Genomic DNA, 71,589 nt, shown 5'->3' with positions numbered 1-71,589 from the left:
TGCTCCAAATGCGGGAAGACTGGTCACTATGCCCACAAATTCTCAACCAAGGAGGTAGTTTGCCTTAAGTGTAGTGGATATGGACACTTCAAGCAAGATTGGCCAATGAGAGCTACAACGCCAAATGTACCGTTGAAGCACTATGAAAGATGCCACGAAGAGGTCACTTGCTACAAATGTGGAAAGACAGGGCATTATGCCGGCAAGTGCACATCCAACAAGAGGGTGTGCTAAGGATGTAACAAAGAAGGGAATTTACTTAGGGACTGTCCGAAGAAAAATGAAGCAGCAAGAGCGAATGCACATCCATGACCAAAAAAATCATCCTTGACGAAGTAGCTAACAATGTAATGAATCAAAAGTAAGAATTGATATCTGAAGAATGAGTCATGAAGTATCCATAGTATCGTAGGGGTAGCCTATTAGAGGCATAGTCTAAGGTGAACTAGAACACCTATGTAATCGTTTCAAGAAAATAATATAAAACCTTATTTTTGTAATCTGATGTGTTGAATGATTGTGTGATTTTCTTGCACGGTGACTTGGATAAACTGCGAGACAATACTTGGGACGAGTATGAGTATGTGTGAAAGGTAGTAGAGGCCTATACTACCAGAAGCACAGGACTCACGCTTGGATCAGGGAAAGTCACAAGGTTACCAAGAAGCTAGTAATTGATACCATTTTACTCAAATATGTCGTTACCATCGTTTCTTTAATGACTAAGAGGATGATTGTTATCCCGACCCTCGTGGTTATATCGAATTGAGTCCGACTATGATAAGTATGTTACGTGGATCAGAGAATCAAGTTTGATGTAGCATCTGACTTAAGCCGGAAGATTGAAATAAAAGATAATCGAAGTGATCGATAGAGGTATCGCGATAGTTGCTTGTAGCTAGAAATGCTACCTTTTAAGATGTGATTAGAACATGAAGAAATGTATAGTCTGTTCTGGAAGACTCTAAGAGACCTGAGTCTAGGCGTGGGAACATACGAGGATAAGTCATTAGAATATGACACATCAGTCCATTGTAGTAATAAAATAACTTATCTTAAATTTGTTAAGAAGAAGAAGAAGAAGTCTCCAGTAAGGACCGAGTTTGTGACTTGAAGGTCATAATTTGGAGTCTAACATGAGATAGGGAGCAAGTGCAAGATCGAGCACCGCCTACAATCAGGAAGTCTTAGAGTTAGATACTCATTCGAAGAAACATCAAAGTTATGGTTATTACTTAGTTTGAAGAGATAACATATGGAGTCATCATGTGAGCCCTGTTTCGTTGATGATTCCGGTACATAATCATCCTAAGGGGGAGATAATTGTAACGCCCGTAAATCCGGGCTAATCAATTTAGAGATAATAGGGTTCGAAAATGACTTGTCGACAAAATATTATTTAGAATAATTAATCTTAACCAAGTTGTAGAATACATCTCAAGGGTTCCGTACATATAAAGAACGCCAAAATCCGAGTTATAACGAAGAAGTTATGGTCCGTCGAAGTTTTACGGCGAAACCAGCACGACACCGGGAGACATAAATAGTGAATTTAAGATGGAGTACTTTTTAGCCATAGAAATATAGAAAAAAGTTTTAGTATACGTTAAACCAAGAACATACAAAAAAACAACGCCCAAATCTGACTTCGTATGAGGAAGTTATGAATTTTCTAAGATTTGGCTTAGCAGTGCACAGTCCGAAACTACAATTTTAGATCGAGCGGTTTTTGGCCTACGTGACCTAAATGAGAATTGAAGATCTCATTAATAGGGAATCAACGGTAAAAAGACAGACGAAAACAGAGTCCGTATGTAGAAGTTATGAATTTTACGCGGACATTTAACAGTATAATTTTCTCGTACTGTTAAATTTAAGATCGGTCTAGAATTAGCCGACGGAGTCAAAATGAAAGTTGTAGATCTTATTTTTACCTAAGCGTGGATATAAAGAACGTCAAAAACGGAGCTCGTATGGGTGACGTGGCACAATCTTGGCCATTTCTTTCTCCCCAAGTCTTGCCACCAGATGGTGACATGTGGCACCAAGTTCAGCCCTATTTCAACCTTTAAATAGAACCTCTCCCACCCTCATTTTTTCACACATTTCCCATTCTTTCTTCTCTTTACTCTCTCTCTCTCTCTAGAACCTCTCTCTAGCCCTGAAACCCACCGAAAAGCCTAAGGAACCTCCCTAGCACGAGGCGGAAGCCCCGGAGTGCTCGACGGCTTCGAGAAGAAGAGTTTCTCGGCTCAGGAATGATGCTCCAAGCAAAGCCTAGTTTTCTATAAAACTCATTGTAAGTGAATTACGCCTACGCTATTTTTAATATAGCTTTTATTTAATTATAGTAACGTTATTAGGAACTTATAATAAGTACTTGGGCTATTATTATGGGTTATATAAGTATTGTTTAACGCTTATTTACTAGTAATAATAGCTAGACTATTAATAGTCCTGGCGAATAATAGACTAAACTCTAGTGGTAATAATACTAGGTTTCGTCAAAAGAAATTATTTTTAAGAAGCGAAGCGCTATCTGAGTTCGGAATCACCACCTTTTCAAGTGAGTGCATGGTCCCTTTCATCTTACACATAGATATGAATTATTTTATATAAACTACGTGTTATGTGTGCATATTATATGTATACTTCCTATCTATGCTGAATGAACGATTTTATACAAGTTTTATATGATTTAAACTGTATATGTATTTATATCTACGTAATATGTTAGGTAAAACATGGGTAGATGAAATATGAGTTGGATGATGAGTTGAGAGGTGATATAGACCATGAAGTAAGGGTGAGAGGTGGACGATGTAACATCCCGAAATGCAGGTAACAGCTATTTAGCCCTTCTCCTTTGTCAAAGTTGTCAAGTTTGGCCCTTGAGTGAATTTTGTGGCAAATGAGTACGCAGGGCGTACTGGGGAGTACGTTGCACGTACTCATGCGTGTAATTTGGACGCGGAATCGCCTGGGTATGCTGGGCGTGGAGGGTCCAGATGCAAACCCTAATATTTGGCTTGTACACTATATAAGGGATACTAAGGCTCATTTCTCAGCCACCATATGAGAGAGTGAAACCCCCGGTGGAAAGGGAACGTTTGGCCCAGGAGTTCCTAACCCTGAAGCAGGGTACTGAGTCTGTTACAGTGATCACCAGGATGTTTCATGAGAGGGCGATGTTCTGCCCTAAGCACGTGTCTTCCAAGCAAGCATGCATGAGCAGATATTTGAGCATTTTGAGGAGAGACATCTGCGCGTTCATGGAAAACTCGACATACCAGACATTTTTCGAGCTCCAGGAAAATGCCCGGAAGAGGGAGATTGAGCTAGAGACTCAGGCCAGGGAGGAGGCGGAGTCTCAAGGAAGGGATCGGCGACCGGCACAGTCCCAACCGGCTGCCAAGCATGCTAAGCCCGCCGATTCGAGACCAGGGAACCAGAAGGGCCGCACTTGTAACAAGTGCGGCAAGAGTCATGAGGGGGTGTGTAGGGCAGGGTCTTGCTACAAGTGTGGCAAGGAGGGGCACATGTCCAAGGATTGCCCCAAGGGGTTTGCATTCTGTTTTCACTGCAACCAGACCGGACACCGGAAGGTCGAGTGTCCGCAGTTACGAGGGTCGGCTTAGGGAGCATCACAGGGATCTACCCCTAATGTTGTATGAGCTACGGAGAGTCGGCCGGTGAAGGCCGAGGCGCTGAAAGCTCACGGGAGAGCCTTCCAGTTGACAGCGGAGGAGGTCCGCACAGTGCCCGATGTTGTGGCTGGTATGTATTCTTTCATCTATTTATTTTGAGTTATGGTGTTATGCTTATATTATGATATGCGTAAGTACATTTCTTGTGAATTATGTACCTGCTTTGGTGTTATTTGACTTGGGTGCGAGTCTGTCTTTTGTGTCATTGGCCTTTAGTCAGCACATCAGTATCTATCAGGAGGCGTTGAGTCGACCTTTGCAAGTTTCCATAGCTGACAAGAAAGCGGTGTATGCCACTGATGTGATTCGAGGATGTGTACTCAAGATCTTCGGCGTTGAGTTTCCGATTGATTTGGTCCCGATTGCTATGGGAGATGTCTGTATCATCGTGGGCATGGATTGGTTGAGTAGATTTGGATCGGTTATCGACTGCGAGTGACAGCTGGTGACCATACGAGACCCTAGTGGGGGAGTTCTTATGGTTTATGGCGAGGGTACCAATTCAGGGTCAACATTTTGTTCAGCTGCTAGAGCGAGGCAGAATCTACAGCAGGGTTGTAGTGGGTTAGTGGCTTATGTGGTGGATACGAGAGTAGGTGGAGTGAGACCGAGGTCGGTCGATGAGGTCCCGATAGTGCGTGAGTTCCCAGATGTTTTCTCCAAGGAGTTTCCAGGTGTGCCTCCTGAGAAGCAGGTGTAGTTCCGTATCGATTTGGTTCCGGGGGCAGCGCCTATCTCCAAGGTGCCCTATCGCCTTGCACCTCCAGAGATGCAGGAGTTATCCTCGCAGCTTCAGGAGCTGCTGGGAAAGCGGTTTATACGGCCGAGTAGTTCGCCGTGGGGAACGCCGATCCTTTTTGTCAAGAAAAAGGATGGTTCACACCGGATGTGCATTGATTATCAGGAGTTGAACAAGCTGACGGTCAAGAACCATTACCCTATACCGAGGATTGACGATTTGTTCGATCAGTTACAGGGAGCGTCTTGGTTCTTCAAGATTGATTTGAGGTTTGGATATCATCAGATGAGGGTGCGTGATGAAGATATTCAGAAGACAGCGTTCAGGGCTCGTTACGGGCATTACAAGTTCATGGTGATGCCTTTCGGGCTCACGAATGCACCGGCGGCGTTCATGGATCTCATGAACAAGGTGTGCATGCCGATGTTGGATCGTTCGGTGATCATGTTTATTGGTGATATATTGGTGTATTCGAGATATAGAGAGCAGCATGTGGAGCATTTGAGAGAGATCCTCGGAGTTTTGAGATCGGAGAGGCTATACGCCAAATTCTCCAAGTGCGATTTCTGGTTATGAGAGATCCAGTTTCTAGGACACCTCGTCAACCAGAATGGGATATTGGTCGATCCGGCCAAGATTGAGGCGGTGATGAGTTGGGAGGTACCGAGATCCCCTTCAGAGATCAGGAGCTTCTTGGGGTTGGCAGGTTATTATCGGAGATTCATCCAGGATTTCTCCAGGATTGTTGTTCCTCTCACCAGACTAACCCGGAAGGGTGTGGCTTTTAGTTGGGGCCCAGAGCAGCAGGCCTCATTCGAGACACTTCGCCAGAGATTGTGCGAAGCCCCAGTGTTGGCCCTTCCGGAGGGAATGGAGGACTTTATGGTATATTGTGACGCGTCGATATCGGGACTGGGTACGGTGCTGATGCAGAGAGGGCATGTGATAGCATACGCATCAAGGCAGCTGAAGCCTCATGAGACGAGGTATCCTACTCACGATCTAGAGTTCGGGGCTATGGTGTTCGCCTTCAAGATCTGGAGTCACTATTTGTATGGGGTTCGGTGTACCATATATACGGATCACAAGAGCTTGAAGTATCTAATGGATCAGCCCAACTTGAACATGCGCCAGAGGAGATGGTTAGATGTGGTAAAGGATTATGAATGTGAGATCCTGTACCACCCGGACAAGGCTAACGTGGTAGCCGATGCCTTGAGTCGTAGGGCAGAGAGTGCCCCATTGTGAGATGTTTGTTTGAGGTTGACAGTGATGACTCCGGTGTTGGACACCATCCGGGAGGCCCAGGTAGAGGCCATGAGACTGGAGAACCGCAAGCGAGAGTGGGTGATCGGGCAGATTTCTGAGTTCATTGCCGATAGTCGGGGCCTTATGACCTTCCAGGGCCGGATTTGGGTGCCATTTGAGGGCGGGGCACGTGCTGTTTTGATGGAGGAAGTGCACAGGTCGAGGTTTTCAATCCATCCCCAGGCCACTAAGATGTATTTGGACCTGAAAAGAGACTATTGGTGGCCCTGTATGAAGAGGGATGTGGCGTGGTTTGTAGAGAGGTGCTTGACTTGTCGCAGGGTTAAGGCCGAGTGCCAGTGTCCACATGGCAAGTTAAAACCAGTTGAGGTTCCCCAATGGAAGTGCGAATAGATTTCCATGGATTTTATCACCAAATTGTCGAGGACTGTGAGAGGTCTCGATGCAATTTGGGTCATCGTTGACCGGCTGACAAAGAGCGCTCATTTCCTTGCTATCAGTGAGAGCTCTTCCGCAGAGAGGCTGGCAGAGGTGTATGTGAGGGAGGTGGTATCGCGGCATGGTGTACCGATCTCGATTGTTTCAGATCGAGATGTGCACTTCACTTCAAGGTTCTGGAAGAAGTTCCATGAGGAGTTGGGTACTAGGCTGCATTTCAGTACCGCTTACCACCCACAGACGGACGAACAGAGTGAGCGGACGATTTAGACGCTCAAGGACATGCTTCGGGCATGTGTATTGGATTTTGGAGGGAGTTGGGACACGTATTTGCCTTTGGCTGTGTTTTCCTATAACAACAGCCACCATTCGAGCATTGGTATGCCTCCCTTTGAGTTGTTGTATGGGAGGAGGTGTCGGACTCCCATCTGTTGGGGAGAGGTAGGGCAGCGGATGATGGGCAGCACTGAGATAGTGCTTCAGATGACAGAGCAGATACAGCAGGTTAGACAGAGGTTAATGACAGCCTAGAGTCGCTAGAAGAGTTACGCTAATAGGCGTCAATCCGAGCTCGAGTTTCAGGTTAGAGATTTTGTACTCCTGAAGGTGTCTCCTTGGAAAGGAGTGATCTGATTCAGGAAAAGGGTCAAGTTGAGGCCCCGGTACATTGGACCATTTAGGGTGATCGTGAGGGTGGGCAGGGTAGCATATCGATTGGAGCTACCTGCGGAGTTCAGCCAGATTCATGATACCTTCCACGTGTCTCAACTGAGGAAGTGTATAGCCGACGAGTCGGCAGTGGTTCCATTGGAGGATATCCAGGTGTACGCGGGGCTGAATTATGTTGAGAGGCCGATCACGATCTTGGACCGGAAGGTCAAGGTTCTGAGAAACAAGGAGGTGCCTCTGGTTCAGGTCCAGTGGCAGCATCGGAGGGAGTCCGAGCCGACTTGGGAGACAGAGTCAAAGATGCGGGAGCAGCATCCGGAGTTGTTTTCGGCATGAGACTTCGAGGGAGAAGTCTGATTCTAGTCGGGGAGAATTGTAACATCCCGAAATGTAGGTAAGGCTATTTAGCCCTTCTCCTTTGTCAAAGTTGTCAATTTTGGCCCTTGAGTGAATTTTGTGGCAAATGAGTATGCAGGGCGTACTGGGGAGTACGATGCACGTATTCTAATGGGTTTTGTGGTGGACCTTTAGTCCTTCGCTTGACTCACATGCGAATGTGAACAAGGAATTAGTCTTAATTTACCAAAGATGAAAATTCTCATTCATCACACAATACAACTTCCATGATTCCAAGTTTCTATCCAACTGAAACTTGGATGATGAGAATCTTTCCTTATTTGGTAAATTATGACATTACCACTAATGAAAGAATCAAATCCATTTACCCATATTGCTTATCAATAGAAACATATAAGCAACAACCTTTTTCACAAATGCCATTGTAAGGATACTTAAAATAAATAAAATCAAAACCATTTTCTTTTATTTTAAAACTTTGCGGAAAACTTATCCTTACAATCCATATGGAAAACTTGTTGTTATCTATTCCTAAGAAATATATCATAACTCTTAAGTAACAACTCAAAATTCTGATCACCGAACCATGCGATCGAAATCCATCTTCACGATCAGAATCAGCATATACTTCCTTTAAGTTTCTTCACTCTTCTTTGATTCTTAAAACATCAATATGTGACCCAGTCACATCATGCAATAAGAATCTCAGAATAGAAACTTAATAAAGTTAGATAATGGACTTTACCTAAAGCAGAGTCAAACATTTGACTTTACTATCCTTATGGACTTTTAGGTAAATTTGGCAGCTTCGCAACCAATGCCCTTCCTTTGGCAACAGAAACATATGGACTCTTTGGAAACGGTACACAGACTTAGCCTTTCTCTTTACCATTTGGTCAACCGAGTTGACTATGGCAAATCCCTTTCAATTGGGAAGAGAAAGTTTTTCTGGACTTCCAATGTTACCATTGTGAATGTCCATGGAAGTTTGGGAAGTTGATCTTCCAATTAAATTTTGCTTTACCAATGCTCCAAATCATTGCTGATTCAACATCATCAAGCAAATAGGTAAGATCATTAAAGGTCATGTCGTGATCTGTCATCAGGGAGTGACTGAAGAACCAAATCAACAGCCAGCTACCTCGAGACTTCGACACCCGACTCTCCCGGCTTGTCAATATGGGACTTAATCTCCAAGACCTAAGCACATATAGACTTTGTTTTCCAATAGGGATTGAGTGACTTAGAACTTATCAGGTCTTGAAACTTGTGGGATAGGGAGATTTATTGGAGGAGGTGGAGGAAGTGAAGTATGATTTCCAGTCCCACTAATGCACAACAAAGGGATTGATCTTTCACCTTGGTTTGCCATTTGGGATATCATCTTCATTAGGAAGCTTGCTCCTAAAGATTTGGAAAGACCATAACTGTCTAAACTAGACATCTATAATGGGAGAAATTCAAGTTAGTTGATTTAAAGTCCTTAATATAACACCCAATATGAAATATTAAGGCTAGGATCCAACAACCTATTTATAACTGGAAGAGGGATGCCGTAATCCAAGTTATAAAATAGTTGAAGGTAGGTAAATGACGATTTACCAATTTCCACCATGAAAAAGAAATATAATTAAGTTTTAATTGGATTTGAAACTCCTAGATCTTTTGAGATACATTGAACTTTCAATGGCATGTTTGAATCTCGATTGTGCCCTCTCAAGTTTGTGACTGGGATGCCGAGGATCACAAACAAGGTGTGAATAACCATACAAATTGACTTGGTACCCTCAACAATATTACCTAATCGATATGCTGGTTAACCACACACGCTCCACCGATCTATAATAAATTTAAGTTACACTTTGCCACTCTTACTAGTCCATGTTAGTGTGCCAGTTAACCACACACGCTCCACTAACGACTTGGTAAGGTACAAAGTGTAATTTTATGGGCTAGCACCAATTTTACATTTTCCTAAAGTAACTAAGATTGAGAATTTATAATGTATAGTTACTTTATAATTCATTATACTTTTAATGAGTATTTAAAGTCGTATCCTACCCGTTCAGCTAACGACCCTCCACCGATCAAGGAAGCGGTGGGTGAGAGTGGACACTCATTAAGTCACCGTTTTATAGGCAACAACCTTATACCCCCCTTATAGACCGGCTTCGTGAATGAGGCCTACTAACGGTAAGAATGACATATTCTTATACATATATATATAATTAAAATTATAATAATAGTATAAGGGTGTATTTTAAACATTTAAAATACTTGGTGGTTTAATCTATTAATTAAACTATACTCTTAATTTAATTAAACTTAAACCATGTCTTTATGGAATTATTAACTCTTTTAATTAAACACTTTAATTAATTTAATGAAGTCCATAAAGTTTGAATTTTTTTTAACTTTTTAAAAAAAAAGATTTAATTTGGAATTAAAGTGTAAGACTCTACAAATTTCAAAACTTGAGGGCAAGATTTGAAACTGTTCCAAGTCTCTTCAATTTGTAACTTATGAGTTTTAATGGTTCATAAAAATGAAGACTCTTCATTTTATGAAACCTCTTTAGTTCTTTAATCACAATTTAAAGAAGTTACTTTTGTTTATCCATAACTTGAGGACAAGTTATGGACACCATCATTGCCATTAAGATCATGAATTAATCAACGATGCAAGTTACAAACAATTCCTATGATCTTCTAAAACTCATAAGAACAAATATTCATATCAACAATTTCAAGAATCATAAATAAACCATATAAAACTTGAATTTTGATAATAACCATTTATTTGGATGAGAATAAACATTACCATAACATCAAAATCAAGTTTTAAGAACAAAAACACTTTGTGGTAATGATTCTAATCCAAAATAGGCCAAAAACAAATTTTTTTTTCACTGAACAGTCACCACCTCGTGGTAAACTGGCATATTCCAAAAAAATGATTTTTCTTGCAAATTTCATCAAGTATACAAAAAACAATCCTAGGCTCTGATACCACTGATGGGTTTTGAGCATTCTAACACTTCCTAAGTGTACATGCAACCCTAATAACCTTGAATCTATGTTTTCTCTATATGCATGCAAATTTCTTTTCAAGGTTATTTACTAACTAGCATGGCATGGAGAATATATAAAACATAACTAGTAGAAATACATACCTTGTTGTTGCTTGGATTCCTTCAAGACTTTGTGAGCCGAGCACCCCAAATGTTGTGCCTCAAATGCTTCACACAACACCACAAAATTTGGAATAACTTGAGAGAATACTTCTTACACTTGAAAATCGGTTATGCCCTCTCTAGAAACACTCTAGTGCCGATTTTGCATGCTATAGGGTTTCTTTTATAGTGTGTCATAATTAGGAGTTACAAATGTAAACCCTAATTGTCATGACTCTTCATTTCTCATGACCCATGGGTTTGTAACTCCCATGGACTATCCATGGAACTCTATATGGTTATAACCAAACCCATAAACCATGGATCATTAATCCACCATAAAAGAATTGATGATTGTCATAATCAACCCTATATATTTAATTAGTCTCACTTTCATCACCAAATTAATACTAGATTAATACTTGATCAATACTAATTAAAAAATACTATTATTAATATATTAGAACTTATAATATATTAATAATCACAAGTGTACTTTCTCTCATTTTGTCTATCCAAGTATTGCAATGCCATGCAACCCAAATGGAGCATGTCGGGTCGGGTCAAGTACATACCAAATAAAGTTATGGAATTAGACAATATATCCAACATACTCATGCGCTTAATTTGGATGCGGACTCGCCTGGGTATGCTAGGCATACCCAGGGTTACGCTAGGCATAGAGGATCCAGATGCAAACCCTAATATTTGGCTTGTGCACTATATAAGGGATGCTAAGGCTCATTTCTCAGCCACCATATGAGAGAGTGAAACCCTAGGAGAGCCTTCCTTCATCCCAAAGTGTGTGTGTGAGTGTTTTGAGCTAACAGTGCCTTGGTGTGTTAGTGAAGAAGAATGAGAGAAGCTTGTGGAGGTTAGAGCTTGAAGTGCAAGTTTGGATCTGAGATCCTCAGAGGAAGGAGCTTCATCTAGTGGTATAAAGTTCAAAACTTTCCTCTTTATTTTGGTATGATGTTTCATGGACCATTTCTAGGGTTAAAAGTCCCAAAGGTGGAGACTTTATGAGTGTAATGGACTCCATGGACCTAGATCTGTCCCATTTTAGTGATATTTGTGTTATAGATCCATAAAAATCCCAACTTGGTCGTTATTATGAGGGCATGCTTGAGTTAAGAGCTTTCTAAGGTTAAAAATGGAATGTTATGGGTGTTAGTGACTTGTCCAACCATGAAAAGGCTTAAAGTCACCAACTTTATGGATTAAGAGGCTTGGAAATGGTCAGATCTAGAAGTTGGACATGTGTCTTAACTGTTTAAGACGCCAAGAGCAAAGGAGTCTGAAACTGGGAGTTACGCGGGGAGTAATCACAGTACGCACAGCGTAAAGGGTCGTGTTCCCCGTTTCTATGAGGTCTCTGGGTACGCCTAGCGTACATGCTTGGTACGCGCAGCGTAACCCGGAGAGTTGACTTTTGTTGACTTTTAGGGTTTGGTCAACTTTAGGGTCTTAGAGCCACGAGAGGTGTAAGATGGTCTTTTACGCTTCTGAGAGTACTAAGAGAGGGAATAGTCTAGCCTTGAGAGATGTATTGATTTATAGTGTTTATTTCATATGATTAGGCGGAGGCTAGACCAAATTTTTACCGAGTTCGAGATTACCGAGTTACTCGACGTGAGTCTTCTCACTATACTTTACCTAGAGTGGTAATTAGAGTTATGTGACAGAGTATTTGTATGCTTTTGCATGATGTGATTTTTATGTGATTTATGCTATGTATGTTATAGAGTTTACAGAGTTAGGACTGGAAGGTCCACAGAGTTAGGGCCAGAGGGCCCACAGAGTTATGGGACTGGAGGGTCCAACTGAGACACATTGACCAGAGGGTCAAGCAGATTTATAGCCTCGAGTGGCTAATATGTGTTGTGTGTGGTATTTTGGGGAACTTACTAAGAATTTATGCTTACAATGTTGTGTTATGTGTTTCAGGTACCAGTGAGGATCGTCGGAAGGCGCCGGCATGATCAGTACACACATGAGGAGCTTTTATATATTATGATCTTGGGATGTGTTATTTTGGATTGTTATGTGATACAATGACATTTTTATAACAATTATGAATGAAAGTGTGTTTTTAAAATGTGAGAAATTATTTGAAAATTTGGGTGTTACAGACGATGTGAGAAGCCTTGTTCCCAAATGATGGCCCCGTCATCTAGCAGAGTATGGATGACAACCACGGACTATTCTAGACAGTCCAGTGGAATACTAGCAGCCTCGCAACCTGTAGGACCCATTGACATGTATTGCGAGTGGACTCTCGAAAACAATACTATCAATAAACGAGATAACCCTACCAGCTGTGCTCGAAGGACAACACTGGCAGTTGTGCCTCACACAAAATGTCACAATTCTGGTAGTTGCGCCTAAGTGATAGAACTAGTAGCTGTGCTTGACATTTGTGTCATTGACAATGATGGACTTCGTACCTATTCCTTAGGATAATCCTTAAGAATGACTGAATGCGAAATAGTTGATTCTTAGGGTAGATCCTTAAGAGTAAAGAAGATAATGGGGATGGGTAATTGGGTTAACTGTTTGATGATCAAACATAATTATTATATTATTGTGGGTTAAAAACCCAAATTACTCACCAGGTTTCTCAACCTAACCCACTCAGTTTATTTATATCACAGGTGTTGATATGAAGTCACATTACATTGAGAGATTAAGGAGATATAAATCAATAGTGATAATGAATGTAAGTTCTGTTTATGTTTATGTTTTTGTATTGACGATGACATCCCAAATGTTATAAAATGAATAAAAATATTTTTCTTCGGAAATGCCTTGATAACGTACTTATCATGTTTCACTGGGAACAAATTCCGCACATTTTTATTAAAAAGAGGTACTTTGATTTTTATAAAGCATAAACAAAATCGGTCTTTTCTAGCCGTGAAAATGGGGAAGTCACAGTAGGTATGCTATACTCGTACCGATGGCTGAACATTGGTATTCCAGTCTAATGACTAATTGGGTCAGGGAGCAAGCCAGACATAAGTTGTGGGCCCCGAGAGCAAGCCAGACTTATGATGTGGGCTCCGGAGCGAGCCAGATATGAGTTGTGAGCCCAATAGGCAAGCCAGACTCATACTTTGGGCTCAGGGGTAATCCAGTCTTTAGATGTGGACTCGGTACATGCTGTTATTTGAATATGTTATCTGTTGTGTGTTGGTACTTTGGGGGAACTCACTAAGCTTCACACTTACAATTTTGTTTATGGTTTCAGGTTCTTCAAAGGACCATGGGAAGGCGAAGGCGTGATCGTACACATCTTTGGTTTTACAATTGATTGGATCTTGGGAGACTCTGGTTTTAAATCATGTTTTGAAAACAATGGTTTTGTAAACGCTTTTATTAGTAAATAGGTTGTTTTGAAAAGTTTAAATTTGTTGAAATTTTTGGGATGTTACAAGTTTGTATCATAGCCTTGGTTTGATTGAATTGAAGGAACACTCATGTGAATCCAGTCTCAAAGTAAGGATATACAAAGGTTTTATAAATGATTTTCAAAATTGTTTTCAAAATAATCAAGAAATGATGTGATGTGTACGATCAGTCGGAGCCAGTAAGTAGACCCCAAATTACCAGACTATTATTTGATAAAGTGATATGTTAGAACAACATGCTAGTGATAGACTAAGGATCTTTAAGAATTGCATGATAGAATTGTCTGATTATATGATGCCTGATAGCCTAGGTTTCTTTCTTATATGAATTTGACATCATTACTATAGTTGCTTAGTGTATACAGCATAGTTGTACATAACTAAGATTTTATATGTTTGATTAACGGCTTAGGGTAGAATCAAGTATTTGACCGCCTATTGGATCCAGTGTTTTGTATGATTAGCATACACGAGTGCTGCAGGGTTGGTGGAAGTTTCGTGAGTGGATGTTGTATATGGCGGGTCAACATGCGGATTATTAGCCACTCTTGAGAGAGTAAGGGCATGAAGAAGTTGCATCCGAGATGTTGGGAGATAGAGATCAAGGATTTCATATGTGGATCTATCTGATTTTATTGTGTTTAGTGCCAATAAACTCCACTGCTCGAATGTTGCTTGCCTTGTTCTTTGTGGGACTCACATTGATGGGAGCTAACTATCAAATGAATAAATTATGTTACATGCTATGGAGGTTAAATAATCCTAGATTGAAGGATTTGGCCCTATTGTGCAGCTCTCATTTGAGTCTAACCATTGTAGGGTTGGGTCCTTTTGTCGAAAGATTATTTAAGTTTTTTCATGTGTAATTGTATTCATGAAGTGGTTGGTCGGCATTGATCGGAGCCCCTCAGCAGCTGATGGCAGGGGAGGTGGGGAATCCTAGGAAAGCCAAGGGAGTATTTTAGTGCGGCTGTTTTGCTATTGAGCAGGTTTTAGGAGTATTTTATGAATAGGTCTTAGAGGACCCGAGATGATTCTTGAGGAAGTATGGGTAGGTGTAGAAGGTAGTATTGGGCCCGTACTACTGGAAGTATAGGATCCATACTCGAATTGAGGAAAATTTCGGGGGTTCTAAAGGCTCGTTGGGATATATAACATGGTTTGATACCATTATTCATGGCAGTGGTCCAATATCAGTCAACCTTTTGGTAATGGATGCTCAGGCATAAGGATAGGTCTGGTAATTGTTTTGAGCCCCAGTGGTGATAGCGGTTTGGGTTGATTGGTTCAAACCTTGATGAGTTTTTGTTTTTGAGGTCTTGAGGGTTTTGCTCGAGGTCGTGCATTGAGTTGCAGGACTCAAGAAGGAAACGATTGTTATGATAGGCTTGGGAATTGCAGCTGTAAATTGAGTGGTGGATTGATGGATTGGATTGTCACTATATGCAGCAAGGATAATGCCCTTTCAGTTTTCCGAGTTCAGAGAAGAAGTGAGCAGGCTTGTGACTGTCAGAGTTGGGATGTAAACCCAACATGGGCTCTGTTGGTCGCGATGTTTTGCAACAATATGTCAGCATGAAAGTACGCAGTTGGATGGATGTGGTGTGGATGCTTTGTGATGCAATCAAGGTTTCGTGCTCTTAGGTTATAGGCAGGTTAGGTACCAGAGTGACGGTTGGGATTGTAGGCAAGGAGGGTATGTTTTGGATCGTAAGTCAGTATTTTCTTAGGCATTTACATGATTGGAAAATTTCGGAGGTCATCAGCTGAAATTCAGGATTCTCTTAGGATTTGTTTGATCCTTATCTGGAAGATCATCTTGCGCATGTTTTACACTCCATGAGTCAGGGGTGGTTGTACCTGGTTAAGCCGGTTTAAGATATGGTTTGTTCACAGCACCAGTGCGTGGTAGTTAGTGGCGGAGCTACTGGGGCGTTGGGGGTACAACAGCATCCCCAAAAAAATTATTTTAGATATAAAAATAAATTATTTGTAAACAGGTTCTATGTTATTGTACCCCCTGCTAAAGGCATTGTACCATGTCTTTAATGCATGAGATTGAATAACTACATAAAATATATATTTTATGATTGCTATAACAAGTGTAGATAGAATAAATCGAGGAATAGCATGAATGATCAATTTTTAAATGATTTTTAGTCACTTTTACTTGCAAGGATGTGTTTTTACAAGTTCGTGGTGACGATATCATTAATCGATTTCAAGACATGAAGTGTTGGCGGATTCAATTGTAATTTTTGCTTAAATTAATTTTTTTCTCATTTATGAATTTAAATACTAAAAAACTATTTGCATTACTATTTTGAATCTTAATCATGTTTGTACACCCGTATCAAAATTTCTGACTCCGCCACTGGTGGTAGTTCGAAGCCTAAGTGGGGGAGAACTAGGTATTCTGTCTGGAGGATCATTGATCTGTTTGAGTTTGTGATGTTGGAAGAATGGTTCATAGGGGTTTGCGATGTGGGTATGCGAGATTTCGGTTTAATACTTGGTCAAGTCAGGGGTATTATAGAAGCGGTGTATTGGGTTAGTTTTCAATGCAGTCTCGATCATTGGTCTTTTCGTTCATCATTCAATAGAGGTTCTCTGAAAGTTCAAGTTGTGACAGTTGGAGTTCAATGGACATGTCAACCTATCATCAAGTTCACTATGTTTTATGTCCCTTTGGTCTCTGGGCATGTTTACCCTCAATGGTGGTGTGGAATTTTAGTTCATATCAGTCTCAGGTTTATGGTAGCATTCAGGATCACCTTGGCAGTCTTCTCGAGCTAGTTACATATTGGTGGAATTTGTTCAGTCTCAATCAAGTATGGGATCTTGTTTCGAACGATCATGAGGATGTCTTCTGTTATTGATTAAGGTGTCGTTTCAATAGAACTCTGGTATTTCTTTCCTTTTGGATGAGGTTATGGGTTCCTTAAGGATGTGCATTGTGGTAAATTCATTATATATTGTCGAGAGGGATATATGTGAGCTGGACAAGATAGCATTGGAGCACTTGGTTCGAATTACATACATGGTTCTTTTTGGGTTATATCCTATGAATTGGATCAAGAGTACGACCGTTTATCCTATTCTTGGGTCGTGTGTGGCCATGTTTTCGTAGGGTTTTGCATTGTTAGCAGCTTGTTTTGTGAAAGGAATTGTGCGTGGTAAGATTTTAGCATTTTTGTGCTTGGTTGGAGTTGAGAGGGATGTTGTTTAGGTCCCTGCAAGGCGATGTAATAATGTGAGTATCTTTAGGCCTAGGGTGTTGGGTGAATGATGTAATGTCAACAAGATCGGTGTAATATCGGGAGCAATCTAGACATGGGTTGAGGGTTGAGTAGGGCATTCCAAACTCATGTTGTATGCTTAGAGGAAATCTAGACCTATACTGAGGACCTTATAGGGGTATTCCAGACATAGGTTGTGGGCCTAGTGATCATGATTGTTCATTTCTTCTTCTTGTGGTATTTTCGGCGTTGGAGCGTTGATGGAAGTCGGGAGACTCACGAATCAGTTGGTTTGGATAGATTAAGGAGTTAAAGGTTATTGGTAGTATCATTCGTGCATCTGAAAGTCTCATGCAGAGTGTTTGCATTATAAATCATGTTGGTTCGTGAGCTATTATAAGGGTTTGGGTACCAAGGTTGGGTATCGTTTATGGATTCCAGAATCATGAAGTTCATTGTGAATATCTCAAGTAATTTGTTAGGTGGGGGTATACCTGATTTGATAAGGATTGGAGGAAAATGTGAAAATTCCTAGATTTCTCATCTTTACTCGTAGGATTAGTGGTTGCGAATGGCGTGCTAAGTAGTGAAGGGTTCGTTCAAGGTTTTAAGTACAACTTATGGATTTGGAAGTGGTTGAAATTCGCGATCGATGTGTTTTGAGTGCTTTATTCCGTGTGTTTGGTAGTGTTCTTAGTCAAAGCCAAAGGGTGGGTTCAATGAAAGGATGAATATCGATTATGGAATATGCATTCCGAAGTTTAGATCTGATGGGTTCTTGGTCTAAGGAAGCATATTGATTGAGCTGATTCAGTCTTATAGTTAGGAAGTTATAGAATATGTTGGCATTGCTCGTGCTTCTCTGTAGCGGTTATATAGATGAGAATCGCATTGGAATTCGTCATGATATTTTTGTATCAGATGTTTTCATCAGGCAAGTTATGGGGCTTCAGAAATATAGAAGTAGCGCTTTGGATCGACAATTATGGGTTCAGTGACTTGTTCAGCACTAGAAGGGTTTTTTCGGAATGTTGGTTCTCAAGAGGGTGGTAAGGAATGATTTCGAGGACGAAATCTAATTTAAGTGGGGGAGAGTTGTAATGCCCTATTCCAAATCATTTCCTATGTGGGGGTGGTGACTCGAAGGCATAGTATCATCAGGCTTAGGGCCTTTGAGGAAAAGAGATTTAGACCCATTTGGGTGTGGTTAATGTAATTTGGATTATCCGGGAGTTCGGTCTGTGTTTTGGCGCCAATGGGTATTTTGGTAAAGTGTCAATTCATGCTTTTATGAATTTTGGTTTTTTTGTTCGGAAAGTTTTAATGCAAGGATAATTTGATAAATGTGTAGAGCTTCTCGTTACCTCTCTGTGGATATAAAGAACGTCAAAATCGGAGTTAGAACGAAGAAGTTATGGCCGTTTGAAGTTTGGTCGGTTGTGGGCTATGTTGAGTATGCTAGTCGTACAAAGGGGAGTACGCTAGGCATACTGAGGCACCCTGAGTACGTTGGGCGTACACAATCAAAGCCCAAACCCTATTTTCATGTTTTGAGACCTATTTAAGCTCCTGAACTCCCCCAAACCCACTCCATTCTCAACCTCCACCCCTCCAACACCCCTTCCATGATACCCTAACCCTAGTTAAGCATTGTGTGATAAAAGAAGGTATTTTTGAGTGCTTTGGAGTATTCCTGGTGCACTTTGGAGAAGTGCTGGTTGCATTGGAACTTGTAGATCTGGAATTTGTTCACCTTGATCTATCTTCTAGAGGTATAAAGTTTGAATTTTGATGATGCATTTGTTAGATCTAACTAGTTTTGGATGACATGAGCTTTTGGTCATTTTAGTGAATAAAGTTTAGATCTTGAAAGTTTGTGACCTTGTTATGGATAAAGTTTGAAACTTTATCCATCTAATCATCGTTTTGATTCAGATCTAAAAGTTAGAGACTTATACTTAATGTATTAGGTTGAAAAAGATGAATTTTTGGGTCTCTTTGAGACTTAAAGGCTAGATCTTGTTTGTTGGGACCATTCTAATGGATAAAGTTGGAAATTTTATCCATTATAAAGCTATTATGAACTATAAAAATGTGATATGGGCCCTTATATCCTTTCCATGCAAGAGTTATGACGTCTTATTGGGTTAAGAACTTAGGGTTTTGGACATTAAGCACTTTATAGCCATGCAAAGTCATAAAGTTGGAAGCTTTATGACTTAGGACATCATTTTGGGCTTGGATCTGAGTTTTGGATGTAAGAACTTATTGAAATAAGCTCTTAATGGAGTTTTGTAGTAGGGCTGAGTACCCTGGGTGTACCTGGTGGTACGCTACGCATACACAGTCAGCGCCCCACTATTGGTCAACATCAAAGTACGATGGGCGTACTCTCTTGGTACACAAGGCGTACTCTGTTGGGAAGAAATATTGACTTTTGGACCTTCACCATTGACTTTGACTTTGACAGGGGTTGGCCAAGTTTGACCTAAGGGTATTTTGGGTTATCGGGTTAATTATTGATTAAGATTGTATTTATTGTTAGTTGGCACGAGTTTATCTGGTTCGGTGGTACGAGCAGTTATTTGATTATCAACAGATCGAGGTGAATTTTCCTCACTGTACTTAAGGGTCAAAGGCACCAAGGCCGGCCCATTGGTTTGATATCCTGATATTCACTGATATGTTGTGTATGCTAGACTCGTACTGATGGCTGAACATTGGTATTCCAGTCTGATAACTAATTGGGTCAGGGAGCAAGCCAGACATAAGTTGTGGGCCCCTAGAGCAAGCCAGATGTAACATCCCGAGATTTGGCAGGTATTCTCGAACCCTTTTTTATCATTACCTTGTCATTTATAGTCCTTGGGGTTGAAATAGAAGAGCCAAAATAAGTTTAAAGACCAAGTTTGCAAACTTGGGCCAAAAGGGAGTACGTTGTGCGTACATAAGAGTACACTAAGCGTATTAAGGTCCGCCTTAGTACGTTGGGCGTACACTTGTGTACGCTGTGAAACACTTATATTTAGGGTTTGGGGCCTATATAAGCAACATTATGAGCATCAAAACCCCCCTTACCTCAGCCTCCACAATTTACATTCGTCCTCCCCAAACCCTAGCATTTCCTTTGTGTGTTTAAGCTTATTTGGTGTGTTCTTAAGTTCTTTAATAGGAAGGTATTTCATCAAAGTGTTGGAGAAGAAGATCAAGCTTGTAGATCTGAAGTTAGTCTATGCTCAAGAAGCCCCATAAGGTATAAAGTTCCAAACTTTATGCATATATGCATAGATCTCATCATTTTACTTTATTAGAAGCATTTCTTGTCCCAAAATCCATAAGGTGGTGCATGTTGTGATTTGGATGAAAAGAGTAATCCTTCCAGACTCTTGAAGGGACCTTGAGTGATAAAAATGAGGTCTCATTAGTTGTATGTGTCCCATGCAAAGAGAAATAAGGTCTTAATGGATTAAGACCAAGCATTAAGAACTTTATGGACGTCCAAAGTGATAAAGTTCATGACTTTATGAATCCTAGGCATGTTAGGTCTCTAGATCTGAAGTTTGGGCTTAAGTGCTTAAGCTATTAAGCACTTAATAAGGTTTTGGCAAACTATTGAGTACGCCCAGCGTAAATCCAGTACACCCAGCGTACTGGGTCAACCACCCCGATGGTGTTCAACATCTGGTCGAGTACGCCCCGCATACCAGAGGAGTACGCCCCGTATACATCCTCTGTTGGGCCTTTGTCAAATAGGCTTTGGATTTTGGGCTGGTTATGGATTAAATGGAATTGGGCCTTTGTTGGACTTTGTAAATAAGATATTTTTGGCCAAGTAGTGATAGTGGATCATGCGGTTAGGCCCAATTAGGAAGTTGGGCCCAATTTAGTAAATTGGCCCGTTAATGGGCCTTACATATGAACTTTCAAGTCAAGGATTAGGTATTTGGGCCTTGACCCAATAAAGAGAATGGACTTAATGAATGGTGTGGACGTTTAGTCAAGAAGGTTACGTTGGGTATTAACTTAGTATTTATTGTGTAATAGTTTGGGATTCCCGGCGAGACAGCAGTTAGAGATTTACAATACTTCAGCACTACTTGCGAGGTGAGTTATCCTCACTATATCAACAGGGTCTAAGGCACCAAGTCCGGCCCTTTATGGATTGTATCTGTTTATGGCATGATATGCTTATTTGTTTGCATCCTGGTAGTTAGGATGTGGTTATGTTTATGCTTAGTGACCTAGTTAGATCGGTGTCCTGGTTATAGGATGGTATTATGTGATATGTTAGCATGATATGTTAGATTGGTATCCTGATAGATAGGATGGTATTATGTATTTATGTGGTATGATCTGTTTGATCATTTCGTTGTCTATAGACTGTTATGTGATTATCTGTTATATGTGCACATGTTTGTTTGGTGGTTAAGGCTTATCTGCTTTGTGCGAAATCCAATAGACATGGGCATTCCAACCTGTTGGTTGTGGGCCGTGAGTATTTATTCCCGATGATGATTGGACTCATAGTATGTGGGCATTCCAACCTGCTGGTTGTGGACCTGCGGGTATTCCATCCCAAGGATGATTGGACTCATAGTATGTTGGCATTCCAACCGATTGGTTGAGGGCTTGGGGTATTCCAACTCGATGGTTGATTAGATCCATAGTATGTTGTTTATGATTATATGTGTATTGTTGTGGTATGGGTATTTTGGGGAAACTCACTAAGATTTCAGGCTTATAGTTTCAGTTTGTTGTTTCAGGTACATCAGGGGATCGCGGCAAGGCGAAGGCGTGATCATACAGCTCCTCATGTTTTATTTATGTCTCTAGGAAAACTCTGATATTAGACTATTTTGGAAACAAATTTGTAATAACTACTGGCTTTAAATGTTTTGAAAAAGTTTAAAATTGGCTTGAATTTTATGGGTGTTACACCAGACTTATGATGTGGGCTCCGGAGCGAGCCAAATATGAGTTGTGGGCCCGATAGGCAAGCGAGACTCATACTATGGGCTCAAGGGTAATCCAGTCTTTAGATGTGGACCCAATACATGTTATTTGAATATGTTATATGTTGTGTGTTGGTACTTTGGGGGAACTCACTAAGCTTCGCGCTTACAGTTTTGTTTATGGTTTCAGGTTCTTCAGAGGACCGTGACAAGGCAAATGCGTGACTGTACACATCCTTGGTTTTACAACTGATTGGTTCTTGGGAGACTCTAGTTTTAAATCATGTTTTAAAAACAATGGTTTTGTAAAAGCTTTTATAAGTAAATGAGTTGTTTTGAAAAGTTAAAATTTATTGAAATTTTTTGGATGTTACAGTATTCGGCACAAGTAGCTAAAATATTTTAAAGTATGTAAAATTACATAAAATGACATATGGACATAAAGTAAAACTAGAATATAATAAGGATAAATTGACTTTTTAAACTATAATTATCAGAACTTAAAAACCATCCAAATTTTAATACTAAATGCATTGGTTATAAACTTCTCGATTGGTAAAAAAAAATTATGTCAATTATAAGTAAATGGGCGATTTTTTTTAAATAAAATTAATAAGAATTTTTAATTTGTAAGAACTAATACCAAACATTCTTTGCATATTATAAGTTTTCGAAATCTAAAAAAAAAACTATATTGTTGTATGATATTAATTTTGGTTTATAAATTCATATAATAAATATTTATTATTTTGTTAGATATAAATTAGTAATAAATTGGTTAATCTCATAAAAAGCTTTATAATTTATGTTTTTCCCAGACTAAACTCAAAATTTTTTTTTTTTGCCTGAAAAAGACCTTATATTTTTTTCATTTTTCCCGATCCGGCCATTTTAGTCATTTTTTCTAGAAAAAACTGTAAAATGTGAGGGTTTTTTTCTACAAAAACTATGAAAAGTTGAGGGTTTATTTAGAAATATTTAGAGGGTGGAGGGTTTATTTGGAAAAAAAAAGAGACAAATTTGAGGTTTTCTTTGGAAAAAACGAAAAAAAATACAAGGTATTTTTCAGACAAAAAATAAAATTGGTGTTTAATCCGGAAAAAAAAAATATAAAGTCTTTTATGAGATTAGCCCTTAATAAATTATAAAATACGTTGATATGATTGATTCAAATACCGGTTCAAATAAAGACGTCGTAACTGTTAGACTATATATTAAATCGTATAAGATATATTTTGTTTCAAATAATGACACCATAATTTTTAAAATATATTTATATTTAATTGTATAAGATAATTATAAAAAATATGGATATGTTTTTGTTATTTGAGCAAATTACATGAATGGTCTCTATCGTTTAAGGTAATTTGAACGTTTGGTCTTTAACTTATTTTTTTTAACTCGAAAGGTCCTTACTGTTTGTTTTTGTTACACGTTTAGTCCCTGTCTTACCTAAAAAGACTATTTTGTCATTGATTTTTTAATTTATTTAAATAAACACACCTCCAACCCCACCCACATCACATCACCTTACTTTACCTACCCCACAATTTTTCCATACTTAAATAATAGTTTTTTAGGTAAGATGGGGACCAAGCGCTTAACAAAAACAAACAGTAGGAACCAAACATGTAACAAAAACAAACGGCAAGGACCTTCCAAGTTAAAAAATAAGTTAGGACCAAACGTGCAAATTACCTTAAACCATAGGGACCATTCGTATAATTTACTCTATTTATTTTAAAGAGTATTTAAGTCAGTTTGTTAAAATCTAAAAGAAATTTTTGTTAATGGCAATTGAAGTAGTTTTGAATTTGTAGCTTTTTTTTCAACCCAAAGCTAAAAGTTCATGTTGTCCAACGAAGGTTTTTTTTTTTTGAGTTTTTTATTAAAAGCTAGAAGATCAAAGTTTTCAATAAATATGTACCAATAAAGCCCATAAAAGGATGTTTTAAACCCTTTAAATAATTAGTTTTCATTACTCCATGTTTATGTAGAGAAAGTGGTAACACATGCTACATAGGTTTTTTATTGCCACATAAGTTTAGCATGTATAGGTTGAAAAATATACGAATGGATAGTATATGATTTTAATAGGTTTTGTTTTGAAAAAATATATATATAATGAATGCCCACAACCAATCACACAACCCAATACTTTTTCTCTCTTTTCTCGCTACAGGTGTAGCTAGCCATCAGCGGCAAGTCATCTAGCGAAGGTTACGGAGTGGTGTAGCGAGTCCATAGCGAGGGTGGTGACGAGTGGTTTGAAGTCCCACTAGAAATCTTGGAACAATTTCATTTTCACTTGTTGGCGTTAACCGAAAACAACAATTGCTGTCCAATGACGACAAGAGTAGAGAAGATTTAGAAGGGTGACAAGTTGTTGTTGATGCTTTTTCCATCTTGTTCAAATGACTTCGAGGGACTTTAGCTACAGACCATGAAAGCTTGTTTTCAGGTTCCGTAACACTCATTTTCTTCATCACAATGGCCTTTTTCAGCAAAACATCTATCAAGGAAACCAACATTCGGTTCTGTTCTTCGATCTTGAACCCCAAAAACTTCACCACCTTCATATGCTTAAGGTTCCAATCACTAGACGTGGTTGCCTCATTGGTCCAAGCTTGTGGACAAGATTGGTGAAAATGTGAACATGGTTTCGTACTCCATTTTTTGTCAATCTGCTTTAAGAGCAAGAAATTTATTTTTGGGTCAGTTTCTAAGGAACTCGTTTCAACCATACGTATTTGAAGGTGAAGCTTTAGCTGTACATTAGATTTGGATATTGAGGGTACCTTTATGAATAAGTTCTCCAAGGATGGTGTGATGCTTAAGAAGCAAACAAGTGAATCTCTCTTTTGTTTGTTCATGCAACAATCGATCCATGAAAGCTCTTTTAACTCGTTGAACATGAAGTCAAAGTCATCAAATATTACTCCTCTTGTACATAACCACTTTTTGTCCAACCAGAAAACGAAATAAAACAAATTAGTTATATTCAAAGGAAGACTAAGACGATGATAGAGAAAGACACAAGTATCCAAAATGCCTAATATCGAAACAAAATAATCTCTGTAAAAACCTAAAAATCATTGATTCTACTGAATATCTTTTCAAAATGTAAAACTTACCTCAAGTAGCCACCCACTTACAGTGAGTACCTCAACATCCTTGAGAGAAGCAAGAAGAGAGACGATATCTTCACTATCAAACTCACTGTGATCACGTAAGGCAGTAGAGCCCTTAAAGTCTAGGGTAACATCACACAACGCTGGTACGTCTTCAAGTTCAGTTTTAACCAGGGTTCCTCGATAGCAGAAAGTTTTAAGGTTTGGAGCTGATAAAATGGTAACATTTTCTATGTTTTCACAATCCAAAACCACAAACTTCTGTAAAAACCCATGTGCTTTTAGGTCAATATCCTGCAAGCCACTGCATTTTTCAAGAGTTAGGGTTTCAAGATTCCAGCAACTGGAAAACAACTCCGGTAGGAAGCTTCCGGCTAGGCTGGTGATGGATCTAAGGTGGAGGGTCTTTAGAGAACCAAAATGGGTATTCTTACACAAAGGCAATTCAATAGTTAGACCGAAATTTGTGGGGGTTTCTCCATTGAAGCATATGTGAAGCTCTTTGTCTACTCCTTTAATGGCTTTGAAGAACAGGGTTTCTTCGCTAACTGTTTTTGGTTCGAGAAAAGAAAGATTGAGGATCTGGTAACTTGTTTCGTAAGTGTTTAAGAAAGAAGAGATGAGCTGGTTCATCTGTTGACCAGATTCTTGAGTTGTTATTCGATCAAAATCCATGTTTACGAACACTTGAACTGGTGCCCATAAGTGCTTCCATGAAGATGAAAGAATGATGGTTCTTGCAGCTTCTTTCAAAGGAATCAACGAGACGATTTGATACAAGATTTCGTATGGAATGTTATCGATTGAAATGTTGTTTTCTTTGTTTTCAGCCATTGTTGTTTTCATTTTGCTTCAAATTTGAGGGCTGGATTTGGATTGATCAAGAAAATGAAATGAATATTGAGGTTTTATAAGGTATGGCTTCTATTCAGCCAAAAACTAGAATGAAAATAGGAGATAATTGCATGCCTGTCAATTGTAAGCTTCAAAGTCAAATATAGACTTCTTTGTTCGAAATAAGTATTACAATATATGAATCAATTTAATCATTTTATATACTTTCTTTTCTTTTTAAATTGGTAAAGTTATGCCGTCTTGTGTTTGTATTTTTGGGAGTACTATTTTGTGCTTTTTTCATAAATGGAAGATACAATGAGTTGGTCAAAGTTAGCCTTCATTTACCTTCTATACTTTAGTTTGTTGACGTTGATTGCTAATTTATTAGATCTTAATAAATACTGATTTAACAAATGTAGGATGAACAAGTTTTTTTTCTCACTAACATACTATATATTGGCTTTATATATTAAAATGACCAAAAAATTGGTAAAGTTATCCATGCAACTTAGGTCATCCTCAATGGAGATTTAATGATGAGTTTAATGGACAAAAAGTTAATGAGATAGAGTTCAATACAATAAACTCACTATTGTGAGTGAAGTTCAATGAATTGGGGTTTAATCCCCATTAAACCCACTATTGTGAGTGAAGTTCAATACAATAAACCCACTATTGTGAGTGAAGTTGAATGAATTGGAGTCTAATCCCCATTGAACAGTATTATGGATTTTTTTTTTCTTAAACTATTTCATCAATAAAGTTTTGTATTTTACACCGTACACACATGAACAAGGTGTATGTCATTATTTTTTGATTTGTAATTTATTTTATTTTATATTCAATAATTTAATTCATCAATATTTTAAAACAATAACATATATAACAATCTTTAATTAATAATTTTTAATTTTTAATTTTTAATTTCTAATTAATGTAATATTATTGTTTTACAATATTATTTACAAAAAGATATGATAAAATGTCCATGTGAAAATTCATTGAACTTTTAAGAGTTTAATGGAGTGTAGAGTTCCACAGGTAAATTGATAAAGTTAATGGAATACTGATGTGACAATCCATTAAACTCTTAAGAGTTCAATGCATTAGAAATGGCCTTACAAGTGGGAGACAAAACCTTCTTACACTCTATCAAGCTCTAAAAATCAAATTTTGAAAAAATAAAAAAAAATCAGAATTTACAGTTTAATATACTAATTTGTTTATAGTTCACACTTTAATACAATAGTTCTAGACTCTCATTCACAGTTTAAAACAACATCAAAAATTCATTCGCATTTGAATACTCTAGTTTAGACAATCATTAAGAGCTTAATCATTTACCAAATTTCATTAAGACATTTCATGAAACACTTTTTTGCACCACATAGTGAAACAAATTTGATGGTGTTTAGCAGTGAAGTTAGGTAGCAGTTTTGATGGTGTTTGACGATGGTGTTTGGTAAATGTGATTACGATGGTACCACAACAGAACTTTGTAGATCTGGAGGCAGTGATGTTGAAAAGTGTAGATCTGATGGCAATTATCGTGGATCATCGTTAAAGCTTTGTCAATCCAAAGGTGGCGGTGTTGGTTTTGGTGGATCATCGTCGAAACTTTTAGATCTAGAAGTGGTTGTGATGAATCCTTTCCAAAACTTCGTAGATTTGGAAGAGGAGAGTGGACTTTTCATCATGTATGGATTATTGGATGAGGGAGGTGGGAGGTGGTAGTAGGGTTGTGAGCTTTCATAATTTCTCATCAAAACCAAATACATTAGTTTGGTGGTGGTTTTAAATGGCAGCAACGACGGTGGTACGACATATCATGTGGTGTTGGTTTATGACAATATGATATGATTGAAAATATAACCATCTTAAAAAGTCAGAAAAAAGATCACGAACAAGAAGTATATATAATACTAAAAAAACAATAATAGTAATAACTAAGATGTAGGGATGAGCGTTGGAACCGGAACCGGTAGTACGATAGTATAAGAACCGGTAACCGGACCGCCGGTTCCAATACCGGGACCGGAACCGGAACATACCGGTTCCGGTTCCGGTCCTGATTTTCCGGTTATTTTTCCAAACAAGAACCGGTTAAAATTTAGGTGAAACTAATAACTTTTTTCGGTTAAAAATTAGGTACAACTAGTTTAGATGCAGTTCATAATACTTACATGTTGTTAAGTTGGCTTCTAAAAGAACATAATATTCAATAATCAAGTTTCAAAAAAAATAATATTCAATAATCAAGTTTTAAAAAAACATAGTCGTGTTCAAAAAACAAACTCGTCCCCACATATCAATTTTAATACAATTCAACTAATCAAGTTTAAACCAAAATAATTCTTTCTAACTATCATCTATTTCTCCATTGGTCTCTTTCCCATTGCTTTGTCATTGTGTAAAGCTTCATCGGTCTCTATATAAAACACAAAACAAAAATGTTGGTAGCATTTACTAAAATATAAAGGTCGTATAAAAATATAACAAGGATTGAAAGTACAAAATACTCATAGCTACTTCATCATCATTTAAAATGTCATCCACGTTGTCTATTATAGGTTTTCTACTCTTTTTTACCCAATCTTGGATACACAACAAAGCTTCAACTATCACGTTAGACAAGTTAGCACGATAGTCGGTTAAAACTCTACGATTTGTGCTAAAGGCAGACTCCGATGCTACAGTTGAGATTTGTATCCCCAAAATATCTATTAAAAATTAAATTATTGTTAAATATAACATCATTAGTTATTAAAAGAAATATGAAATATTAAAAAAAAAAAGTCAATACCTTTTGCCATTCGAGCAACTATCGGGAATCTTAACCCGTTAAGTTTCCACCAACTTAGGATATCAAAACTTTTGTTGCACGTAACCCGGGGCTCTTTCAAATATATAATTAATTAATTTTCCAACGCATCCGAGTTGTCACCTCCACTATTAAGGAAGTTGCCAAAAAAATCGTTATCATCATCACAATCAACGACTTGTTGAGAACTTTGTTGTTGAGAAGACCCGCTCATGTCGTATTTTTTCACGTAGGTCTTAAAAAATTTCTCAATCTTCCTCTCGACCTCATAAAGCATTTCATATGCTTTCAATTCTATCTCCGACTTTGATAACTTTTCATCATTGGAACCAATCATTTCTTTAAAAGTATACAACAATAACTGAGACTTCATTGTAGGATCTAGCAAGATCGCAAAGTAAACATAATCACTCATCTTTGCATAGTCGCCCCAATATTTGTCATATTTGTCCTTCATGTCGGGTATCAAATGAACAAAGTTGACTTTCGTTGACCATTTTTTAAGATGTAGGTTCACATCTAAGATTTCCCGGATTAATCGATGGACTAAAGGTTTTGTTGAAGCCGAAACGTTCTCCGTTTTCGTCTTAAACTTTTCAAGGAAATCCACCATCTCTTTTATCGCCTCGAAGTCCATACGATCCGGTACTCTTTGTAGATCCTTCTCATACGATTTTTCTATCAAAATCCAAAAATAAAAACCAATTAAACTTTCATATATAAATAAATGAAAAAATGCTGCATTGATATCCTGTCTTTCCAGGCTTGTATCTAATTCAATATTTATTTGTAAAAGTCTAAAATGAAGTATAAACACTAAGCTACATGTTGAAAAAAAATCAAGTGATTCCGACTTCATATGAGTGAGTTATGCTATTTTAAAAACCGGGACACAATAATATAATGTGCTGAAACAGAAAAAATGTTGCATTGATATGCTATCTTTCCAGGCTTGTATCTAATTCAATTTTTAACCAAAATATGATTTGTAAAAGTCTAAACTGAAGTATAAACACTAAGCTACATTTTGAAAAAAAAACGAGTGATTTCGACTTCATATGAGTGAGTTATGCTATTTTAAAAACCGGTACACAATAATAAAATATGTTGAAACAGAAAAAATGTTGCATTGATATGCTATCTTTCCAGGCTTGTATCTAATTCAATTTTTAACCAAAATATGATTTGTAAAATTCTAAACTGAAGTATAAACACTAAGTTACATGTTGAAAAAAAAATCAAGTGATTTCGACTTCATATGAGTAGTTATGCTATTTTAAAAACCAGGACACAATAATAAAATGTGCTGAAACAAAATAAGAAAAGTAATACCTTTGATGCCAAATTCCACAAAAGCTTCCCATAACTTGTAGGCGGTTTTCAACAACTCGAATGTCGAGTTCCATCGGGTTGGAGAGTCGTCACACAAAAATTCAATTGTCGTGTCGTTACACGTGGCATTATCGACGGTCATTGACATAACATTTTTCATACCCCACCCATGTATGCATGCTACTAACTCTCGTCCAATTTCTTCACCTTTATGTGTATCTATCTCCCTAAAATTGATAACTCTCTTGTGCATGACCCACTCGTCATCAATAAAATGGGCCGTGACAACCATGTAATTGACCTTTTTACAAGAGGATGTCCAGGTGTCGGTTGTCAAGTGTACAGCGGTGTTTGCATTACTAAAATATTTGAACAATTTATTCCTCTCATCTAAGTAAAACTTTCCTACGTCTCGGGAAATTTTATGTCTAGAAGGCAAGATTACCCTACCATTAAGCGCGTTAGTATATTCAATAAATGCTTCATTTTCAACATACTTGAATGGTAGTTCACCAACGGTAAAAAGGCCTAGTAATGCTCATTTGATCCTAGTGTCATCATGTTTCCATGTTTGTACACTAGTCTCACCATTTGGTTCCTTCTTAAAATTCAATTTGGCTTTCTTTTTATCATTTTTTTCTTTGTTGTCCGGGTTTGACTTGCAATTCCTCCAATGTTTGTTCATATTAGACGTCCCGTTTTGGTCCGTATCGGCTTTAAGTATTGTATGACAATAAATACATTCCACACTTTTCCTTTCAACACCATCATCCTCTATAATCCACACCGGCTCGAACGCTACCCAACAAGGAGCGGTTCCTTTACCATTATTCCTTGCTCTTTCTCGTTTGCTAGTAATTGGTTTTGGCACGCCTCCATTCCTTTTTCGCTTCTTAGGACTTGGCTTTGGCACGTCTTCTTTTCCGGATCCATCACTAATATTATTAATAACCGGTGGTGTCTCACCAATAAAATCATCTTCATAATCCTACATTTGGAAAATGAGTTCAAAAAAATATTATATATCATCAAGCAAAATGAGTTCAAAGAAGTTTGATTCAAAAGCTCATCCCTAAAAAGAACAATCACAAAGGAAAAGAAAAAGAAAAAGGAGAAGATTATCTCCTTTCATTCATGGGTTAAATACAGTTGGCAGTTCAATATTATTGTTTCATAAAACTATTTTGTTCAAATTAATCCAATTTCTATGCTTAAATACAAATGAACCCATAACGAATATCACAAATGCTCAATAGTCATTATTATTTAGCTATAGAGGTGGCTTAAACAGCTGATGACTTGCACTGGAATGGCCTTCTTCTCCACCAATTTCATGTTACAGTCCTCCGAAGAAGATGACCATCATGCCCCTACCTCTGATCTAATTTCATGCACGGATCGCAGCTGCTTGCAGGAGAGAAAAAGCGGAGACTAAATATGGAACAAGTGAAGACACTTGAGAGGAACTTTGAGTTAGGAAATAAGCTTGAACCTGAGAGAAAAATGCAGCTTGCAAGAGCACTTGGACTTCAACCAAGACAGATTGCCATTTGGTTTCAAAATAGAAGGGTTAGATGGAAGACCAAACAGTTGGAAAAAGATTATGATGCCCTCAAGAGACAGTTTGAAGCTGTTAAAGCAGAGAATGATTCCCTCCAATCTCAAAATCACAAACTTTAAAACTTTTCTGATCTTATTTCATACACACTTTCTGATCTAATTTCATACACACTTTCTTTAATTTTGTTGAATAAACTTAGATTGAGTTGAATTATATTCATAATATTAACCAACCATTTTGCTGATTATCGTTAAAACTAATCACAATAAATAAAGTTAATTAGTTAACTTAAATACTCATATATGACACGTCTAGACTAATTTGTTTTAATATTGGTACATTCCCCCTTATTCTTTTATTGGCGACATATTAATCAAAGTGCATTAATGCCATGAACTCGATATTCAACGTGCATATGGCTTCACATGAAACTCTAATTTATTCATAATATTAAACTTTAAATGATTAACATTTTTGCAGTAACTGCTTTCTGCCTTTCTGTATGTCAAAACTTTAAATGATTAACAATTTAAAATAAGAAAAATATAATGTTTTCACAATTTCCCATATTGGTCACCGATGTTTGTATCTTTCGAAAGGGAAAATGAGTCAATATGCAGCATGGGCACTTAACATACATAAAATAAAACTCACAAACAAAAAAGCAAGCACAACCGATCGTCCCTATTTATACAATAGCAACAATGACTTACTTGAGTTTCATCTTCTGTATTAACCCAATTACTTGATTTTGGCTTCTCCATTGTTACCCAGTAAGCAACAATCGATTTTTGATTTTGGCTTCTCCAATGTCGATTATCGATCGTGACTTCCTAAGCCCCAAGCAAAAATTGATTTTTGCACTTGCTGATTTTTGCACTTGCGGTTTTGTGTTTAGGTTAATCAAGGAATAGATTTTGAATTTAGGATATATCAATATACAGTCAATTAGATAGTATTTTGAAAATAGATTTTGCATGGATCGACTCTTACACTTCCTAGCCGGTTCCAGTTTTTTAACCGGTTTTTTTTAGAACCGAATCGGTGGTAGACCCGGAACCAGTTTTGCCAAAAGTCAAGAACCGATAACCGAACCGCTCTACTAATTTATGCCCGGTTCCGGTTCCGACGGTTCAAAAGCTCATCCCTACTAAGATGTTATTATTTATTGTTACTAATTTATTAAAATAAATAATAATAGCCTTTTTCGAAAATAGAATGAAATTTAATGATTTTATTGAAAAAGTTTGATTTTTAGTTTAATGGTAACTTATGATTGTTCTAATAAGTTGGAAAATGTCATGGTTTTAATGAAATAGCAAGAAAATATAGTAATAACTTTTTTTCTAAAATGTTACATAATAAATTTTGGGAAATTGTTCGATAAAAAAAATGGGATAATGACTTAAAAGGGTAATATATTTTTGGATTTATACACATTTGGTCACTGAGTTTTTTTTTTTTTTTGTCTACATTTACCCCTTCAACTTGTTAAACTGTATACATTTAGTCCTTATGACCGGTTACTCCAGGCTAGGCGGGATAAATGACTTAATAAGGTAATATATTTCTCATTTTGTACACATTTAGTCCTTATTATTTTCGAACATATTTAGTCATTAATATATTTTTTTTTTGTTTCAAAATAAGTCATTTTTGTTTTTTTATTATTCATTCAGTACTTATAAATGATTTCTTTAGGTTTTTCTCACAACATCTTACGTGAGACAATCATTGATGAAGTGTGTGGGGATGTTGATGTTTATGTGTAACGTCTCATTTTCACAACAAAAAATTTTCATTTTTAAATAAGGCAAAACTCTCTAATTATAAATCCATTATTATGAAAAAACGTTTATTCCAAAATACATTTATCGAAACTCAGAGTAATATAAGAAACGCGGAATCCTCAATACTGTTGATGAGTGTGTACAGTCCTGCCTTTGCATTCTCATGATTAACGATAGAAGCTGAAAACATAAACAACTGTGTAAGCACAAAGTTTAGCGAGTTTTCCCCAAAGTACCTTATACAACAAATGTATTATCATGCATAACGAGTTCACACTCATCAGATTGGAATACATTTGTCCAATCAGTCATCGGACTGAAATGCTAACATGCAACAAGTCAAATCAATCATCAGATTGGAATACCCAGGGTTTGTTGGCCTGTCGCCTCAACCTAACCGCTCTTCTCGAGCCTCCGTGCCTATGGCTTACAACCGACTCGCACCAGGTATCTTAGCCTACAACACATAACATGACCACCTCAACCTATCCCATCACCATATGTCTATCTTACGTAAGATGTCGTGAGAAAAACCTAGATAAATCATTCATAAGTACTGAATGAGTACAAAAATAAAAATGTTTTATTTTGCAAAAAAATATATATTAAGAACTAAATGTGTACAAAAATATTAAGGATTAAATATGTACAAAGTGAGAAATATATTACCCTATTAAGTAATTTTTACCGAATAACTTGGAGTAGTCGGTCATAAGGACTAAATGTGTACAGTTTAATAAGTTGAAGGGGTAAATGTAGACGAAAAAAACTCAATGATCAAATGTGTACAAATTAAAAAATATATTACCCTTTTAAATCATTATCCCAATGAAAAATAGTAACTTTAGGTAAAAAAAATCATTTTATTATGTGGGCGACCATTTGTGTAACAAAAACCGTTCTTGGGGATCCGTTTGTAATAAAAGGAACTAAGGGACCATTTATAATTTAATTTTCAACCAAATAGCCTAACGAAGCATCCTCTTGTTTTTCACTTTTCAGTTATTCATGAGACGTGTAGTAGAATGTAAACAATTTTTGTCACTACCGAACTTCAAATCAATTAGACTATTGCACAGTGTTCTTCATACAGATGTGACAGAAACCCAGAAATCTGATCAAACTGCAACCAAATCAGTAGCTTCGTCTTCAAAGAGAAGTTGTTATTTGGACGCTTCTAAACTGTTCGACGAATTGCCTCAATGGGATGTGGTATCAGTCACAACTTTAATCAGCCAGTTAACCCGCCAAAACAGACAAAACGAAGCCTTCTATATCTTCTCCAAGATGCTTCAGATGGAAATCACACCAAACGAGTACACATTAGCAGCTCTCATTCACGCCTCCACATCTCTCAAAAACCTTAATTTAGGGAAACAACTCCATTGTTACGCAATCAAGACAAGCTTCAATCCAAATGTGTTTGTAGGCACTGCTGTTACAGATCTCTACGCGAAATTAAACACAATCGAGGAAGCCCAAATGGTGTTTGATGAAACCCATGATCCAAATGTCGTTTCTTACACAGCTTTGGTATCTGGGTACATAAAAAAAGAGAGATTCAACGATGCTGTAAGAATCTTCAAAACAATGCCTGAAAAAAACGTTGTAACATGGAACGCAATGATTGGAGGTTATAGCCAAAAAGGGCATAACGAGGAGGCTGTGAATCTTTTCATCAACATGTTGAGAGAAGGAATTGTTCCTACACAAAACACATTCCCTTGTGTGTTTTCATCAGCTGGAAATATAGCAGCTTTAGGAATTGGAAAGAGTATACACGCATCAGCTATAAAAAATTTAGGCAAAATCGGTGTGTTTATAGGCAATTCATTAATCACATTCTATTCAAAATGTGGAAACATGGAAGACAGTTTGTTATCTTTTCATAAAATTCCTGACAAAAATATTGTTTCTTGGAACGCTTTAATAAACGGGTATGCTCAAAATGGTAGAGGGGAAGAAGCGATTGGGTTTTATAATGAAATGAAAGCAAAAGGTGTAAACCCTAACGCGGTCACGTTTCTTGGTTTGTTATCTGCTTGTAACCATTCTGGTCTGGTGGAAGACGGAGTACAATACTTCCACGAGACCAGAATGAAGAACCCGAGTCTGATCGAGCCAGCACATTACGCGTGTATGGTGGATCTGCTGGCTCGATCAGGGAGGTTCTTAGAAGCAGAGAGATTTATTCAGGATTTACCGTTTGATCCTGGGGTTGGGTTTTGGAAGGCTTTGTTAGGTGGTTGTCAGATTCATATGAACATGGAGCTGGGCGAGGTGGCGGGTAGAAAGATTTTGGATTTGGATCCGAGTGATGTGTCTTCTTATGTTATGTTGTCGAATGCGCATTCGGTTGCGGGAAGATGGCAAAATGTTTTGGATGTGAGAAGGGAGATGAAAGAGAAGAGGATGAAGAGGGTTCCTGGGTGTAGTTGGATTGAAGTTGGATTCAAGATTCATGTTTTTGTTAATGGTGATCGTGAATCGGGTGACCCATATGAAATCCGGAAGATTTTGAGTTGTGTTTATGATCATGTAAAAAGAGTTTGAGTCAGTATTGATTGTTTGTTAACAGTTAAATTCATAGTTCTTCAAATTTCTCGATAATACACCAAAATCCATTAAGCTAAATCAATCCGTTACACAGATTACACTAACAAAACAAAACTCGTGTCAAAAAAGATACATAAAAACCGAGCACTAACATATATAGATATATAGGATGTGTATCTATTATGCTATTATTTGTTGCCTTTTCCTTCATCTTCATTCAAGATGCGATTTCTGAAATCAGACGCCATTTTTGGTAGACCTTCGTGTAGTGGCACTTTGGGTTCCCAATTTAGTAGTTCTTTAGCTTTACTAATATCGGGTTTCCTTTTTTGAGGATCATCAGCTGTGTTTTCTCTGAATTCTATCGTTGCACTCGAGTCAATAGTTTCTTTCACCACCTAAAAATAAACAAAAATTAAATGTCAAAATTTATTTTTGTAAATTGATTGAGTTTTATTGCTAAGAGAACAAACCTGTGCAAGCTCTAACATTGTAAACTCCCCGGGATTTCCCAAGTTAAAAGGTCCGATATGTTCACCTTCCATTAGTGCCATTAATCCATCAACCTAAAATCAACACATGTCACTTTTGGTACATTTTTTTTACAACAAGTTGTACTGTGTTTGACATGTATTTGACTAAAGACTGATGTCAATAAGACAAAATTTGTGAAATGTGCAAAAGACGTAAATGTCCTTACCAAGTCAGAGACATATTGAAAGCTTCGTGTTTGCTTTCCATCACCATAAACTGTCATTGGTTGTTTGCGAATTGCCTACGAAACAAACCAATCTTACTATGAAAAATTGAAACTATTTAAAACTAAAAAAAAAAAAAGGCTTAAGATGATTATGTAAACATAAAAGTTCAAGAAAAAAAATGAAATTATGCAATTTCACCTGTGAAACAAAGTTGCTAACAACACGACCATCATCTAGACACATCCGAGGCCCGTATGTGTTAAAAATACGTGCAATCCGGACCTGTAATGCAAATGACGTAAATGCCCTCGATAACCTCTTGGTTGATAATAGGCATATAGCCCTAATAAAAACATACCTCAACACCATCACCTCGGTGATAATCCATGGTCAAGGTTTCAGCTGTTCTTTTCCCTTCATCATAACAACTTCTAACACCTATGTAGTTCATGATATAACCAACAAATTATATAAACACAATTGATTGAAAAGGGTAATAAAGTCAATAAAGAAAGTATTTTTTTTGGTTTACCTATTGGATTCACATGACCCCAATATGTTTCCTTTTGAGGATGCTCAAGAGGATCTCCATAAACCTCACTTGTACTTGTAAGCAAAAATCTGGCGCCAATTCTCTTTGCAAGTCCCAACATGTTTAGGGTTCCCATTACATTCGTCTTGTGATTACACAAAGTCAAAGATTTTCAAATTTATATACTCATGAGAGCTAAATTTCAACTTCAAAATCTGATAACTAGTTCTTCAAATTTTCAACAAAATGTAGTTAACCATGTTTGGATTAGTATAAGATCATTGTATCCACGATTTAAAACAAAGTTATCAAATCTGAATCCAAAAACACCATGTTTGACCTCAAAAGTCAAAATGTATGGTTTTAGAAGCTGAACAGATGAACTGAATTCATGAAAGCAACAGAATCACATAAATAAAGTGTTGGAAAATAAAAGGATATGATGGTTTTGACGGGATTATACTTGTAATGAACAGGGGAAGCAGGGCAAGCAAGATGATAGATCTGATCAACTTCCAACAAAATGGGTTCTACGACATCGTGTCTAATCAATTCGAATCGAGGGTTAACGAAATGATGTTCCACATTCTCTTTTCTACCTGTAAAGAAATTATCGATCACTATCACTTCATCACCTCTCGCAATCAATTTATCAACCAAATGACTTCCTACGAACCCTGATCCACCAGTCACCACCACCCGCATCCTCTTCCGCCCAATTCCCACCGGAATCCGGCCTGTCGCACCGTGGGTAGCTGGCCGGCTGTAGTGGGTGTTGGTGTCACGTTGGGAGAATGAAACTGCTCGCATTGAGGGTAATTCATTGCTAGTAACAGTGTCGATTGAGGAAACGGTAGATAATGATGGTTGATAGATGAAGAAGACGGAGCCGATGAGGATTCCGACTAGGGTGAAGAGAAGGCGTTGTTCTTTGAGGATGTAATTAACGGATCGTGAAATAGATCTGACTGCTGATGTGTGTTTGAGGGATTTGGGGGAGTAAGGTGGGATTTCATGGGGAGACATCATCTCTTCATCTCTTCTATGGTTTGCGCTTGGATGTTTGTGTAATTGCTTCATATTGTTCATTGTTTTTTCTCTGGTTTTGAAGAGATTGCTGGTTAACTTTGGTTCATGAGAAAGATGTGTGAAAGTATGATTCACTTGTAACGATTTCAAGTGAACGAACAAAGGTTTGGCGTTCTTCGAAGCTAGAGGGTGGTTGGGAGGTGGATCCCCCTTGGCTACTTGATGTGGGGAAGAAGGAAAAGAACAGTTAGCAGGGTATTAAGACATGATTATTGTCAGTATATGTAACTACGCAATTTTTTTTTTTTTTAGTATTTTGAGGGGGTGTTTGGGAGTTTTTTTAACTTTAAAACTGTTTTTTTCTAATATAGATTAACATTTTTAATGTTTGGATTACTATTTATTTTAAGTTATTATAGTTAAAAAGTTAAAAGAGAAACTAAAAGACAAGTTTAAATGTTTTTTTTTTTTTTGAAATCTTATTTTTGAAGTTAATGGAATTTTTTTTTTTTTTTGAAAAGTGGATTTGAGTTTGTCAAACCTTTTTTTTCTTTTTGATTTATTGGTTTTTTAAAAAAATCAAAGTCAATAAATAGTTTTGAAAAGCAATCACAAACATGAAACACCCCTTCAATTCAAATGCAATTTGGCATGATGCAGAAGGAGGTTTTGAACTCAACATCTCCTACCTCAATGCAAATTAAGACAAAGCACAAACCACTAGGATTAGGCTACAACTTATTTTACTTTCGAATTTTGTGTCAAGTTTGCCAAAAACCAAATCAGTCTTTTATAGAAATCCTCTTTAAAAGCTCAACTACATATTAACTTATCAAATACGACATAACTACACATAAAAATATTATCCTGTATACATCAATATAATATATATTCACCCAAGAATACACAACCGATTACTCGCCAGCTGGGCGTGGAACTTGTTGCCACCCTGTACAATGCTTCAACACATCTTTAAGTTCCATTGTTGCAGGTTCAACAGAGCATTTCTCATAGTGTTGGCTTGGATGAAATAAGCCACTTGTTGCATCTGGAGCCAATAAGCCAGCTTGAGTTCCAGCCATAAACAGATCACCTTCAGACACAATGCAACCTGTGCATGCCTCCTCTTTGTCACCTGCCTGCAGAATGTACAACCATCACTGCATATGGTACCACTCAGCCGATAAAAAGTATGTAGTTTACCTTCTCAGTGAGGTACTTAAAAGCCACCTTCTTCTGTCCTGCTTCATATATATTGCATTGAGAGTATATCTGAAGTAAGCAATCAATAAGTTATGTACATATGCTTAAAGATCAAAAAAAAGAAAAAGGAAAAGGAAATTTAGAGATTTGTGTACCTGTGATTCAACACTAGCGCAGACAGCATATATTCCCCAGTTTCTTGTGTAATTGTTATACAAATGTACTTTGGCAAACCTGACACGTGGATGCCTTTGGCGGGTCCCATCAAAGAAACAATGGTGAATAGTGACACACATGCATCTGTCTCCATGGTGTGAAGCATCACCTCCAATTAGTATTGTCTTGTCATGGTTTGAAAAGTGACAACTAAATACACAAAAAAGAAAGTTAAAATACAAAAAGTTGTTTTTTCATCAACCTGAACTAACAAATAGTCACTGTTAATACTTCTTAAGTAATTACCGGGAAATGGTAATATTTGTGCTTTGGCGGGTAATATCAATCAACCCATCATCATAATCCTTGAGGCTACAACGATCAATCCATATATGCTTTGAATTAGGTTTGATTTGAATGCCATCTATATCATGCCCTCTACCTCCTTCAAATTCCAAGTTGCAGATAATCACATGTTCGCATTCTTTCAGCCTCAAACCCTTTCCAGTAAGCTTGATCCTCTGCCCACGTCCATCAATGGTCTTGTAAGATGATACATTTAGATAAGATGACAGTTCAATGGAACCCGAAACTTCAAATACGATCCATAAAGGTTCTTTCTTGCGACATCCAGCACGAAGTGAACCAGGTCCATCATCTACACAACAAGGTAAAAGCTTGTTCATGTATAACATCAATTATCTGAATAAATGAATCAACTGAATACGATTTGGCAGATTAATCGATTTCAGAATCGGTACATTGATAGCAAAACCCTAATTATCCAACAAAACGATAACGAGAGTCGAGAACGATCATTAATTAGCGAGACTAAACCTGATAGAGTAGTGACATGGTAGAGCGGTCCATTAAGTCCACCGACGGCGAAGCGACCGAAGCCCTCTGCTTGTCCGGCGAGAGCTCGCAAGTTACAGTCGACTTGAGAGTAAGGGAGTGATACTACTGCCATTTGGTTATGCGTAATTGAGCACGACGGGAGCTTGATTTGATGGAGGTCCGTATTGATAATGAGGGACTTGAACTACAGTTTCACCATTTCTACGGTTTCGTAGGTGGTGGCGCCCGCCGGAGTTATGGTTCCCCATTAATGATTGTGAGTTTTGATCCAAAACTGGTTTTGTCGATTTCTGTTTCACCGACACCCGAGTTAACTCAACTGACCGTTATTCCTTTTCTTAAACATCAAGTAAAGCGGTTGCTAATAGGATTTTTTATAAAATAGTACCTACTGTATAAACTAGTTGGGTTTATTATTAGATAACTAATTTATAAAATTAATTAAATTTTTATAATAAAATGTTATAATTATTAATTAATTATTTTAAATAAATTATTAATTAATAGATATATCAAAAATTTAAAGTTATTATAACTTCAAATTTAACATATAATTAGAAAATGTAAATTTGAATTTAAAAAAAGAGTTGTCTAATATATCTAAATGACACATGGTATAATATTAATGAGAAGTTGTATTAAAGTGACATTTTGCAAAAAGAAATTAAAACTATTCATTTATTAGAATAGGGATTATTTTTTTAATATTGTGTGATATCAGATTTGAGAAAGAATTATTTTACCAAGTATTTTTTGGGTATTGTGTTATATATATAATTGTCCATATTACATATTTAAACATACGAACCCTGATCCACCAGTCACCACCACCCGCATCCTCTTCCACCCAATCCCCACCGGAATCTGTCCTGTAGTGTCGTGGGTAGCTGGCCGGCTGTAGTGGGTGTTGGTGTCACGTTGGGAGAATGAAACTGCTTGCATTGAGGGCAATTTGTTGCTAGTAATAGTGTTGACTGAGGAAACGGTAGATAATGATGGTTGATAGATGAAGAAGACGGAGTCGATGAGGGTTCCGACTAGGGTGAAGAGAAGACGTTCTTTGAGGATGTAATTAACGGACCGTGAAATAGATCTAACTGCTGATGTGTGTTTGAGGGATTTGGGGGAGTAAGGTGGGATTTCATGGGTAGACATCATCTCTTCATCTCTTCTATGGTTTGCGCTCAGATGTTTGTGTAATTGCTTCATATTGTTCATTGTTTTTTCTCTGGTTTTGAAGAGATTGATGGTTAACTTTGGTTCATGAGAAAGATGGGTGAAAGTATGATTCACTTGTAATGATTTCCAGTGAACGAACAAAGGTTTGGCGTTCTTCGAAGCTAGAGGGTGGTTGGGAGATGGATCCCCCTTAGCTACATGTTATGGGGAAGAAGGAAAAGAACAGTTAGCAGGGTATTAAGACATGATTATTGTCAGTATATGTAACTACGTAATTTTTTTGAGCATTCAAGTTTGAGGGGTGTTTGGGATTTTTAATGGTAAAAATCAAATATGTTAAAAAGTTAAAAAAATATTTGTATTGCAATTTTTCTTAGTTATTGTAGTTATAAAGAGAAATTAAAAGTCGAGTTTAAATGTTTTTTTATAAATCTTAGAACATTTCCAATGGTTAAGTTATCTTATAACTTAAAGTTATTATCAACTCATCATTCTATTAGTTTTAAACTCTAATTAAGTTATATCTCAAATTGTTAACCTCAACATAGCTTTTTTTTTTTTAAGTTTAACTAATTGGTATATAAATTGTTTCTTAAAACCGCTTCATTTAATTAGTTGTTTTTAAACGCATCATATTTTTATTAAAAAGGGTTTGTATTAAACTTTATTTTGGTTATAATATATAAACATCTATAACATCTAATATAAATAATTATTTATTAAAGAAATAAATATTATTTCAACTAAAATAAAATTATGTATGTAAAATGAAATATTCTTAATGATAAGGTTAGATTGTCAAACATTTATACTATATTGACTATTCAATATATATTTAGTGGTAAATAAAAAAATAAAAAAAAAACAAAAAAGCAATCCTCCAATGATGTTTAATAATACTAAGTGGTCAAACAAATAGTAAAAAAACTATTAATAAGCTTGCATCGGAGATGCTCTTAGTTTTGAAGTTAATGGAAAATTTATTTTAAAAAGTGCATAAACATTTTTTAAGTCAATAAATTGTTTTGAGAATTTCAAAAACCCATTTGATTGGTATGCACTTTGGTTTTGATAAGGTTTTAACTTTTGTAAGGTTGATGTCGTATTTAGGGGTGTTTGGCTTAACTTATGACTTTTCATAAGTACTTTTCAACTTATAGCTTATAACTTATAAGCTTATAAGTTAGGAGGGACTTATTTATAGATTTTGACTTATTTCCAGTATGGCACCTTGGTAAGTTATTCCTATCCAAACACTATTTTTAGCTTATACCGGTGTGGAACCGGTAATAAGCTAAAAAGAAGCTTAAATAAGTTTAACCAAACACCCCCTTAAGAAATGTTCTAATGGGTTTCGGAGTCAACCATTCTAATTTTGACATTTCTATTAAAAATAACATCATACATGTTTCTGTTTGTGTTATATTTCATAGATAAAAAAAAAAAAAAAACAACATTTTAATGTGGATTTTTGGCACCGTAGCACAATGAAGTTTGATCAATTTACACATTTAGTCATTCAAGATTTTTTTATGCAATTAGTCACTGAAGTTAGTTTTTACGTATTAAATCAGGACGGACCCTCATATTTACCAAGTAACCATGCCTAATTGGCACATATGAACAATTAGTCACGTTATGGTGACATGGACAATTGTCGTCTTCATGACTTTGCAAACTCTCTCGGCCTCCCATTTGAATTCACTCCTAACGAAGGAAAAATCGGAAAAATCAATTCGGATCTTACGGCTCAACTAGGCTTCAAAATCAGTGAAACCATCGTTGTCTACCAGATTCACCACTATATCTATGACGTCACCGGCGATGACTTCGATACCTTACAATTGTTAACCTTACTAAAATATAAACCAGTCACAATCGTTGAACAAGATCTCAGCCATGATGATAATTTTCTAGCGCGGAAATCAAGAACTCGAGGTCTGATCCTCGGTTATCATGGATATTCTCATCAAAGACGAAATAATACTCACCAAGACCCATATAAATCAATTGGTTACATATAAATCAATTGGTTTTCCACCATGGATATTATGTGACACTTAAACAATATATAAAAATCTAATTTAAAATGGCAAATCACTAAAGTCAGCTGCTCTTCCGGTATCTGGTGTTATAATGGTGTGATTGACGGGTAAAAATTGACCAAACTTCGTTGTGCTACAATGCCAAAAAACCATTTTAATGTAGGATCTCCAAAATTGTAGTATTTTGGGGGAAAGCTTCATATTTTGGAAATGTTCATCTTGCATGCCCACGCCAAGGAGCGCAGAGAGCTTCCAGGTCAGCAAACAGCGAGAGAGAGGGACATAGAAAAGGGAAGGAGGGCTGCAAGAGAGAAGAAGAAAGATGATTGGTTGTGATAATTCGTTGTATTGAGGCCGATCGTCCATGATCATGGTGGCATGATGCAGAAGAAGGTTTCGAACTCGACATCTCCTACCTCCATTCAAATTAAGACAAAGCACAAACCACTAGGATTAGGCTACAACTTATTTACTTTCAAATTTTGTGTCAAACTTGCCAAAAACCGAATCAGTCTTTTATAGAAATCCTCTTTAAAAGCTTAAACACAAATCAGCGATAATATGAGCATGAATATGTATCCGCTTGAAGCACTCATCAGTCCTCATACAAACACATAACTACATATTAACTTATCAAATACGACATAACTACACATAAAAATATCATCCCGTATACATCAATATAATATATATTCGCGCAAGAATACACAACCGATTACTCGCCAGCTGGGCGCGGAACTTGTTGCCACCCTGTACAATGCTTCAACACATCTTTAAGTTCCATTGTTGCAGGTTCAACAGTCCATGTCTCATAGTATTGACTTGGATGAAAAAAACTACTTGTTGCATCTGGACCCAATAAGCCAGCTTGAGTTCCAGCCATAAACAGATCACCTTCAGACACAATGCAGCCTGTGCATGCCTCCTCTTTGTCATCTGCCTGCACAATGTACAACCATCACTGCATATGGTACCACTCAACCGTAAAAAGTATGTAGTAGTTTACCTTCTCAGTGAGATACTTAAAAGCCACCTTTTTCTGTCCTGCTTCATATATGTTGCATTGAGAGTATATCTGAAGTAAACGATTGATAAGTTATACACCATAGTTTTATACATATGCTTAGAGATTAAAAATGAAAAATGAAAAAAAGAATAAGGAGATAATTGAAATTTGTGTACTACCTGTGATTCAACACTAGCGCAGACAGCATAAATTCCCCAGTTTCTGGTGTAGTTGTTGTACAAATGTACTTTGGCAAACCTGACACGTGGATGCCTTTGGCGAGTCCCATCAAAGAAACAATGGTGAATAGTGACACACATGCATCTGTCTCCATGGTGCGAAGGGTCTGCTCCAATTAGCATTGTCTTGTCATGGTTTGAAAAGTGACAACTGAAAGTATCATGTTACACGTAAATCAGATACACAGATGATGTGTTTTTATAAAGTGTTGTATACTACAGTTATGGAGACTGCTAAAGATTAATTAATTACCGGGAAATGGTAATATTTGTGCTTTGGCGGGTAATATCAATCAACCCATCATCATAATCCTGGAGGCTACAACGATCAATCCATATATGTTTTGAATTAGGCTTGATTTGAATGCCATCTACATCATGTCCTCTACCTCCTTCAAATTCCAGGTTGCAGATAATCACATGTTCGCATTCTTTCAGCCTCAAACCCTTTCCAGTAAGCTTAATCCTCTGTCCACGTCCATCAATGGTCTTGTAAGATGATACATTTAGATAAGATGACAGTTCAATGGAACCCGAAACTTCAAATACGATCCATAAAGGTTCTTTCTTGCGACATCCAGCACGAAGTGAACCAGGTCCATCATCTACACAACAAGGTAAAAGCTTTTTTAATGTATAACATCAATGATCTGAAAATGAATCGATTGAATAAGATTTGGCAAAATCGATTTCAGAATCTGTACATTGATAGCAAAACCCTAATAATCCAATAAAACGATAACGAGAGTCAAGAACGATCATTAATTAGCGAGACTAAACCTGATAGAGTAGTGACATGGTAGAGCGGTCCGTTAAGTCCACCAACGGCGAAGCGACCAAAGCCCTCTGCTTGTCCGGCGAGAGCTCGCAAGTTACAGTCGACTTGAGAGTAAGGGAGTGATACTACTGCCATTTGATTATGCGTAATTGAGCTCGACGGGATTTGTGGTGCTTGATTTGATGGAGGTCCGTATTGAGAATGAGGGACTTGAACTTCAGTTTCACCATTTCTACGGTTTCGTAAGTGGTGGCGCCCGCCGGAATTATGGTTCCCCATTAGTGATTGTGAGTTTTGATCCAAACCGGTTTTGTCGATTTCTGTTTCACCGACACCCGAGTTAACTCAACTGACCGTTATTCCTTTCTTAAACATTAGGTAAAGCGGTTGCTAATAGGATTTGTTATAAAATACTACCTATCGATAGAAATAAGGATAAGGATGGCAATGGATACGAGTATACTACCGGGTTTTGTGTTTCTTATCCTCATACCCAAATCCTTATCCCTATCTCCGTACCCGACTCCATTCTCATCGGGGATTAAAAATCTATCATTATCCCCATCCTTACCGGGTAATTGGGGATTTTTTCCGTTACAAACTTTTGAACTTTTATGAAACATAATTCATAATTATATATTAACTAACAAAACAAAAACTAACAGCACTAATATAAAACATTATAATTACTGAATGTCTTGAAACACGAACAATAACATTCAAGATTACAAATTAAATCATTTTTTGGAAGAAAAAAAAAGACATAAAAAGTCTTCCCAAAGCTATATGTTTGATTGTTAAAAACTTAACTTTGTCTATTGAACATTTGTTTATGCATTATTAAAAATAAAAACATAAATAATTACATATATATATATATATATATATATATATATATAGAGAGAGAGAGAGAGAGTGAGAGAAAGAAAGAAAGAGAGAGAGAGAGAGTGTGTGTGTGTGTGTGTATGTGTGTGTTAGGTTCATATATAATCTCTAATTTGTGTGAATGTGTGACTGATTCTTGACCAATCAACATTCAAGGGTAATTTCGGAATTTTACATATGATATATCCCTTAAACATGGGATCGGTTATTTTCTTTCCCTTAAATCACTCTTTCACCATATTCACCACAATCCCAGGAAGAACCAGAAGGAAAAATCAAGGATGTGTGTGTCGATCGACCCCCTACTCCAGCTCATGCTCCATTCCTAATGATCAGAGCATCCGTTGACCTTGTGAAATAACCTCCCCCCAAATATTAGTGGCTGATTTTGGTACTGAAACAACCCTACATGTGCGCTTTTTTAGGGTTACGACATGTTTTTGATCAAAAGTTGCTTCGGGTAATATATTTCTTGATAATTATCCTACCTCTTTTAAATAATTTAGGATGTTGATTTCATCAGATGGGATTTCATAAGGTAATATATCTCCTTTCTCTCTTGATGTCTCGATTTCATTATGATGACTATGGTTGAATCTAGATTTCTCATTTTTTTTTTGATGAATCTCGATTTATATCTAAAATATTTTGCTTTTTGGTTTCTTTTTGAACCTTTGTCTTCTCGATTTAGGGCTTAGTTCCAGCATTGAAGTTAATTTTTGGATGAAATTGCAAATATAATGTTTTCAGTTGTATGATGGATCCTTAGATTCTATTCGGTTTCATCATTTGAGCAAGCATTAGTACAGGACTCGCCTAACCTTTGTCTTCTTGATTTAGGGCTTAGTTCCAGCATTGAAGTCATTATAATTATTATTACTTTCAAAGTCAAAGGCACACAGTAACTATGATATTCTCAAAGAATTTTGACATACGAAATCCAAAAGTTAAATTTGAATGATTTTTTTATATGTTTTCTGTAAAAAAATATTATTGCCAAATGTTTCACTAAAAATATAATTCTTAAAGAATGTTATATAAGAATAAAGAATTTTTGTTTACAATTTTAAAATTTAGGGAGCACAATCTTTAAGAAAAGATTGAATAATGTGTTCGATGGTGCAGCTTCCCTTGCAAAAGGAGGGAATCCCGACTCAAATACACTCATAAGTGATACAACTACAGTTATATGTCTAGATGATTACCAATCTTTGGACAGAACTGGAAGGAAAGCGAAGGGATTGACTGCACTTGATCCACAAGTCAATGACTTTGATCTTATGTATGAACAGGTTAAGGCTCTTAAAGATGGTGTGGCTGTTGAGATGCCGATTTATAACCATGTTACTAGTCTTTTGGACGCTCCTGAACTCATCAAATCCTCTAAGATTCTTGTCTTTAAAGGTCTGCACCTAATGTAAGGCTTAAAGGTTGATTAATTTCTTCAAATTTTTTAAAGATTTTTGAAGACATTAGAAAGTTTGATTGTTATTCCATTGTTAAAGTTTAATGTATGTTCGTTTTTAGAGGATATGAAAAGGATATCTAAGCTGGTACATTTAATTTAGGTATACATTTGTATGACTGAAAATGTTATGGTCATATCCTCGTAAAATCAATGGGTCATATTGAAGACAATTTCAACTTTAATTATTTTTTATATTTACTTTTTCTTAGTTTATTTTTCTAACACTATGCACTAAGTTGGTTTTACAAGTTTACATTTATGTCATTCTTAAAGAATCTCATAGTAGCAAACTATTATCATATCTTAAAGAATTCAACAATTTTTTACAAGAATTATTATCTCACTCTTAAATAATTCAAGATTTTGTTTCTCATGGATTTTAGCTGTTTATAACAATTTAGGAATATAGTTTACAATAATTATTGATTTATGGATTTTTGTTTCTCATATGTAATTGTTATCTTATTCTTAGAAAATCTGATTGTAAATATAAGAGTTCAACAAAGATATTTTGAAAGCGATTCTTGAAGATGGAATGCAGAATGGAAACTAATTATTGAATGGAAACTAATTACGATAAGAATATTTCATATATTTGTAATTGTTTTCCTTTTTATTTTTTATAAACTACTTATTACGAATGTTTTTTTTTCCAAGAATGTTATATTATTTTTAAAAGATGTAAGTTATGCATTTTGATCATGTCTTGTTATTCAAGAATGTCATTTATGAATTTGAAATTCATATTTATGCAACATATTCATAAAGAATTAACTATAATTCTTATATAATTAATTCTATTCTTATAAGAATATCAATATCAACTATTCTCATCATCAAGAAGTTCTAACTAAAATAATCGATTGGTAACGATTCTCATGATATGGAACAAGCTTTAAATTAAAAAAAAAAAAATACTTTTATCCATGAAGAGTGCTTATTCATCAAGAATAGTTTAGACTATATTTTTCTATTCTTAAAGAATTCAAGCTTTAAATTAAAAAAATAATTACTTTTAACCATTAATAATTTCCGGTACGCAAAATTTATTATACTGTATTTTTAAAGAATACTACAAAAAATAATCAACTTCTTAAAAAAAAAAAAAAAAAAAAAAAAACCTCTAGATTTTACTAATAATATTAAAAGATATTGTAATTCAATTAAAATTTAAAAAATATAACTTTAATTTTTTAAATCTAATTTAAATTGAATTTATTAATATCCTTATCTTCCATAAATTCTTGTTAACCAATTAGACTAATTTACCCTTACAATTAATTATGTGTAATGATATAGTAATGTTATCCCATGTTAATACCATGTACCCCTAAAATCACAACTCTTCATTTCTTATAATCTGATAGCCAAAATTTAGTCATATGTTTACACAATAATTATGATTCACATTTGATTCTAACCCTATATATATATATATATATATATATATATATATATATATATATATATATATATATATATATATATATATATCGGATACCCATCGGAGCCGGTTTTGGGTACGTGTATGGGTACCCGAAAGGTAGAACCATCCCCATCCCCATCCTCGCTTTTTATATTCGGGCTCATCCCTGTCCCCGTCCCCGGTCAACTCGGGTTAGGTTTTCGGGTACGCATGGGGTACAGGTTTTTGTTTTTTGCCATCTCTAGTTAGAAATTTAGGATACATAAAGGCTGAAAATTTTGAAAATTATGATATCACTTTTTTTGTGGTACTTCCAATCGTTAAACGGATAATACTCAGAATATGAGAGCAAGAACATAGAATCTGATTGTTATGAATTTCGAATTTACCATCAAAATGAAGACCAAAATTGGTTTAAGTACCTTTTCCATCAGAAAACTGTTATAAGACAGTTTTATGTCTGAAAAACTGTCATTAAAACAGTTTGATGTCTAAAAACTATCACTAATTCGAGTTCTTTCTATAAGGGTCAAAACAAAGTCAAAAACCAAGTTTATTTCCAAAAATACAGATTTCAAAAACTAGGTCAAAACAACTCGACCCCAGCCAGCTCTGCCACTTGGCCCCGCTCCTAGGGACACTGCACTTGAACTCCCGTTCATTCAGGTGCTTCGTCCCTAAATGGTAGTCTACTTTGAATCTTAAATAAACTTAAATAAGTGTGCACTTCGTATCTTTCTTGCTTGTTTAATGTTCGTCAAGATTGATTTTGAGTCAATCTATTACACTTAAATACACATTGATGATACAAAAATACCAACACCTATCAAGGTTGTTTAAAATCTCAATTTTGATCTCATGATCTTACGATTTTAAGATTTTACAAATGAAAAACAATTTCAATCAAACTACAACCCGATCTCACCTCTTTAGTTTTATTATATAACTGATTATCAAAAGTTCATTTACTCAACTTGAAATCGAGTGTCACAAGTTACAAAAAGTCTTCTAGAACATCATCATTTTATTAGTTCACTTCGATTTAGGCATAACACGATTATAATAATTCATTTGTGATCTTATGTCTTATTTATACACGATCAAAATGATATTATTTCTAATTAAGATGATTATTTCTTAATGTTTATGGTTTGTAACAATAAAAATTATGAGTGATGCTTTAGAAGTAAGCTTAATTACACTATCTTGCGAGCAAATTTGAATATGAATTTATTTTGGTAAAGATCTTACGATCACAATCTTGTATAAATATGGTTTTCACTTTCATATTATATAGTATAAATAAGATCTCAGTTTTGACAACCTTGATACCTATTATATAAATATGGTTTTCACTTTCATATTATATACTACTTCCGTCCCAAATTGATAGTCCACTTTTGACTTTTAAAGTCTTTTTTCTTCAATTCTGACCTTAAATATTTTTGATTTTGATAGATAATACTTGATACAAAATATATTAATGGATTGTATTTTAATTGTTATAAGTTTTATTAAGTAATATATAACACAAATTAAAATATTTACGGTCAAAGTTGAAGAAAAAAGACTTCAAAAGTCAAACGTGGACTATCAATTTGGGACGGAGGCAGTAGTATTTTACATACAAAAAAACCCAACAAATATATGTTTTAATGTGCTAAAACATATATGATACAACTCTAAGGTGTTGTTTGTTTTTTGGAAAAAAAAAAAAAAACATCTTCAGACCTCTTATTGTTGCACGGCCCAACACACGCACAACACTTTTCATCGCAGTTGTTTGTTTTTCAGAAGTCTTAGGATTAAAAAACCTCTATGCGTGTTCTTCTTGGTACAGCAATTGTTTTGTCTCTTCCTACCTCTTCCAACCTCATTTTCTTCTTTTTTTATTGCTAAAATATTGATTATATATTGCTGAAATCTTATTTCATATTTTTTTTTTTCGTTTTTTTGTTTATTCTTGTTGAAGTTTTTTTTTTCTTTTTATATATTGAATAATAATAATTTGTTGATGAAATATCATTATTTTATGCTAAAATATCTTTATTTTTTGTTAAAATATTATTACTTTTTGCTGAAATATCATACATTCTTGCCGAAATGTCATACATTATTAAATTTTTTGTATTAATAAACTATTTTCGGATTATAAAATCAATTTATTTTAATTTTTTAATATCAGCAGCAACATGTAAATATTAAAAAAAATAAACACGTTTTTATTACAGTCTGTAGCCGTTTGATCCACCTCTTCTACTGCAGAGGGTTGTAGAGGTGGTCCGCAGACTTTATGGATTTTCGTTTCAAAAAAACAAACAGCACCTAAATTGTCATTCACGCCACGTTAGAAGTCATCAAGGCTAAAAAGGTTTGATTAATCACATATGTTACTGATTGACAATAACTTCTAAATTTATTTATTAACAAAATTAAGTTATGAAAAAACGTTTTTTCTTACCATCTATTCGTTATATTAAAGAAAAACTATGAATGGATATTTGTTATCTGTTGACAACAACTCATATCTAAAGATTAGTCTTTAATACATTCCATCCGAAATGGTGTCAAACCAAGAACTAGATGTCAATTACTCAATTTTTGAACCGAATAAAACAACCATGTTTGCTGTTTTTTTAGGCCTAAATATTTCCAACTTCGAACTCATGTCCCTTTTTTAGGACATCCAACAAAGTATACAAGAGGGAGTGAAGACCTCATTAGCCATCTTCAATAATCGATTGATGCTCTATTTTGAGGGCTTTCCTTTGAATGGATGATCGATAAGTGCTAGCATCTTATATAGAAGCATAAGGAAGCAAAAGAAAGAAAGCCCGCCAAAAGAAAGGGAGACTCTGAAACAATGTATGAAAGAGACTCTTGAAAGCTATTGAAGTGGACAACAGAGTGATGCTTTTTTATCATGAATACACAATATATACTTTCATCATCCCTTCTTAATTATGTACTCGATATCACCAATTGCAAAACACAGACACCTTGCAATTAATTTATCATTGTTTGGGTGTCATTCCTATTGGTTTGATGGTCACTTGAACTCAAACAACCTATGAACAAAACATCAAAAAATAACAAGTACAAACAACATCCAAATATTTTGTTAGATTTCGAAATTATTTATGAGTTACGAAATTAAGTGCGGTTTATGAAAATGTTACAACTTTAAATAGGTGGTCACGATAATGGAGTTCAAAACTAATCATGTAGGCTGGAATTGGCCAAGTTTCATAGCAAGTGGTCATATTTTGGCATTTTGTTAAAATGGTGGTTAATTTGTTACCACTAGTTATGAAAAATATTCATTTTGGCAAAATATCGCTGCTGAAAATATTGTTTATTTCAAGAAGCAAAGTAAAACTTAAGTAAACGTTCAAGCCAATGTTCCTCACATATTGTATGTATGATTGAAGTTCGTTTACTTTCTTGTATTTTTCATGCTTTCAATAATTCATAAAGTTGTTGTTAACTACTAGATCTAGTCCATATCACTATTGTTTACTGTGGCGGACGCTGAAGAAATATCAGGGGTAGTATAATTTGATAAGGCTTTAAAAAACTTATACTACGTATTTGACAACAATTTCCGTCATAATCAGTCTCTAAAAAGGTTCACGACAGATTTACACTTTAATTAGGACTATTTTGTGATAGAATTACAACAAATTCATGACGGATTTTGATGATATCTAATTTGGTTTCACCAAACGTGTGTCTACACCAATTACCACGGCATACATACTCATTGATAAGGATGACATGGTAATTATCTAAAAGTCTAAGGGTTGAATATAACCTATTTTATGAACCTCTTTGCGAAACCTTTAAATACACGACGGAGTCTTAAGCGGATCGTAAATGCATAACTAAATCGATGTGGAAATCCGGTAGCGCCATTGATCACCGGAAAACCACCGCATTCTTCCCGTCTCCGGTAGCTCTTTCATTTATAAACCCTAATATCACCTACTATCCTCCACACCTATATTATATGATCTCATATTTTCTTTTACCTCAATAAATTTAACCAACGATGAACACCGTCTTCGAAGGTAATCCTGATTTCTCCAATTTCATTTCATATATATACACTTACACACACTAATACACACAAACATGCACTCACATAAACGTGTTATTATATGTTCTTCGAGATCTGAATTAGTTCTGGTTTGGTATCACCTGAAGACCATATAGATCCGTATTCAATTGAATCAGTCGAAAGTCTAATTAATTGCTATATATTATGGAACTTATTATAGAATTAATCAATGTCGATTGTATATTCTATTACTAAAATATATTACTGTTAATGATGCTTAGAAGGAGATGAAATGGATCTAGAAATGGGTTCAGATTCAGGCACATGTACAAATCCATTTCTTCAAAGGTCTCCCTCTCCTTCCCCTTCATTCCCTCCTCCTTCACCTAGAACACCTGCATTAGTGGTATCCAATTCCGGTAAGTTATCATATTCATCATCAAATATTGGTAAAATGGGTACTCCAATGTACGGATCAGGTTCAAGCAAGTCACTAGCATACTCTAGCTCCACAAACACATGGGGGTTTTCCAGTTCAGGAAAATCACTTTCAGGGAAGTCATTAACGAGTCACAGTGGGAAGAAGAAGTATGTGAAACAAGTGACAGGAAAACACAACGACACTGAGCTTCACTTAGCTGCAAAACGTGGTGATGTTATGGCAGTGAAAGAGATTCTTGATGAAATTAATGAGCAAATGTTGAGGACAATGACAGGTGCAGAGTTTGATGCTGAGGTAGCTGAGATCAGAGCTTCGGTTGTGAATGAGGTGAATGAGCTTGGAGAAACAGCTTTATTTACAGCTGCAGAAAGAGGGTTTCTTGAAGTTGTGAAGGAACTTTTGCCTTACACAACTAAAGAAGGACTTTCTTTGAAGAATAGATCCGGTTTTGATCCTTTGCACATTGCCTCTAGAGAGGGTCACCAAGGTAATAATAGGTTAAACGCCTAATTTGTATATCAATCCAAGTATATATCTAACATGGTATCAAAGTGAATATGCAGAGATTGTTCGGATCCTTTTGGACCACGATCCGGATCTAAGCAAAACAGTGGGCCACTCGAATTCAACCCCTCTTACAAGTGCAGCTGTAAGAGGCCATTTATCCATAGTCAATGAGTTGTTATCGAGAGATTGTAGCTTGGTGAATGTCACGAGATCAAATGGTAAAAATGCATTACATTTAGCTGCACGACAAGGACACGTGGAGATAGTGAGTGCTTTGCTTGCTAAAGATCCACATCTTGCAAGAAGAACAGATAAGAAAGGTCAGACTGCTTTGCATATGGCTGTGAAAGGAGTTAGTTGTGAAGTCGTGAAATTGCTTCTTCATGCTGATCCAACCATTGTCATGCTCCCCGATAAGTTCAGTAACACAGCTTTGCATGTCGCCACACGAAAGAAACGAATCGAGGTATTAACTTATCAACTTTGAAAAAACTTGTCCCTTTTATATTTTAGAATGTAATGTGGATTTGTCCTTTTTCCTTCTATTTCCTTTAATTTGATGAATATTTTGAAATTTGGTTTTTAGGATGTATCATTTTATGTGCATATCTTACGAAATATGATGTAAGGATAAGATGATGATTTTATCAAATTGAAATTCTAACAGTTTTATGTGGTTTGATTAACTACAGATAGTTAATGAGCTATTACTTCTACGTGACACAAACGTGAACGCCTTAACGCGAGATCACAAAACAGCTCTTGACATCGTAAGCGATCTCCATTTTTCAGAAGAAACCTCGGAAATCATCGAAACATTATCCCGTTACGGAGCTGTTAAAGCCAACGACTTAAACCAGCCACGGGATGAACTCCGGCAAACCGTCACAGAAATCAGAAACAACGTCCACAATCAGCTCGAACAAGCCCGGAAAACTAACCGGAACATGAGCGGGATAGCCAAAGAGCTTCGGAAACTCCACCGTGAAGGAATCAACAACGCCACAAACTCCGTCACTGTAGTGGCGGTTCTCTTCGCGACGGTGGCATTCGCCGCCATTTTTACAGTCCCCGGTGGCAATGCAAATGATGGGACGGCGGTGATGGTACACAGCTCGTCTTTCAAGGTGTTTTTTATTTTCAATGCTATTGCTTTGTTTACGTCGCTGGCGGTGGTGGTGGTGCAGATTACGGTGGTGAGGGGGGAGATTAAGTCGGAGAGACGGGTGGTTGAGGTGATTAATAAGATGATGTGGTTGGCGTCGGTTTGTACGACGGTGGCGTTTATTTCGTCTTCGTATATTGTGGTGGGGAGACACCATAGATGGGCGGCGGCCTTTGTGACGGTGGTTGGGACGGTGACGATGGCGGTGGTTCTTGGTGGAATGACTTATTATGTGTTGAAATCGAAGAAACAACGGAGACATAGGCGGAAGTCAAAAGCAAGCTCAAGCTGTGGGTCGTGCCGGAATTGGGATTTATCTGATGCAGAAGTCCACCCTATTTATGCTATTTAATTATTTAATTGTGTGTGAATTGGTTTTTATATATTTGTATAATTAGGTTTAAATTTAAACTGTGGAAACCATGGTTTGAGAAAAAAAAAATTATTGTTTGAAAAAATCATTTGTGACACTTATCATTTCTATTGAATTTAAGAAAATTTATGTTGATAAAACAATAACTTATGAACATGTTTTTCAAATCACATAGAACTAGAAACAGATTCTTAAAACAAATAAAATCCTTATAATAGAAGCAATGCAACATCAACTCTTTTGTATGTCATATCATGCTTATTGCTCTCTCCATTTATCTCTTGATCTTTCACCTATTTCTTCATACTTCACCATATCAACATTTCACATAACTTCCTTCAAGCTTGTGACTGCCATTTGAAATAAAATATAGAAGCATATAAGATTGGTATACTGCGGCCAACCCTTTTGCAATAGAAAGCAATAAAGTTTGTGAATGTCCAAGGGAATCATACATGAATAAGTGTACTTTTAATTTTTAAAGACCAAATAAATAATCATCAAATACTCATCAAATACGTTTCATTATCTTTACTATATTATTAAACATATTTCCCATTTCTTGAAATTTAAGAGGAATAACAATTTGAACATCACGTACAATCATATTAAGCATACAATCTAAACGTAAAAAACGCATTCCTAAATGTATCTTACGCATTCCCAAAAGATATTGAAAACCCTAATCTCATCTACACACCACCGTCTGCCGTCACACCACATCTCTTCCGTCTCACCTTGCTCTCTTCGGTCTCCGGCAACCCTCTGTTACCACCAACTTCTTGACGCCGCCCATACAAACTAGAAGTGTCTCACCATCCATCTTTTCCCCATTAATCCTCACGTGGTCACCCAAATGGATGGTCGATGCCTTGGAAATTCACCTCTACCTAACCTGCGTCCGCCGTCCCCTCTGTTCCAAACTCCATTATCTCCTCTTTTTCATCAGCCACTGGGAACCTAAACACACAAAAAACCATCACGACAGATTTTTTGCCTTCCGTCGATACCTGAAACCCTAATGCTAAGTCGCCTCTACCACCACCACCTGACACCAAAAACATGGCACACTATTCAATCCCCAAATCACGAACCAATAGCGCACCACCACCTATTTTTCGTTTCTCGCACCACCAACCGCTCCACCTAGCCTCCACCCCCATAAACCCGTGATAATCCGTCTCTATCTCTATCTTTCTATAAACCCTTAATATAAATACATACCACCACTCATCATCACTAACAACACCATCGCTCTCACCTCTACAAGCAATCTCTAACTAATCGTTGACATTGACAAAGACCCTGTTAATCCCTTGACGAAAAAGGTAATACGTTTCTTCTATATTTGATTTATTTTCTATAAACGTATATCTGGTATGCCATTTTGGTTTCTGAAAAATAGCTCTTAATGATCGTTAAATTGGAATAAATTGTTCTACACATTCTTCCCCATGGTTATTTGCTTATTCGATCTATCAGGTGACAAAGGAAGGAGGATAGGAGAGTTGAAAATAGCTCTTAATGATTGTTAATTTGGAATAAATTGTTCTATACATTCTTCCCCATAGTTATTTGCTTATTGGATCTATACGTGAGAAGGGAAGGAGGATGAGAGAGTTGAGAAGGATAAACAAGTGTAATTTTGTTGAGAAGGATGGGACTGGACATAGATTTATCAGGGAGCAGAAGTGATTATCTTTGTTGTTAAGATGAATGTATTGCACCACCAACATCCATGAGCAAGTTCTCAAACACCAAGACAAAGGTTAACCGAGCTCATTAAATTTTAACAATTAGATATTTGCAATTCTTAAACAACATACAATCAACCGCTTATTCCAATGAAAAATGACATAAAAGAAGTAACTGGAACTTTGCCTATGAAATGATGTCGTTTTGGTAACTTATTCATGATCTTTAAAACATGATAACTATTATTCTACCCCAACTAAATAGTTTTTTTCTACATAAACTAACATTTCCTTGAGTTGACCATGTTTTTGTTTGTTGTTATTTTTTGTTTTTACCTGTTAATAGACTATACGTGTGTGTTTGTGCTTATAGGTCATTTTCTTGTTTTTGCACCAAGTTAGGAGTTTTTATTCACTTCAGGGGCAAATTTGGTAATTTATATACCAAAGTGGCTAAGAAGGACAATATGGTCAAATTGAACATCAAGATCATAGGTATACTCTGTAGTCTTTACCCACAAACTTCTTGCTTCTGTAATATAATTGGATCCTTAATTCACATAAGCTTAAACATAATTCTATGATAATATCTGTAGAGACAAATCTTAGATAAAGTTGAGATGTGCGAGTTATTGTTCGACCATGTTGGCCACTGTTGTTGTTGGGGAAGTCAGCATACTCAAACATGGAAGATCCATTGTGTTGAAGACTAGAATGTGTATGTTGGTACCCTTGAAACTTTTGTGGAAGAAAGAGAAGTCATCAACGAAACATGTCTATATTGTGGTGGTAGCAACAACAAAATTGATGGAAAAGCTTCATTTGGTTGATCTTGCTGGTTTATAAATGGCAAAAACAAAGAGGGGCTGATGGGATGCTTTTTGGGAAGGTATAATGACATTTAACAAACTAAGCATAAGATATAAACCTTTGTTTTGTTTTATGTTATAATGTGTTCTACCATGTTTGTTTTCTCTATTTTCAGGGAAGAATTGTCATCAATGGGAAAACTGTTATTGCAATGGTAGAAAGTGACTTTTGGTGTTGACAAAATGAAATGGACTGTCCTGTCTAAGAATTGTAATTATATGATTACATGTAATTTTTGATGTTACAAGAATGAGTAAAAGTAAACAAGTTTTGGGTTTATCATATTAAATACTTTTAATACAAGACAAAATACATGTTTAGTAGGTATAAAATGCTACAAAAGTATGAATAAAAAAGACGGGTAAAGAGCTTGAATTGTAACCATAAAATTTTTACAACTCTTAGTCTACGGTGTGCATATAATCATACATTCTTGGATATTATTAGGCATCACAGCTGCATCTTTCGTTCATATTGGTTCAGACAATACATCTGCATCTTCTACTTTGAAGAGGTTGTTCATAGAACTACTCAATATTCCTTTGCTGGAAACGAAACCATTGAAGGATTTGATGGAAAAGATGCAAATAAAACATGGTTAGAAATCAACACAGTGTAAGATCTTCTTCCACTAATATTTTTGTCGACACTGTAGTCATTTTCTTTGTTTTGATTACTTTATTAACTAAATTTTATTGTGAAGGAATACAATATCTATTAAGCAATTCCATGATGTCAGTCTTTGACCAGTCCAGACTATGAGGTGATGGATCCACTACATTTTTTCTTGGTTGGATCAATCCTTGTGATCAATGGTCTTTGGCTCGGAGGTTGCTCAACATGCTTAATATGTCTTTTATTACAATTATGGAACTGGACAAGTGAAATGCCTCTAATATGATTTGGAATGGAGGTTTAGGATATTTATGGACGATTATACCCTTATAACTCAAATTTTACTCCTTTTTTAGTCAAGGCCTATCAGTACTCAAGTTTTTACCTACGTATGCACTTTGGTGTCTTGCTGGAGCTGGAATATTGATTTGTTTGGTACCCTATGAATTAGATAATTGTCACTCATTTTAAGATCTTTATTGTCCCTTATTCTTTGTTTTGTGATTCCTATGTTGGAGAATTTAACATTAAGCATTATGGTGGTCTATTGAAAGTTGTCTTACAATATGAATGGTATCATATGGGTAATTGTGTTGCAATTAGTCAATTTTACCTCTAAATCCCCTTTATGAGGTTCATTATTATTGGTAATGATTTATTTTATTTCCCTGTAATTTTTTTTTGTTTTGTTTTAATGGAGGATAAAGTCTTCTTGAATTTTATTTATTATAGGATTCATCACATATTATGTTTTAATAATATGTTTTACTATAAATAGAGATATTTGATATTTGTTGAATGCTAGACATGAAAAACATTAAATTAGTTTCTAAATGATTAAGTAGTGGCTATTATCATATGAAACATGGTTTTTGTATACTTGACAGTTGAGTATTGCAAAGTGTATTGTCTAAAAAGACCAATTGTATGTGAGTATTTATAAGACCTATTGAAGTATATCTAACCTCCACAACATTTCCACCCTCAGATGAGATGCGGATACTATGAAATGAGGGGTTTTTGAAGGAAAACCCACTTTAAAACTAAAGAATAAATAAATGTAAATAAGTGGAATATCCTTTGTTTCTATATAATTTGTTACTTATAGTGTGTTATCGATATCATAATTTTTACTGTCAACCATAGGAATTTATAATATCTATCTTCAATTAAAAATTTTATTATCATTTAGGCGAAACTTATATATAAGTTAATACCATCATTTTTTATGTAATAACTACTGAATATCCAACGAACCACCAAGATAATAGAAGTTTGAATTTATTAAACTCACTTACAAACTTTTTCAATTCTTAATATAAACACAAAAATAATATATTTTATTTTTAAATAACCAATTGTATGTAGAAATTAATTTCTAGAAAAATTATTTTAACCCGTCGCTTAGCGCGGGTAAACGGCTAGTTTTAATAATGAGGTTCCAATATTACTAAATTAATAATTAAGATTTTATTTATCGTTTTGTTGAAATAGCCCTAGATTCTATTAATTTTAATGATATTTGTTGACTATATAAAGTAATGAAAAAAAAGACCCAAATTAAAATCAGATGCCGAGAAGGGTTGTCTTATACTCCAAAATTCCAAGAATTGGCCGAAAAGGGTTGCCTTATACTCCAAAATTCCAAGAATTGGCTAATTTCTGCCAATGCCTTTATTTGATTTTTTTTCTTACCTTTTCTTTTATCAATTTGGTTGGATTCTTGGCCTTGATATTTTCCCAATTTTTCTGAATTTCTTATTCTTAATGACTGGAAATTATGCTTCTTTTACCCGAAAGATTCACAAGAAATGAATGGTGAATTCTTCTCATAACAATCGGTTCATATTACATATAACATGTCAGACGCATAAGAGGAAATGAATGAGAAGAATTCAGATTACTAATAATAGACACACGGGTATAAAAGTGCAATTGTGCAAGCTATAAACATTGTACCCAAGCTACTAAATCGGTTTTCATCCTACAAAAACATTAATTCATACAAAATCATTCAAACCTAACAGCCACACAAATAAAATAGACAAAACTTCAAAAATGGTCCCTGTGGTTATCGAAAAAATCAAGTTTAGTCCCTAAGTTCAAAAACCCTCACAGATGGTCCCTGTGGTTTCAAAACTTTTAATGTTTAGTCCTTCCGTCTAACTTCGTCAATTTTCTACCGTTAAGTGATGGGTATTTTCGTCATTTCAATACCCAAGGACCATTTTAATTAAAAATAAAAAATAAAATTTAATATGTAAAGGGTCCCTCTCTCTCCGTCTCTCTCTCACTCTCTCTCTCTCTCATTCACTCTCTCTCTCTCTCTCTCTCTCTCTCTCTCTCTCTCTCTCTCTCTCTCTCTCTCTCCTGTCAAGAAGCATCACCCCAATTACCCCTAAACCATTTTTCCCTCATTCATTTCTTATTCTCTGATCGACAGATTCCAAATCCCATTTCTTCACAATCTACATCGGTTAGGGAGCTTCAATTCCAAATCCTATTTCAATTCTTCTTCATAATCTACATTCCATAACATTATATCTGTTCTTTCTCACTCACAATCTACATTCAATTCTTCGGCGGCCTTGAAGTCGCCTCCGACCACCATTTGATTCTGGATTCTGAACTAGAAACCTTCACTCAAAGTTGTCTGAGACACTCATGCTGAAACAGGATTTGTAGGTTCCTATTGCATCATTGACGCCTATCTCCTTCTCGATATCATACTGGAGATGATGGTTTCAATATATTTGAAGGTTTAGGTTTTAGAAAAATCCCAAATCGATCCCCACTGGAATTGAAGCAATAAAAATCCCAAAGTCGATGGTTTCAGAATTGATGCTTTAATCGAGTTTCCAGCACACCGAAGACGAAAGCGGACATCCCTGATTTTGTTACCATTGCTTCAATAGGATTTATAGAAGTTGATGCTTTAATAGGGTTTCAGAACTTGATGATTTATATGGAAGGAATCTGGTCTCTTATTACCGCTGCATTCTCTAGATCTGAGAGTTGGAATCAGCTCTGGTGACGGGAGGAGAGTGCAGGTGTCGATTGGTGGTGATAAGTGGTGTAAAGCTTGATTGTGTAGACTGTGATGGGGATGGTGATGAACACATTACAACATGTGAGGTTAGAGGGTAAGGGGCGACAATGGTGCTCCATTTTCTAGTGGTGGCTAAGGCTATCAGTTGTGGTGGTGGTTAAGTATGATGGTTTCAATAAATTTGAAGGTTTTGGTTCTGATCTGATTTTCAAATTTGAGTTTAAGGTTTGATTTCCTGGTTTTTTTTATTTGTTTTATTTGAGATTTGAATTTCATTCAGATTTGATGTCGTTGGTTAGTTTTAGTGGTTTACTAGTGGTTAGTGATAATTGTTGTTAGAGGTGGACAGGAAAGTCGACTAATGGTTGATTTCAGGTGGTGGTTTTGCATATTTCCAATGGTGGTGGTGCTTGAGTTTTCTTCACCATAAGAGAGAGAGAGAGAGAGAGAGAGAGAGAGAGAGAGAGAGAGAGAGAGTGTGTGTGGGACACTTTAATATTAAATAATTATATTTTTTCTTTTTTTTTTATAAAAAAAATAAGGCAATCTTCATAAATGGTCATAAATGTTCCTGTGACAGTGAAATGACATAAATACCCTCCACTTAACGCCAAAAACTAACGGAGTTAACGAAAAGAACCATTTGTTAAAAGTTTTGAAACTACATGGACCATCTGTGAGGTTTTTTGAACTTAAGGACTAAACTTGATATTTTTGAAAACCATAGGGACCATTTTTGAAGTTTTGTCAATAAAATATAACAAAGATGCATACCTTACATAAAGATCCATTAAATAGATTATCTGCAAAAAGAGATTTACTTTTGGCTTTAAACCAATTTTATAAGCTTATCTTGATGGGAGGGTGCTCAGCAATTGCCACGTGGCATGCAGGGCATTTGGGTACTCTTTCATTAGGATAGAAGAGAAGATGTATTTCGATTAAAAAAAGATCATTGAAAAGAAAAAGTGAGTTGGATCAATTAAGTGATGTGAGGGAAGAAGATCAGCGAGAAAGTCAGTGAAACAAAAACAAAGATGAAAAAACAACTAGTTCAATATTTTCAAATTTTCAAATACGGTTATTTTTGCGTTTCATTAACTTGTGGTCATATTGTGATACCTATTTACTAAATGACTATTCTTGGTTATCCCAAATATTAAAGATGTAAAACTAGAACATGATTAAAAATGATAAAATAAAAATGTTCTTGAATGGATGAATAATTGTTAAAAATATAAACAAAACAAACACTCATTCAAAAACAAGTACCAATATAGTGCCCAATAAATGAACCATTTATATTAGAGAATAGAAGCTATCTTACTTAGTCATACATAAACATGCATGCCAAATTGCCAAGAATCTAATGCAAATCTTTAATCATCAAGGGAAATTAACCAAGAAAACACTAAAAACATTTCTTTTTTTTGACAAATGAAAATCTTGTGCTTCAAATCTGCAAGTCTGTGGTCCATGTTCCTTGTACACTGGGGTGTTTGGTAACATGCCTAGTCTTCAACTTCACCACCTTTCTTCCAAGTGAATTTCTAAGCCTTGTTGCACAAAGCAATACATCTTCTGGAGTCATGTTCATCACAGATACAACACGCTCATTCTTGTTCTCTAACCAAACAAACACATTTCTGATTAAGTCACACTCTAACTAAGTCAGACTCAATTTCTTACCAGACCCAGTAAGAGGCATATCAAACAGCAGCTTTAAATAAGAACAAATTATGGGAACGACAATAAATAATATATAGAGAGAGAGAGAGAAAGTCGTACTATATGATCCCTTTAGAAATGGGTGTTGACCACGGTTAAGCTCGGTAACCACCTCTAGTTGAGGGTTGTTTTCTTTAAATGCTGGCAAGTGAGATTCCATAAATGCCCTACACATAGCATAAATTTGTAAGCCTAGAACTAGATGTATATTCCATAAATGTAACATTAGATCAGACTCAATATTTCACCTAATTCCCCTACTACTTCCACCCCAATTACAGTAGCTCACTGTAAGCTTTTGAAGCTGCCAAACACCTCGTTGTGACATCTGTCATAAATCAAGAATCAGACAGATGAATAATATTATTTGTAAAAAATTAAGTCGGTCTTTTTGTAGTAAGTCAAAATTAGCACTTGAATAGATAAACATACAAATTATATGTAAAAAAATTAAGCGTTGAGTCAAAAGGAAGTGGTCTGTTAGAACTTCAACACAAAACAGCTACATTAGGCTATTAAAAATTTAATCTAGCAAGCAGTATTTCTTAAAAAAATCAAAACTTTATCGAATGTAAAGTTTAAAATTACTCATAAGCTGCATCAACAAACAAATCATCCGAATCATAGTATCATACAATAAAAACATGAGAATTTTAATCAAACAAACAACAACCATGTATCTCAATATCCCACAGTTCTAAAATTTATCCCAATTAACATTAAGAATTCAAACCAGTCAAAAATCTAAAATAAACCCTAATAAATAACCCTTTAACTGGAACATGGCTAACCATATAGAACAAGGATTGTTACTTGTTAGCTTCGGAAGATGCATATCATGGATAATCTGAATTGACAGACATAATTCAAGAATCTAAAGAGCCTAATATATGCAGAAGACTGACTAACTGGTAACACGATGAGGGGAGGGGTAGGTGGGTTTAATGGTAACTCCTAGTACTTTCGAATAGTTTTAGTCGCTGCGTGTATTAGACAAACACAAATGAGATTGAATGTCACGATTGAAGAAAAAAGGGCTTAAAACAGTGTAACGATAATCGGAAACAGCAAAAAGTAAAATAGGAATTACAGATTAATACCTCGTATTTGAATCCAGAAGCCGGAAGAGGAAGAACGAGGAAGTGAACCCTAGAAATGCAGGGTATGCGAATGCGAGTGTGTTGTACGTGAGAGTGTTCAAGTAAACTTTAAAGTTTAAAATGTTCTAAACAGTAAAAACTACGTTTTTTTCTTTTAAATATTTAAAAATATTTAAATGTTTTAATATAAAATTTAAAATGTCAAATTAATTATAAAAAAAAAATAGAAAAAATGGCCATAACAGTATTATTTCCTATAAGATGTTTTTTAGAAAATATGCAAGAAGATAATAAAAATAAATAAATAAAAATAAAAAAAAGTCCAAAATAGACACTTTTCACAAGTGGACTATATGTAAAAATGTAGATTTTTATACTTATCTATTATTTTTTTTAAACTTTGGATTTCATACCAACTACATTTGAGCCTTGTGTTCTTTATAACAAGGGTTTTTATTGGACATATTACACTCTAAATTTGAATGTCGAAAAATCATATTATTTTAGCTTCAAATTATGTTACTTAATCAAAATATGAAAAAAAAATAAATAAAACAAAACAAAACAATTTTTGATCATTCATAAATTTCACATAAAAGTTCTGTTTAAACTGATTTTTTTATTATGTTTTTATAACAATAGATTTTCATGGGCATATTGAACTCTCAATTTAAATGTCGAAAAGTCATATTTTTTTAAATCTAAAATAGATTATTCGGTGAAAATAATGAAAAATAAATTTCATATCTTTTGCATATAAACTTCATAACAATCATCATACCATTTGGGTTCTCCGAATCATAAGAGTGACCTACAAAAATTTCAAAAAGAAATCACTTTGCTTCATAACAATCATCATACAATTTAGATTCTCCTAATCACAAAGATGACCTATAAAAATCTGAAAAAATAAAAATACTTTCACATGCCTCATAGATTTTTATAGGTGTGAGACTTGCGAAAATCTCAAAATAAAAAAAAATAACATTTTGTAGGCCAGCCACATTTTAGTACATGGTAGACTGTAAAAAGTATAGCTAATTTGGTCAAAAAAAAAATCCCATTTTTATGACAATTTTGTAGTAAAACTTTAGAAAAATGCTATTACGATCATTTTCTATTAAAATATATCTAAAAAGTAAAATTCGTTTTTTATAATAACTTATTGTTTTAAAATAAGTGCTTTTTAAATTAATTAGCAATAATAATAGTTAAAAGGAATATTAATTTATAATTCATATTATTTTACCTTACAAATGGTTAGCATTTCAAATAGGATTTCAAATAATTATAATTATTGAATTAAAACATGTCAAATAAATAATTTCTAAATTAATTAACCATAATGTTAAAAGTAACCTTAAATGGAAAACCATATTTAGTTTTAATCAGGCGCAATTCGCAAGTAGAGGTCATTAAATGATACAGTTATAATAAATATTTATCTAATTTTATGGTTCAAAATAATTACGATTTTACATATCAACCTATATTATGTATTATTATTTCATAATTAATGTCAATAACATCATTATTTTCAACATGTATTTATCAATTATTAACTATATAATTTTTTTATGGCAGCACACACAAATATTTATCTAGTTAACCATATTATACAAATAAAAATACATTTGGCAGTGGTGAGAAAGCCTTGTGAATGCTATAAAACATTTTATCAAATTTGGACTACGAAAAACTTAAAGGAAAACGGGTTTGCTAAATGTTGTAATGGGAAGTGGATCTCATTTGTGAAATGTTGAGCCCAATATGAATTTTTTAGGCCAATATATAGATACAATATTTTTAGTTTGAAATTGTAAAACACTAAAACGCTCTCTAAATTTTGGGTGAGCATGGTCTTAGACCGATTGGTGTTGTTTTTTTAAGCCACATCTTAGAACCGAAGACCAGGCCTAATGTATCACATAGTTCCGATTCGATTATGATATAGAAATTGTCTTTGGAACCATGGTCAAAACTAAATATACAACCTTATGTGTGAGTTATTTCATGTATGTGTAGGATGATTGGAAGCTTTACACATGATATTCGTTGGATGAAAATATGTTACATACATATATAACAAGGTGATAAACCCACATGCTAATGTTAAACAAAACCATTTATAAACAATAAAAGCCATTAATAAGAAAAAAAAAAATAGTTACCTTAGATTTTCTTGCAAAGTTTTTTATTCCCTTCAACGTAACAAAAACACCCCACTACCATTTGTTTTCTCAAGCAAGATGTTGGTGATTTTATCACCAAATATATTTTAGTGTAATGGAATTAACAAGTGTTTCAAGAATAATGTTTTAGTTATAATACAAGTTAGGAGGTGCGGGAGTGCACATTTGTATTTACTAAATATTATTAGTACCGAACCCTAATCTACTGTGTCAAGTCGGGGGTTGACAAGTGAAAACACAGAACGTTCTTTCACATACGAATTTGTAATTCTTAAAAGATGGTTGGTGATTTTATTAGTACCGAACCCTAAATATTAACAAGTGTTTTAAGACATTACAAGGTCTAATTTGTCATTCTTGAAAAGACATTACAAGGTCTAATTTGTAATTCTTAAAAGATGGAAACGGTTGTGACTTATCCGTTGATTGGATAAACCTGTGAAAACGGCTATTGAAACACATACGAAAACACAGAACGTTCTTTCACTTCATCTTCTTCAACCGATTCTGATTGTGTGCCTTAAATCGGAATTGTTGCATCAGGAATTATCCCAAGTTTGGATTTCGTGATACCCAAGACATATAGGGTCGAAATATCAAACAATGAAAGTGTTTGCACGATTCTTGTTTGTGATCCAGATTTTCAATAACCCTATTTCGAATTTCCCCAACAAAAGAAGGGTTGAAGACGTCAGGACGAGTAGCAACTATCTTTAGAGTAATTATAACAAATAGACAGTTGAATGGTAACTATCTTTGGAGTAATTATAACAATTTGCATCTATTGGCATGTTCTAACTTCCACGACTTTCAAGATAAATGTTGTCTTGTACGATTGGGCATGGTTCATGGTTCTTTGGCATTGATTACAAGGGAAATCTTCCTATAAATACTCATCGACTATATCCATGATTAATACACAAAATATTGTAAAATATACATAATTATGTATCATAAAATATATCTAGTTTTCTTAGTGGACGTAGCTTGATCAGTAGATTGAGTGAACCACTTAAATATCACTCTTGTTCTTTTACTCGTTTTTGTCTTCAACATTCCACTAAAGTTGTATTCTTTTAAGTTTTAAGTTTCCTTAATCCTAACAATAACAAACCCAAATGTTTCATCTCTAGCAATCTCGAACATGAACTGACCTCTTAAAACTAATGAAACAGAACACCATCAAAATAACATCAATGGAATAAGAATAGAGCATGTATTAACCAAAAAGACTATTTTGGAGCTTTTTTTGTAGAGAACCCGCATCCATTTGTTCATGAGTACATGAAGAAGCCTTAATTTATTTGGCTCATGTGGAGACTTGATTTGATGCCTTGGCCAAAGGGTGGACCTATACCAGAGGAATGTAGGCAATTACCGCCACAATATTAATAAAATTGTTAGAAAAAGTGTATAGATAAAAAAATAATAAATATAAAAAAAACCAAGATATTGTCGATTGTAAATAATTATGAATTAATTTGTTAAGCAAAATAAACATAATAATGTTATTAGGATATGATTTTATATTTTCGAAATTTGAATCGAATTTGATTTGTTACAAAAAAAAAGGAAATAATAAAAATCATAGAAAAATGTTACGTATCAAAGAGACATTTTAAAAAACTGACACGTGTCATTTTTAAGTTTTATTTATTAGAAGATGTAGATTTTTGAAGACAAGATACGAAAAATATGTTTTTTAAGAGTTGCTGATTTGAGGACCAAAATATATAATATTTTGAATATAAGTCTGAAATTAAAAATCTGAAAGAAATATATTTTTATCAAACATTATATGTCATGATAAGGAACCATAATTTAAATTAGTTAAGTTTTTATAAATGTGTACATATATGTTTTTTAGGGGCTATATATGTAAATTATTATGATACATATTTCTTTCTAATATATGTGAGGTTAAGAATCATTATCAGATATCCAATTAATTGAGGGATATTTACATAAGTATAGTGAGATATATGGATTCTATAGCAAGATTCATTGATTAGTCATTAGCTACGAGCTACATAATTGGAATAGTAAATGCACCATTTAGTGATTCACATAGATAATGTACTAACATTTATTCTTGTCAAAATTAAAGATATGTGTTGATTCTTAACATCTAGGTGTCAATTTTTAAGAATAAGTAAGCTTTACAAATTGTATGGCACATTTGAAGACTTGTATAAATAGAAGAACCTCGCATGAATGTTAATCACACCATATTTCTAAAGAATGCAATCTCATATAATAAAAGATATCAAAAGTTATCGTGAAAACTATTCAGGAGATGAGAAATATATTCGTTATATCAGGTGAATTATAAGAAGCTTTTATAAGAGGACATGGCTTAAAAAATAAGATTTTGCTTAATGATATATAATTTTTAAAGTTTATATATATGAACTATGATACTTTAAAGGTATCACAATATATGATCTTGTTAAGAAAATTTGAATTATATGTTTTGATATGAAATGACTTAACATTATATGTTTCCTTATGATTATTTTGTTAAGCATAACACTGTGCATGTGATTGAGCCTTGAAAAAAGAAAGATTGATTACACATCATTCGAGTATATAGCACAGCAAGTAAGTTGTAACATCTTAAAATCATGAAAAAAATCATTTTTAAAACCATTCCAAAATTCATAAATTACATAAAAACATAGTTTCTCAAAATTATAATCATGAATCAGAGTATCCCAAGGTCATAAGTCATATATAAAAATTCAGGATAATGTTCACAATCACGCTTTTGCCTTGTTCCTGTACCTGAAACCATAAAATCAAATTGTAAGCCCAAAGTTTGTGAGTTCCCCAAAGTACCACACACAACAAAATCATACAATGCACATAATCAGGCCTGTAGTGCTAGGTCGAACCGTCACTAAGCCTACAACATTTGTTGGACCGCTCTCGAGCCTATAACATAAGTTGGACCATTTTCTCAGGTCTATAGTATCTACTAGACTGCCCATGTATCTTGCCATTCAGAACGAAGTATGATTGTCTTAACCCCACAATACAATAACATGTCGACATATAAAACTATAACAATAGCCAACAAGTACAGGTAATAATAAAGATCTACTAGTCTAACATATCACCAATGAATATAGGTAATCATACAAATCTACCAGTCTAACATATAACTAACATAACATCATCCTAAACACCAGGATATAATAACTAGAGGGCCGACATTAGTGCCTTCGACCCACGAGTACAATAAGGAAAACTCACATCAATGTCTGAGAGATAGTTGAACTGAATACTGCTCAAAATACCAGTTATTCAGGTTATATATACAACAAACAGGGACCAAGCCTCAATCTACTACTCAAATCACTCTAATTGACCTAAAGTCAAACTTTGTCAACAGTCAACGGTCAAAGTCAAAATCCCCATGCAAAAGTCATTCAACCAGTCGTCATGTTGTGACCATCTAGTGGTCATGTCGTGACCTAAAAAGACAGAATAGTCGGGTGTATCCATTCTCACGTCGTGAGCCATAAGTGCCCACGTTGTGATAAGGGTTCCGAACAGCTTTATACAATAAGCTCTTAATCCTTTTAGACAAGTAACCAACACTTCTAGAATGTCTTATCTACTACAAAACATCATAAAAATCGTGGCTTTTTGGATATGCATGTCCAATGCATGTCTCAAACACAAACTAGGGCACAAAAGGAAGAAATGGCATTAGAAGCTCATACAAGAGTCTCAAAGCCCATACATACTTCAGATCTAACATCTATTCCATCATAGGGACACTGGAGATCCATAAAGTTGGCAACTTTATGGATCCTAAACACTATATCATCTTATACATGAAAGATAAGGCATAAAAACTTAGATTTAAGCTTATTAACTCATAAAGCATTGAACTTGAACCTCACGATGGTCCAAAAGGTGTGAAGATGAATGATGGTGAGGCTTTAATGCTAAGATGGAGTACTAGATGCTCTTCCCCTTCTTCTTCTTTTTTAGAAATCACAACAAATAAGATCAAATCAACTATAGGATGCTGTGGTTTCAACTATGGGATTCTAGGGTTTCAAGGATGAGTGATAGGAGGTTATGGAGACTGAGGGTGAGCTAACCCTAGCCATCACTTCCTTTAAATACATAGTAAATCTCCCAAAATTAGGGTTTTCCTCGCAGCCAGGTCTCACATATGACCCATAAGGGCTCACGTCATGAGTCCCAAAGAAATGTGTGAATCTTCAATTGGGTCATGTCGTGACACTTAAGTGCTCACGTCGTGACCAATATTTAATCTCTAAGATTTTAGTCA

The 71,589-nt window shown here is 35.4% G+C and overlaps 7 protein-coding genes and 1 pseudogene across 7 annotated transcripts; 3 read left to right on the top strand and 5 right to left on the bottom strand.

The window, feature by feature from the left end:
- Window positions 1-24,162: 24,162 nt before the first annotated feature.
- Window positions 24,163-25,917, bottom strand: LOC145059708 (F-box protein At2g39490-like). The gene is made up of 3 exons (XM_079007513.1): window positions 25,087-25,917; window positions 24,751-24,909; window positions 24,163-24,636 (listed from the first exon to the last, which is right to left on the bottom strand). Exons 1-3 carry the CDS (start codon window positions 25,915-25,917, stop codon window positions 24,163-24,165), a joined length of 1,464 nt encoding a protein of 487 aa, XP_078863639.1.
- An 8,479-nt stretch (window positions 25,918-34,396) lies between these two features.
- LOC145058084 (Pentatricopeptide repeat (PPR) superfamily protein) lies at window positions 34,397-36,023 on the top strand. The gene has a single exon (XM_079006008.1). The coding sequence runs from the start codon at window positions 34,433-34,435 to the stop codon at window positions 35,975-35,977; it is 1,545 nt and encodes a 514-aa protein (XP_078862134.1). The 5' UTR covers window positions 34,397-34,432; the 3' UTR covers window positions 35,978-36,023.
- Window positions 36,024-38,302, bottom strand: LOC145058086 (UDP-glucuronic acid decarboxylase 1-like). Its single transcript, XM_079006010.1, has 7 exons — window positions 37,655-38,302; window positions 37,214-37,361; window positions 37,040-37,119; window positions 36,880-36,963; window positions 36,681-36,755; window positions 36,454-36,546; window positions 36,024-36,378 (listed from the first exon to the last, which is right to left on the bottom strand). Exons 1-7 carry the CDS (start codon window positions 38,300-38,302, stop codon window positions 36,169-36,171), a joined length of 1,338 nt encoding a protein of 445 aa, XP_078862136.1. The 3' UTR covers window positions 36,024-36,168.
- A 706-nt stretch (window positions 38,303-39,008) lies between these two features.
- LOC145058085 (putative pectate lyase 4) lies at window positions 39,009-40,724 on the bottom strand. The gene is made up of 5 exons (XM_079006009.1): window positions 40,439-40,724; window positions 39,908-40,259; window positions 39,601-39,811; window positions 39,446-39,514; window positions 39,009-39,381 (listed from the first exon to the last, which is right to left on the bottom strand). Exons 1-5 carry the CDS (start codon window positions 40,569-40,571, stop codon window positions 39,157-39,159), a joined length of 990 nt encoding a protein of 329 aa, XP_078862135.1. The 5' UTR covers window positions 40,572-40,724; the 3' UTR covers window positions 39,009-39,156.
- Window positions 40,725-44,176: 3,452 nt separating this feature from the next.
- LOC145058083 (putative pectate lyase 4) lies at window positions 44,177-46,110 on the bottom strand. Its single transcript, XM_079006007.1, has 5 exons — window positions 45,709-46,110; window positions 45,182-45,533; window positions 44,869-45,079; window positions 44,690-44,758; window positions 44,177-44,623 (listed from the first exon to the last, which is right to left on the bottom strand). The coding sequence occupies exons 1-5, from the start codon at window positions 45,983-45,985 to the stop codon at window positions 44,399-44,401; spliced, it is 1,134 nt and encodes a 377-aa protein (XP_078862133.1). The 5' UTR covers window positions 45,986-46,110; the 3' UTR covers window positions 44,177-44,398.
- Window positions 46,111-46,147: 37 nt separating this feature from the next.
- On the top strand, window positions 46,148-48,012 carry LOC145059707 (phosphoribulokinase, chloroplastic pseudogene; annotated as a pseudogene).
- Window positions 48,013-53,375: 5,363 nt separating this feature from the next.
- On the top strand, window positions 53,376-56,070 carry LOC145058173 (ankyrin repeat-containing protein ITN1-like). The gene is made up of 4 exons (XM_079006084.1): window positions 53,376-53,555; window positions 53,827-54,474; window positions 54,551-54,960; window positions 55,187-56,070. The coding sequence occupies exons 1-4, from the start codon at window positions 53,537-53,539 to the stop codon at window positions 56,009-56,011; spliced, it is 1,902 nt and encodes a 633-aa protein (XP_078862210.1). The 5' UTR covers window positions 53,376-53,536; the 3' UTR covers window positions 56,012-56,070.
- A 7,467-nt stretch (window positions 56,071-63,537) lies between these two features.
- Window positions 63,538-65,226, bottom strand: LOC145059281 (large ribosomal subunit protein mL43-like). The gene is made up of 4 exons (XM_079007135.1): window positions 65,089-65,226; window positions 64,237-64,316; window positions 64,049-64,155; window positions 63,538-63,886 (listed from the first exon to the last, which is right to left on the bottom strand). Exons 2-4 carry the CDS (start codon window positions 64,314-64,316, stop codon window positions 63,714-63,716), a joined length of 360 nt encoding a protein of 119 aa, XP_078863261.1. The 5' UTR covers window positions 65,089-65,226; the 3' UTR covers window positions 63,538-63,713.
- Between the last annotated feature and the right edge of the window lie 6,363 nt (window positions 65,227-71,589).

The sequence above is a fragment of the Lactuca serriola genome, chromosome 6 (genome assembly GCF_051521515.1).
Source record: "Lactuca serriola cultivar US96UC23 chromosome 6, Lser_US96UC23_V15, whole genome shotgun sequence".
NCBI classification, from domain to species: domain Eukaryota; kingdom Viridiplantae; phylum Streptophyta; class Magnoliopsida; order Asterales; family Asteraceae; genus Lactuca; species Lactuca serriola.
Note: the sequence above shows the minus strand (reverse complement) of the source record. Positions and strands in the feature narration are given on the sequence as shown.

Bases quoted from the DNA above. Each gene is read 5' to 3' on its own strand.
- LOC145059708 (XM_079007513.1), bottom strand. From the start codon at position 25,917: ATGGCTGAAAACAAAGAAAACAACATTTCAATCGATAACATTCCATAC. The intron at 24,910-25,086 runs GTAAGTTTTACA...TTGGACAAAAAG, and splicing joins TAAGTGGGTGGCTACTTGAG to TGGTTATGTACAAGAGGAGT. The intron at 24,637-24,750 runs GTACCCTCAATA...CTCTTAAAGCAG, and splicing joins TGGAGAACTTATTCATAAAG to ATTGACAAAAAATGGAGTAC.
- LOC145058084 (XM_079006008.1), top strand. From the start codon at position 34,433: ATGAGACGTGTAGTAGAATGTAAACAATTTTTGTCACTACCGAACTTC.
- LOC145058086 (XM_079006010.1), bottom strand. From the start codon at position 38,302: ATGAACAATATGAAGCAATTACACAAACATCCAAGCGCAAACCATAGA. The intron at 37,362-37,654 runs ATATCCTTTTAT...TTGTGTAATCAC, and splicing joins ATAATCCCGTCAAAACCATC to AAGACGAATGTAATGGGAAC. The intron at 36,756-36,879 runs GTGAAATTGCAT...TTTGTTTCGTAG, and splicing joins TTAGCAACTTTGTTTCACAG to GCAATTCGCAAACAACCAAT.
- LOC145058085 (XM_079006009.1), bottom strand. From the start codon at position 40,571: ATGGCAGTAGTATCACTCCCTTACTCTCAAGTCGACTGTAACTTGCGA. The intron at 39,515-39,600 runs GTACACAAATCT...TGCTTACTTCAG, and splicing joins GCGCTAGTGTTGAATCACAG to ATATACTCTCAATGCAATAT. The intron at 39,382-39,445 runs GTAAACTACATA...TACATTCTGCAG, and splicing joins TTAAGTACCTCACTGAGAAG to GCAGGTGACAAAGAGGAGGC.
- LOC145058083 (XM_079006007.1), bottom strand. From the start codon at position 45,985: ATGGGGAACCATAATTCCGGCGGGCGCCACCACTTACGAAACCGTAGA. The intron at 45,534-45,708 runs GTTTAGTCTCGC...CTTGTTGTGTAG, and splicing joins CCATGTCACTACTCTATCAG to ATGATGGACCTGGTTCACTT. The intron at 44,759-44,868 runs GTAGTACACAAA...CGTTTACTTCAG, and splicing joins GCGCTAGTGTTGAATCACAG to ATATACTCTCAATGCAACAT.
- LOC145058173 (XM_079006084.1), top strand. The intron at 54,475-54,550 runs GTAATAATAGGT...GTGAATATGCAG, and splicing joins CTCTAGAGAGGGTCACCAAG to AGATTGTTCGGATCCTTTTG. The intron at 54,961-55,186 runs GTATTAACTTAT...GATTAACTACAG, and splicing joins CACGAAAGAAACGAATCGAG to ATAGTTAATGAGCTATTACT.
- LOC145059281 (XM_079007135.1), bottom strand. From the start codon at position 64,316: ATGTCACAACGAGGTGTTTGGCAGCTTCAAAAGCTTACAGTGAGCTAC. The intron at 64,156-64,236 runs GTGAAATATTGA...TGCTATGTGTAG, and splicing joins GGAAGTAGTAGGGGAATTAG to GGCATTTATGGAATCTCACT. The intron at 63,887-64,048 runs GTACGACTTTCT...TTGTTTGGTTAG, and splicing joins ATTTCTAAAGGGATCATATA to AGAACAAGAATGAGCGTGTT.